At 35.0% G+C, this 72089-nt stretch overlaps 1 long non-coding RNA gene and 1 pseudogene across 1 annotated transcript; one reads left to right on the forward strand and one right to left on the reverse strand.

Annotated features, from left to right (window-relative positions):
- Window positions 1-26663: 26663 nt before the first annotated feature.
- On the forward strand, window positions 26664-42695 carry LOC108192603 (uncharacterized; annotated as a pseudogene).
- Window positions 42696-57560: 14865 nt separating this feature from the next.
- LOC135151200 (uncharacterized) lies at window positions 57561-60952 on the reverse strand. Its single transcript, XR_010289792.1, has 2 exons — window positions 60756-60952; window positions 57561-58984 (listed from the first exon to the last, which is right to left on the reverse strand). It is a non-coding gene; the product is annotated as an uncharacterized LOC135151200 (long non-coding RNA).
- Between the last annotated feature and the right edge of the window lie 11137 nt (window positions 60953-72089).

The following is a 72089-nucleotide window of genomic DNA, read 5'->3' on the forward strand; positions in this document are numbered from 1 at the left end:
AGACAAAGATGCAAGTCTTTGGCAAAAGGCAATGGATTCTGAGATGGAATCAATGTATTCTAATCAGGTCTAGGAGCTCGTGGAACCACCCAAAGGTATAAAACCTATTGGATGTAAGTGGGTCTACAAGAAAAAGAGGGGATCAGACAAAAGGGTGAAAGCCTGGAAAGCAAGACTTGTTGCGAAAGGGTATACTCAGAAAGAATGTATCGATTATGAGGAAACCTTTTCGCCAGTAGTCATTCTTAAGTCAATCCGTATTCTTTTATCTATAGCAGCTCATCTCGATTATGAGATTTGGAAAATGGATGTCAAGACAGCTTTCCTTAATGCAAATCTTGAGGAAACCATCTATATGCAGCAACTAGAGGGATTCATTAAAGAAGGCCAAGAGCATCTTGTATGTAACCTGAAGAGGTCTATTTATGGACTTAAACAAGCTTCTAAGTATTGGAACATTCGCTTTGATCAGGCAGTCCAGTCATATGGATTTGATCAATGTCCAAGCAAAGCATGCGTGTATAAGAGATGTGAGGGAAATGCAGTGGTTTCTCTAGTGCTTTATGTTGATGACATTTTACTCATTAGAAACAATGTTAAGATGTTGTCTTCAATAAAGGCATGGTTGTTCAAACAATTTGAAATGAGGGACTTAGGTGAAGCAGCATACATTTTTGGGATCAAACTAATAAGGGATCGCAAGAAAAGGATGTTGGCTTTATCTCAGGAGCCCTACATAGATGACGTATTGGCTCGTTTTAACATGCAGGACTCCAAGAAGGGTAATTTACCTTTCAGACATGGAGTTACTCTATCAAAGAGGCAGTGTCCTTCGACACCTAAGGAGATAGAGAACATGAAGGCAGTTCCTTATGCTTCGGCATGTGGGAGCCTAATGTATGCAATGTTATGTACGAGGCCTGATATCTTCTTTGCCGTGGGCATGGTTAGCAGATACCAGTCAAACCCAGGACAGGAACATTGGAGTGCTGTAAAAGCAATACTCAAGTACCTGCGAAGGACTAAGGAGTATATGTTGGTTTACAAGTCCTCTGATTTATTGCCTCTGGGATATACCGATTCGGATTTCCAGACAGATAAGGATAAGAGAAAGTCCACCTCGGGATGTGTTTTTACTTTGGGAGCTGGAGCCGTAATATGGAGGAGTTTGAAGCAGAAATGCATCGCAGACTCAACCATGGAAGCCGAATATGTGGCAGCCTCTGAGGCAGCCAAAGAGGCTATATGGTTCCGAAACTTCCTGCTGGATTTGGATGTGGTTCCTAATCTGCCACAGCAAATCACGATTTATTGCGATAACACTGGTGCTGTGGCGAATACCAAGGAACCACGGGCCCATAAGGCAGCGAAACACATAAAGCGTAAGTATCACCTCATACGACAGTTCGTTAAGCGAGGAGATATCATTGTGGCTGACATAGCATCGAAGGATAACCGGGCAGATCCTTTCACGAAGAGCTTACCAGCTAAGGCTTTTCAGGAGCACGTGGAAGCGATAGGAGTCAGATACTTGGTCACATAGTTATTATAGTTGGTAATGGATTGCTTGTAATAGACACTGATATACTGAAAGAGTATCTTGAGTATAAGTGCGAGATTGTTAGGGTTATACTGAAATATTCGTTTGAAGTATATAACAATTATTTGAGAATCTTGAATGCATATTTTCACATTGTCTGTATATTATATATTGTAGACAATCTAGTATCAAATGGGATAGCAGAAGATTAGATTGTCGAGTTCCTTATATAATATAATAAAGGTTCACAGTCGAGGTGGTGTTAGACAAACCACTGGAACGGCTGAAGTATTATTTGGAAATAGTTTATCTTGACTATTAAATAATACTTGTATAATTTGTGTATATTGAACGGGATCAAAATAGTAGAATAATTGTTTCTTTAATTCTGACAATAAAGAACTAAGATTCTATGATGTTATTAATGCTTAAGTTCTTAATCCGGATATAGTGATTGACACTTGTATTTAATGCACATGCCTTGACTCATAAGTTAAGTAATTTATTTTAAATTATGAATTTATGTATTGGGCAATGACATTATATACAGAGTGGGATATTGACTATAGAAGGAAACCGTGTCCGAAAAATATATTCGGGTGATGATGTCCCCTTGAAAGCTCATAAAGATAATTATGCTTTAGTCCTGCAGGCAGATTTGTTCTTGCATAATTATAAGGTTGAGTGGATGATCAAGGATAAAAGATATTGATTAAATTAATTATCAGAAATTAATTTAATTAATGGACATGCGATATCTTAAACATGGGGAATTTATAAGCAATTAATATGAGAGCCGAATTAAATAATTAATTTACAGAATTAGGAAAGGTAGTACAAATATTAATTCTTTAGTGGATTGAATTAATATTTAATGACATTAGGCCTGGCCCAGAAAGTCATTGGAAGGCCTGACCTAATGGTCTATGATCCCTACTGTAGCCTATATATATTCTCGTTCTCCTAAAGCTGAAAGACACACCAAAACGAATTCATCCTGGAGTTTGAGAGAGGCAGACGTTTTTCTGAAGGAGACAACTAGGGTTTTGGGTTTTCGGAGCTTTAAGGAGAGGCACACCTTGGGAGATCGAAGGCCACACTTCGTCCAAGGAGAATCAGGGAATACAGTAGAAGACGTGGATTTGAATCGCTTGCGCTGTAGCGATTAAGGTTAATATTCTGTTCGAACTTTTAATTAGTATCATAAAACGCAGGACCAAGGTCCGATTGTTCCTACACTAGGGACCTTTAACAATATGATATATTATATAATCTCAAGTTCAAATCATTTACTTAAACTATATAATGTGTATCATGATTCTAAGGACATTTATTATGCTAACAAAATATCACAATAATTTAGATCATAATAAATACATTTATTGAATGAACAACTGACATAAAGGTTTAAAAGAATAATGTATTGCCTCTAGGGCACCTACACTAACAATATATGGTTAGATTATTTACTTAATCACGACCGACAAAACATATATATATATATATAGACAAACATTTATATATATATATATATATATATAGGGGTAAGATCCTAGGAGAACTTTTTTATCGAGAGAACCGAGGGAACTAGCCTAACTACCGTACATCGGCCATTTTAATCCAATGGCTATTATAATTAGAAGATTTATTGAATATATATATCAATGATTCAGTAAAGAACATAATTGGATATTAAATAAAAATATCTCCTGGGCAAATATTCATTTATGACCAATGATTTGATTAACATAAATAATAAGATATGTAGTCAATTGATTTCCTTATTTATATTCTTCATATCTTAATCAATCAACGAGAGCATTTAATGTATATTAACTTTGAATTTTGAAATTCAAATTTTCAAAAGATTGACCATGATGAAAATATTTATTCATCAGAGATTCTTTCAAATATTGTGTAAATATCACGTTTAATAAATCAGTACTTTATTATCCATGAAATATTTCTTTTCAATATTGTATAAATATTTAGTTTTCTAATAAAGATTCTTCAAAATATTGTATAAGTACTTAGTTACAGAATTAACTTACGAAATCTATTATAGCAAACTTATATGTTTTCTTGTTAGGAATTCTATAAAGTGCTCTTTAAATATAAATTAAGTTAGTATTATTTTTCACTAATAAAATTTTGAGATTCTTTAAAAAAAACTTAAATATAGTTCACCGTGTTAATATTCTTTTAATTACTTAAAAATTAAAATAGATGTTTTATGTCAATTTTATAAATAAATATTTTAAAATTCTACTATATCCATTCTTCGATATTTGAGCGTACATTTTAAAGAATCTCAGAACATTTTAAAGAATCTCAATTTAATTTCAGTTATACTTTATTGTATATACTATAATCTATTATTAAATGTTATTTTTATAGGTCGCGCTCAAGAGAGAACCAATACTTAAAATGAAACCATAGAAGGTTCTGCTGCAGAACCTGTAATTTTCATAGATTTTCAGGATTTAAATCTAAATACATGTTTTTTCGCATGGTTTTGTGTGTTCAAAAGTAATTTCAAAATTTAATACATAAACGAGAATTTTTTTTATGTGAAGTTCGGAACCCAAACTAATATATAAATATATAATTTTTACAAGAATCTTTAAGTGTACATATATAGAATTTTAGCATATTATAGTATGTAGTAATTCAGCTAAATATTGAAATAAATAAAAATATTCATTTATTATTTTATATTTTAATAATGAGAAATTACTTAGTAATTAGATCCCACAACTTTTCTTTTCCTGATAAAAAATATAAATATGATGGTAATTAATAGATTCCTTAAGAAAATATAATTTTACTAAAATTCGATTATTTAGAAAGATAAATATGAAGTTAATTAGTAGATTTTTTTAAAAGGAATATAGTTATGGTAAAATTCAATTATTTAAAGCAATTTAGAGTATATATTTGTGTATTAAAATAAAATACACAAGTATTTATTATAAAAATATTATTTGTCGGGAGATTCTCTTAAGTGTTTTAAATAAATGAAAATTTTAATTTATTATATTCCATTTTAATAATGGGAAACTAGTTAGTAATTAGATTCCACGACTTTTCTTTTACAGATAAAAAGATAAATACGACGGGAAATAGTAGATTCTTTTAGAGAATATAATTATATTAATATTTAATTTTAAAAAGATAAATATGACAGTAATTAAAAAATTCTTTAAAAGAAATATAACTGTAGTAAAATTCAATTATTTAAAATATTTGAGAGAATATATTTGGGTATTAAAATAAATACACCGGTATTTGTTTGAGAAATATTATTTGTCGGGAGATTCTTTTAAGTGTTTTAAATAAACAAAAATCTTAATTTATTATATTTCATTTTAGTAATGAGAAATTAGTTAGTAATTTGTTTCACAACTTTTCTTTTATAGATCAAAATGATAAGTACGGTGGTAATCAAGTAGACTCCTTAAGAGAATATAATTGTATTAAAATTCAACTAAGTTCTCTAAAATCCTTCGTCAAAAAAAAAGTTCTCTAAAATAATCTTTAATGTAACTTAAAATTCTCTTAAGCGTGCTATGAAAACACATAATTGAATCTTATCAAGGATATTACATACCATTTCTAGAGTAATAATATTTGAATAGTTAAAATATTTTTAAATATATATAGAAATTCACTTGACTTTTGTAAGAATAGTTAAAAGAGTCTCATTTAAATGCTCACTGATATGTAATAATTACATGCTATTCACACAAATCATCTATAATCTAATAAAACACATAATGGAATCTTGATAAAAAAAAATCTACAACCTATACTAAAAATTGATGTCTTTTACAGAGGAACACTAATATCTTTTAAAATGTATAAAGGAATCTTTTTTAATAGATTTTAATTAGAATAGTTAAATGAATCATGGTTAAATTATCCTTAATATTGATTAAATATATACTCTTAACATAAATATTCTTCAATATAATAAATATCTAATAAAACACAAAATCAAATCATGACATTCAACTTTGTGTCTAAAAACACACATAATGAAATATTAACGAAGTATCCATAAATTATTAATAGAATATTATTTTAATATGTAGATTATTTCAAAATGTATATCAGAACATCTTGTAGAATTTTAGGAGATTGTATTTTCGAATAATTAAAAATATATTAATAAAGTAGTAAGAACATCTAGTAGAACCTTGACATTATTTTGACTAAAATAATGGTTGTAATTGGTTGGGGTTTTTTGTGTGACAGATATGGCTTATTAGATAACAGAACACCTGTTAGATTAATATTCTATAATATAAATTTTAGTATTTTAAATTTATTATAATTAAAATCTTGGTGAAGTTGTTTGTGAAAACTTCAGAATATCATAGGCAAGTAACATTTGTAAAAAAGATTTCTTAGAAAATGTCAGTAAGAACAAGTTCTACCATTTTAATCGTGTACAAAGTACAATGACATAATCATTCTTATAATTTTCTTGAGTCCAGTGAATAGCCAATTCAAATCCTCTAACTATTCTTTTGGCTTAGTTTAGCAGCATGAGTTCCGTGATTGCCCGGCATAATAGATATTTTTTTCTGCTTTCCAGCAATAAATCAAGACTTTGAATTTTCTTTCCATGACAGAAGTTGTTGCAGCCCATAGGGAATCAAGAGATGAACATGTTGGCATGTTGTTGTTCGGTGAAATCTACACGCAAGCGCACGTGATCATAAGTAATATATTTGTTCGTTCCCACAGAGACTGGTGAATTAAGAATACGCACCTATGCAACAATGTATGATCAATTTTCACTGCCAAGACAATTAACAAGGATGGGTTCTTTTATACTAATAACTAAAATTACTAATCAAATTCAGAATAGGAAAACACATGGGATTCTAACTTCATTATCGAACTCATCTAGAATTGAAATTACTGATTAACATGCGACTGTTGATCCTAATCAGACAACACGAAAGTAATACATGCCAACTCTCGTTGCACACATACCATACCAATCAAAATCCGCAATTAAGACAGAAATCTCATGGACACCAACAAAGCTCAGACCCTATATCTCTATAGCGGTAGTGTAAGCAGAGAGGTTTAAATAGCAAGTCATCTATCGTGATTACACAGGGTGATAAAAATAGTTCAAGTCTACCACAAATTATGTTTCATTCACATAATCCTATGTTTACATGGCATAGTTCTAAATTCAATCATCCACTCTCGCTTCAGAAAGAATTAACAAACAACTTAGAAGTTAGCTACGCTCCTAAGAAGAATAAGCACGGCTCATGCAAAGAAATCAACGTACGTCACACAATCAAGCAATTAATATTCGTTACTAGACTACATCGATAAATCCATTAGAATCCCATGAAGGCGGTTAGTTCATAATCGAACTAATCGACATCATGGGTTCTAGTGAAAACATGATAAATAAATTACGAGAATTAAACGGAATAAGAATACTTGAATTAATAATAAAGAACACAACGTTACAGAATTGATGTTCACGATCTCGCTCGAAACTGTCACTTCCTCGCGTAGAACGATCTACTACAAAACTGATGTGCTTGAAAAATTAAACTAACTATGATATTGTTCTCTCTACTAAAACTACTTGGAGGCTAGGGTTTTTACACATGAGAAAATAAAATACATTGACCAAGTCAACCGGGCTTCGACCGCTGCTGAAATCCATCAGAAAAGCTTCAAAAATCGGCCCGGAAAACTTCTGTTGGGCGCGGCCGCGCTAAACTAGCGCAGGCGCGCTAGTGGTGACAGTAGCTAGCGCGGGCGCGCTAAGATCTAGCGCGGGCGCGCTACTGTCTGACTTTGGACTAGCGCGGGCGCGCTAGACACTAGCGCAGGCGCGCTAGTTGGCTTTAATGTAGCGCGGGCGCGCTAAGAACTAGCGCGGGGGCGCTACTTTCTGCCACTGGCAGCCTGTTTCTTCGTTTTCAGCTCGTTCTCGCGTGCATGCCCTTCCTCGCTCTAGTACCACTTCCGTAGGTGATCACGGTTGCATTTAGCACATGCAACAAGCCCTTTAAACCCCTAGATAGCTCTAGTGGACGAGTGTGTTCTCGTGAGGGTTTGTAGAAGATGTACCCACAAAATCCCAAGTCGTGATGAATCCACAATTCTTTATTCTTGCAAATAATGCACCAAAAACAACCTAAAATGATAGAAAATCACTTCATCACCTCAACTCGTGACCTGCACAGAAAAACACTAAAAACACATCAAAAGACACTAAACACTTAAGTACAACCAACCAATTTAAGTGGAAATGAAGGCCTATAAGTGTGTATAAATACCACTTATCACACCCCCAAACTTAAACTGATGCTTGTCCTCAAGCGTCAACGACACTATACAATAATACAATGCAATGCATGAATGCAACTACATGATGAATGAGTGAACTATGAAGTAATTGCCTTGTCAATTATAATACCTCAGATTGTGCTAATGTTCTTGAATTTCATCTCTCTCGCTACCAAGTCAATTACTCTTCTATTTACAAGTGTGGAGTGCCAGTGTGTGCAAGCATGCTCTTTTATTGAGACAAGACAAAAACTACTACTCCCACAGAATCCCAATCAAGAATCGTAAAAGTTCAAAACTAACACCCCGTCACTCAAGTCCTACTAAAAGCCAAGGTCCCAAAGAATGTCCACACCCTTCTATTTTATTCACTATTTTTTTTTTCTTTTTATTGGCGATTAATTGCTCGGTCTAAGGTCAGAGCGCTTCGCAGTGTAAATGCGTTACGAACACCACAAGACTTCACACACCAATTATTCACTCTATTCTAGTGGTTTATTTAACCGTGCAATGGTTGAGATCCCTAAGGATTTATGCACTAATACCCATGTAGCGAGCGTTGGGTCAACAATCCCAAACCACGAAGGGCTTTAGGTTGTTAGGCATAAAGTCCCCTCAGACTTAATTACTCGAGTACTAATGAGCTCAACCTAGTTAATTCTACCACTTATTTTTTCTAGTGAATTTATTTACTACTATTTTTTTTCTTTTTTTTTTCTTTTTTATTTTTTAAGAAAGGCATATCTACCCCTCAGTTCCCCCAAACTTAAGATTTACAGACCTAAGCTGAAGGATGCTCAATTCAATCCTAGAATTCATGGAGTTTCGTCTAAATCCTATCTCAAGAACATATGTGAATTACAATTTCCAACACAAGCAATTTTCAAGTACTAACCTAGCATTGCAATTGAAACTACTAATCAAGAACTACGCACATAACTCATCATAGGCAATTAACTTGGCTTAACTTCATAATTCATGCAAATGCTCGTGATACTAACTACGACAATTACCACTAAACATGTAAAATAAAAAAAAATGAGAAAAATAGAAAGAAACATGAGAAATAATCAAAACAAAATAATAAAAAAAAACGTGAACTACATGAACTAACTAACACATGCAATAATAAACCATGCAATAATAAACTACATTATAATAATATGCTCTTCCTTAGAATACCACCCCCAAACTTAAAATTTTCAATGTCCCCATTGAAAGTGATAAAAAGGCTAGAGTACCCACATACCTACTCGGAGTCCGAGTCCTCCCCCTCCTCTGCCGGAGGTGAATCCGGTGGAGGATATTGCTTAGGTTTAAGAAATGGGGTATCCACTTTCTCAAACAAAATCTCGCCACCACAAATAAAATCAAGAGCATCAAATATTGTCTTTGTCCTGCAGAAAGTCTCCAAACAAACGTTAGTAAACTTAATTGTCACTTCAAGAAGTAACCATTGATCGACATTTATACTTTCAGAGAACTTTGTGATAAAACAACGAAAAAATTCACATCCATTAAAGGACCGAACTCCTTCGACTTTCACACAAGGTGGAGGCTCGGGTGGTGGTTTTTCAGAACTCTTCACTTTCACAAGAGTCATAAGAACTTCTTGGCCTTTCATGTCACTGAATAAAGAGATGAAATTGCTATCCTCTTTTTCCAAGAGTTGAAGTGTAAGAGCCATTTGGACTGGATAACCCACCAGATTTTGTGTAAGATCATCTTGGACAATCATCATGTCAGCTTTAAAACATGTACTCTCAAGTATAGGGGTAGAGGTTGGATTGAAAGCCAAATTTTCAATATCAGAACATGGAGCAACCTTGATTGAGCTAATCCCCTTCAGGAAATGTAATTCAAGCACACCTGGTGTAGGAGAAACTACGATCAACTCGATATTGCTTTTTTCACGCACCTCATCATCGCCCACACGGTCCACAACAACAACTTCATCGATTTTGCCGTCAGCGACACGATCTTCCTCTTTATTAATAGGCACATCATCATCCCAGGTCGAAAAACTATCACAATCTCCATCATTTGCAAGAATGGTAGCATTTATGTCATCTTCAACTTGGGTGGCTATAAGTGGAGAAGAATCGGGTTGTTCGACAGTAAAAGAACTAGCTAACCGCTCAAGTCGAGCCTCCATCATCAGTTGTGTAGCTTTGAGTTCCTTAAGCGTCTTGTTTATGTTTACCAACATATCATATACCTCATTTGTTTGATCAGAAAGCACTTCTACAGTGGGTTGAGGAACCTTTAGCTCTTGTACTTGAGGATATTGATACTGTTGAGATTGTGGTTGCTCATATTGAGGCTGATAATACTGTTGCTCAAACTGATCATATTGTTGCATTGGAGGTTCTTCATAACATTGTTGCTGAAATTTTTGTTCTTGAAATTGATGTTGACCATGATATGGGAAATCACCAAAATTGTTGTCCATGTAAGAGAAATCTGGTCGATCCATCCATTCTTGATCACAAGAATTAGAATACTGATTGTACTCATATCCTTCTTGATAATTATATCCATGTCCCGACTGAGTATTCTGAGAGTTGAAGTGGTTATAAGAGCATTCATAACTATAGTGACCCTGAACACCACAAACTTGACAGAAGCTGTATGTTGTAGGGGCAACTTGTGACATCTCATCGACACTCATCGGATACAAGGTCGGCTCTGTAGCTTTCGACGAATATGCCTCAACTATGGAAGATAGAAGTGCAAAGGTATCGACTTCTTCCATTGTAACCCTGTAACAGCACAAACACAGCCAAGAACGCAGTAAAAGCTACCTCACTTGGAACTGAAGTCCCAAGGAGGCAAAGGAAACATTATAAATAACTAAACAAAAACAATAGATACAACAACAACTAAGAAAAGTGAGAAAAGAATCCGAGTCAGTGAATTTTAATGCACACTGATGACAAGTACATAAACTAATTAATTAACACCGAGTCCCCGGCAGCGGCGCCAAAAACTTGTTCGGTGAAATCTACACGCAAGCGCACGTGATCATAAGTAATATGTTTGTTCGTTCCCACAGAGACTGGTGAATTAAGAATACGCACCTATGCAACAATGTATGATCAATTTTCACTGCCAAGACAATTAACAAGGATGGGTTCTTTTATACTAATAACTAAAATTACTAATCAAATTCAGAATAGGAAAACACATGGGATTCTAACTTCATTATCGAACTCATCTAGAATTGAAATTACTGATTAACATGCGACTGTTGATCCTAATCAGACAACACGAAAGTAATACATGCCAACTCTCGTTGCACACATACCATACCAATCAAAATCCGCAATTAAGACAGAAATCTCATGGACACCAACAAAGCTCAGACCCTATATCTCTATAGCGGTAGTGTAAGCAGAGAGGTTTAAATAGCAAGTCATCTATCGTGATTACACAGGGTGATAAAAATAGTTCAAGTCTACCACAAATTATGTTTCATTCACATAATCCTATGTTTACATGGCATAGTTCTAAATTCAATCATCCACTCTCGCTTCAGAAAGATTTAACAAACAACTTAGAAGTTAGCTACGCTCCTAAGAAGAATAAGCACGGCTCATGCAAAGAAATCAACGTACGTCACACAATCAAGCAATTAATATTCGTTACTAGACTACATCGATAAATCCATTAGAATCCCATGAAGGCGGTTAGTTCATAATCGAACTAATCGACATCATGGGTTCTAGTGAAAACATGATAAATAAATTACGAGAATTAAACGGAATAAGAATACTTGAATTAATAATAAAGAACACAACGTTACAGAATTGATGTTCACGATCTCGCTCGAAACTGTCACTTCCTCGCGTAGAACGATCTACTACAAAACTGATGTGCTTGAAAAATTAAACTAACTATGATATTGTTCTCTCTACTAAAACTACTTGGAGGCTAGGGTTTTTACACATGAGAAAATAAAATACATTGACCAAGTCAACCGGGCTTCGACCGCTGCTGAAATCCATCAGAAAAGCTTCAAAAATCGGCCCGGAAAACTTCTGTTGGGCGCGGCCGCGCTAAACTAGCGCAGGCGCGCTAGTGGTGACAGTAGCTAGCGCGGGCGCGCTAAGATCTAGCGCGGGCGCGCTACTGTCTGACTTTGGACTAGCGCGGGCGCGCTAGACACTAGCGCAGGCGCGCTAGTTGGCTTTAATGTAGCGCGGGCGCGCTAAGAACTAGCGCGGGGGCGCTAATTTCTGCCACTGGCAGCCTGTTTCTTCGTTTTCAGCTCGTTCTCGCGTGCATGCCCTTCCTCGCTCTAGTACCACTTCCGTAGGTGATCACGGTTGCATTTAGCACATGCAACAAGCCCTTTAAACCCCTAGATAGCTCTAGTGGACGAGTGTGTTCTCGTGAGGGTTTGTAGAAGATGTACCCACAAAATCCCAAGTCGTGATGAATCCACAATTCTTTATTCTTGCAAATAATGCACCAAAAACAACCTAAAATGATAGAAAATCACTTCATCACCTCAACTCGTGACCTGCACAGAAAAACACTAAAAACACATCAAAAGACACTAAACACTTAAGTACAACCAACCAATTTAAGTGGAAATGAAGGCCTATAAGTGTGTATAAATACCACTTATCAGTTGTTGTTGCTTGAGTTATATCAACTTTGAATTCTTGCAATGATCAACTAATACAAAACAAAACAAAACAAACTTGGACTCATAAACTTGCAAAGGAACGCAAAGACAGCTATGACTTGGTACGCAGGATACGAAATCGAACCCCAACTCAAAGAAATGACTCGGCATCAGGACTGAAAAAAATCAAAAGAAAGCGCACTGCTCAATCAACTCGGTAACCATCGAACGAAAATTGACAGAAAACGTTGAACTCAGTAGAAGGGTGCTGAGTTTTTAACCGAAAGAAGGGGACGGGTTGTCTTTGGTGTGGGTTTAGAAATCAAGCACGGTGATGGTTCTTTAAAGAATCCAGATCAATGTTGTTCGCATGCTGTTGTTTCTTGTGCACCAGCACATCGATCGTCTTCACTTATTGTGATAGTATTCCGTCCTAAATAAATTATCGAATCAGAGATTATATGACTTAACCACGAAGTTCATCACATGATAAGGGTATTCCTTCAAATTAAACACCACCACCGCATTAAACGTTGTCTGCGTAATCCGTTCTTTTTGGTCATTTTACAAACCTGATATACATCACATAACGAAATCGGTTTACACTGCAAAATAAAAACAACAAATCGCAGTTAGTGCTAAAGTCATTGTTTGCCAAGAGATTAGTTAAGGGAATCGATTAAAACACCCACTAAACACTAATAAGATAGAATGCAAACCTTGTAATTTTCTCGCTGTTTTCCATCATGGAATTTTGCATCTAAGTTGTTCTACGTCTGTGATTGTAGAAGATACGAGTATGTTTTGTATTATATGTGTTTCTGTATATCTAAATAATGAGAATATTGCATAATCTTTCCTTTTAAAATTTTATTGTGATTGATTTGTATGCAATTAAATGTGATACAAATTTCCATGTTTAAAAGATTCTTTGTTGATCAGGTCCAAAATAGAAAGCCATTTACCCAGCATATACATGATTATTACAATAATGCCATTAAATTAATGAGTTTTAAATCATTATAATATTAGGATATATCTACGGTTGTTATTAGATCTCTCAGTTCTCTTGATAGTAAGGTTCACCCTCGAACCTTACTCATATATATATATATATATATATATATATATATATGTATGTATGTATGTATGTATGTATGTATGTATGTATGTATGTATGTATGTATGTATGTATGTATGTATGTATATACATATATACACATATATGATATATTTACATACACACACACACACACACACACACATATATATATATATATATATATATATATATATATATATATATATATATATATATATATATATATATATATATATTAATTAAACAAACACCCAATTTGATTTTTACTCACTTTAAATTCTTTGACTATATTCTCTAGCCATTTGGGATCAACGTCATCAATGTCAGTGAACGTGTAACGTCCAACTGGCCAGCTTTCCCGAATAATAGCAAGCAAAGTCTTCTTGGCTTGATCATCTTCAATACTACCAAAATTTGACAAGTGAGTTATATTATTTATCGTATATATATACACACACATACATATATGATCATGTGAAATTAAATTAAAAACAAAATGATAGGTCCATTATTTTGCACATTTTAACTACCTATTTATTGCTTGTTTTCGTATTTTATTAGTTAATTGTTTTGTTTTCAGGAATTTTTAGAGAAATCGAGAATTCAAGAGAAAAAGGAACAAAAAGGTGCAAGAAGGGAAAAAGAGGAAGAAAAAGAAAAGAAAAAGAAGAAGAAGAAAAAAAAAAGAAAAAGAAAAGAAAATCAAGACAAAAGGACCCTTCTACTCCTAAAACCTTAATCTAGGCCTATATAAACATCATTTTCTCTCATTAGCCACCAACATAGTCTTACCGTAGTTTTTACCTAGTTGTTAGTAGCCTCCTTTATCATTTTCAACATCTAGAATAGCTTCTCTTTCAACTTGTAATCCCTCAAATATTGTAAACACTTTATATATATATAAGTTGAAGTTTAGTTTCTTTATCTCTTGCACCTTTGCCTTGTTGAAATATATGGCTATGACCAACTTTCCCTTCAACAAGTGGATAAAGTGGCATTTGTGCCAACCACTTGTGGGTTGAAATAGCCTTTATTATATGTTTTAAGCTTGCATTTTTTAGTATTTAGATTGAGCCCCTTTTAATTCTCAATATTATTAGTGAGTTCAATGGTTTAGTATTCTAGATTTTGATTTTAGCTTTTAGTTTGATGTGGTTTTGTTAGATACATGGTAGATAAGCTAGTTTTGAAGTTTTGTTTGATTTGGAGTTAGTTTGGTAGGATTTGGTATTGTTCTTGTTCTTGGTTTTGGTATTTTTAGGAGTTTTTTGGTGTAAATTTTAATTTATGATTTTGAATTGAGGTTAGTTGGTTTATGTTGGAAATATCATGTTTAGGCTAGATTTGAAATTTGGTGTAGTTTGGAGTTTATTTGGCTTGGTTTGAGTCTTGTTTTGATAAAAAAATGGATAGTTTAGGGGCTATTTAGTGTTAAAATTAGTGTTGAATTTAGTCTAGAGGTTAGTAGGGTTTGATTACATAAATTTGGAATGGCTAGATTTTCCGGTTAAATCAATTTTCCGGCGAAATTTAGACTTTTTCGGTGACCATAGTTCTTTCCGGCATCGCTGATTTGTTGAATGTTTAGTTGCTCAGAGTCTGTTATTACACGTACTCGTCTGTTTTCCGCCGCGTTACGCTTTTCCATTTACTTTCTTTTTCCTTGTTTTTATTTGATATTTTTTTTATATATGCTGACTTTGGTTTTACCGTTGTTTTACTAGTACCCCGTCCCATTTTAACTGATGTTTGATTTTTTGACACGTATATTGAGGTGTAAAAAAATAGTATCTACGCTCAATAAAAAGATTTAATTCTTATATCAAATAAAAGTTTAGATTCTGAACTTTTATTTGATATAAATTTTATAAACAATAATTATGTTTAGATGTGATTTTTTTAACACCTTAAAATACGTGTAAAAAAGTCAAAAGCAGTTAAAATGAGACGGAAGGAGTATATGTTTTCATTTCGTTTAACTAAACCGCGACAGGTTCACGTACATCTGTTTATATAACTTGTTTTTCCATTATTCTCATTAGCTTGTCCTTTTTATGAAAATTTAAGTGAATTATTTTCTTGATATTATTTTGTCATTTAGCATATAAAAAAACTTTCAAAAACTAATTTGTCTAATTCGCCTAAATTAGAAATTAAGTTTTCGCGAAAATAAATTTAGTCCCTGTGGATCGAATCTTTTATTATTAAAACGGGATCGTGCACTTGCGATTAATATTAAAATTATATTTTGAGCACATCACATATATATAAATGGGATGCAAGAAATAACTACAAGTAGATAGACTTACTGTCCGCCTGAAATATTAATACGGATTGGTTTAGGAGGCACTTTTCCAAACAAACCGGTTGAATGAGATCGTGGCCTCCTAACTATCCTCCTTATTGGAACCTCCTCTCTCGGGTTCTTTCATTCATTCGGATTCTGTCCTTTATCCAAATTAGTTAGTTCATCACGAATAGCCAAAGTGCTCGACTTTCCTTTACCCTTCCGGGTGGAAGTCTCCTTGGCTTTTCCCTTACTACTCTTCTCCTTGCCCTTGCCCTTATCCTTGGCCTTCCTCTTGCCTTTTCTTGCCATTAAGGCAATGATCATGATCACAAGCACGAAAAACCACCACAAGGTGCCCTAATCAAACACCATAAATCAATCATTGGTTAGGATATGAATCAAAAACCACAACCCCTTAATTACGAATCAAAATGCCAAATAGAATCAAAAACCACAACCCCTTAATTACGAATGAAAATGGCAAATAGTATCAAAAACCACAACCCCTTAATTACGAATCAAAATGCCAAATAGAATCAAAAACCACAACCCCTTAATTACGAATCAAAATAACAAATGGAATCAAAAACCACAACCCCTTAATTACGAATCAAAATGCCGAATAGAATCAAAAACCACAACCCCTTAATTACGGATCAAAATGTCGAATAGAATCAAAAACCACAACCCCTTAATTACGAATCAAAATGCCAAATAGAATCAAAAACCACAACCCCTTAATTACGAATCAAAATGCCAAATTATATACTTATATATAATAAGCGTAAAGGATATAATTTGGTCGCATAGTTGTATGGTCCAAAAACTTATCATCCGTTGGATCGTATATTGAGCAAATAAGCACCGTTAGATTTAAACAAAATTAATTTCTGTTCTATAAGGCAACTGATATCTATTTGCATATTTATAATTCCTTTTCTAAATCCAAAACAAATTTTTGCTTTCACGTGTTTATGATTTTTTTTAATCCAAAATAAATATCTCCTACCAGTTTTATTTGTAGAATCATATAAATCGTATTGTCAAAAAATTATCTTTATCTAATATGTTTTAAAATTAATAAGCCGGATTTATGTGAAGAACGAATACAAAATTTTTTTTTTTACTCCAAAACAAATTCTACCTTCTTATTACATGTTTATGATTCATTTTCTTAATTGAAATCAAATTATGTTTATCAAATTTTAATATAGAATCATATAAATTTTTAGAGAAATATTTAAATCACATTGTAATAATTCTAATATAAAATACATTCATAAGTATAATCTAATAGAAGTTACATACGAGAAAAGGAATGACTTGATTATAATAGTTTATTTGAAGCCGTTAATGCTGTGATGGTGTATTTCATATTGCATCACTACTATCGGATGATCCAACATGTGTGACAAGTCTTATTTTTGACAGAAAAAAGTGTGAAAAGTAAAACCCATATTTTTAACACCTTTTCCTAATCTAAGACAAATTATGCCTTCTACTTGCATGCATGTTATTCAAATTATTAACGAATATATTTTATATAAAGATTAATAATTTAACATAAAATATTTTTGAAATAAACATTTATATTCAAGTATATATATTAAAAAAGAAAGACGAAAAATTATATACAAATATGCATTACATCATGCTATTAAATATTTTTATTATTAAAGACAAATATGTTAGATTAAATTACTCATAACTGTTAAATCATGGAAAACTTATATTTTGGATTAGATTCAACTAAAATTTAAGAAAAAATTTTAAATTATACCAACATCATATAAAAATTATATATTTTTACAACAGTTTTGACTTACAAACAAATAATAATTTCAAATTTTATTTACTTGAAATTTTTTATTTTTTATTTGTAAATTAATTTTTTCACATAATTTAAAATATATTTAAAAAATTTATAAATAATTAAAAATCTCTCGTGCCTTGTACGGGTTATAAGCTAGTAGAATCAAAAACCATAACCCCCTAATTACGAATCAAAATGCCAAGTAGAATCAAAATCCACAACCCTTTAATTACGAATCAAAATGCAAAATAGAAAATATTAAAGCAATATTACTACAATCTATGAAATTAAGAATAAAACAATTTATATTTATATTATTCATTTCATTTTAATTTATATAATTTATTATTTACATATAAAAGTTAAAATTGTGCTTTTAGAACATGAAAATTAGGCGAATTATATTTTTTTTAAAAAATATTTTCTTAATTTATTATTATATTTTTATATTTTTACAGTCTTCAGTTTAAGTGATCCACAAATAAAGCAATGTTTTGGGAAGTATCAAAAAAATTTAAACATCTTAGTCAAGTTTATAAATAACATGTGTGATTTCGGAAAGTAAAAATTGGGCGAATCGTATTTTAAAAAAATATTTTCTTAGTTTATTATTATATTTATATATTTTTACAGTATAAAAAAGTTATAAAACTGTATTTCAGTATCTCGAAACCATCCGATTCTTTGTCTTCACGTTGAAGAGATTATCTTATTAACATCCGTACGGTTGGATCGCTCAAATTATATAACATCTAATTTTGAATAAATTAGATTGAACAATGTAATTCAAAATAAGACTTCTGATCTACGATTAGTCTTCAGTTTAAGTGATCCACACATAAAGCAATGTTTTGCGAATTGTCAAAAAAAATTTAAACATCTTAGTCAAGTTTATAAATAACATGTGTGACTTCGGAAAGTAAAAATTAGGCGAATCGTATTTTTTAAAAAATATTTTCTTACTTTAGGTGTAAGAGGTACGGTCGGTTATGTATTTATGCGGTCGATTTTCTGCAAAGTTGAAAGGCAAGCGCGGTCGGTTATGACCGCAGACGGTCGGTTTTCTGAGTAGTTGAATGGTATAGACGATCAGTTATACCTTCATGCGGTCGCTTTTCTGTGTTTTGAATGGTAAAAAGTGGTCGGTTATGGCTTATATCGGTCGGTTTTCTGTGTTAATTTTTTTTTTCAAAACAAAGGTTGAGCTGTTTCTTTTACACATTACCTGCGACCGACCAACCAACCAATCAACCAACTTCTAAGAGCTAAAAATCCAAGTACCAAATTCAATAACATTATAAAAACTGCAATTACATTAATCAGTTTCATCAAATCCATCATCATCATCCTCTCCATCCTCATTATTTTCATTCTCGTCATCACTTTCTTCTTCTTCTTCTTCGTCTTTTCTTCGTCATCTTCTTCATCCTTTTCTTGTTCTTCTTCTTCTTCCTCCTCCTCTTCAAGTCGAACAAACGGTAATATTCCATATTGTTCAAAATCAACAAATATGGAGAATGAACTAGTGGCATTTGATCTATCTTCTTGATAAGCTTCTTCAATATCATTTGATATTTTGATGGATTCGCTTATCCGGCGACTTTTAGACTTGACGACCGTATACCATTTGCCATGTGGATACAATACACTAGGAGCATAGTAAACTTGGGAAGCTTGACTAGCCAAAATAAAAATCTCATCTGACTTTAATCTTGAAGTAATATCGACGGTCACCACCCGATTTCTATCAATCACAACACCATTTCCGACACTATCAAACCATATACATTTGAATAAATATACATGATTTCCTCCTCGATAAATAAGCTTGACAATTTCTTCTAATTACCTGCATAGCCGGTCCCTCAAGCAAATATTGAAAACGAGGTCCATTTACATCATCTTGTCCAACCTAAAAAATAACCACTAATCATTAAAAATATATTGATGAAATAAATTCAAATTCAAAATCAAAAGAAAATTGAAAAAATTACCTTTTTTAATAACCACTCTTTAAATCGGGCCTTGATGAAACAATCTAATTGCCGAGGTGTTGTCTCCGGACGTTGTCTCATAACATGATCTGTATACCGTCTGAAATAATAAATAAATTATAAATAAATTAACAATAAATTATAAATAAATTATAAATAAATTATAAATAAATTATAAATAAATTATAAATGATACCTAAGATAAGGTTGAATTTATGGAGAGTTCAAAAGTACATATTTTTCTGCTAGCTTTCGCTCCTTATCGGTCATATAACGAGTTCCTTCTTTACCAAGAGATCTATTTGGATATCCAAAAACTTCTAATTTTTCGGATTCATCACAATCAAAAAGAGCTTCATTGCGACGTACTTTATTATGAATTGAGTCCGAGGCAAAGTAGAAGGAACAAAACTTAAGAATCTCCTCCTCCATATATCGTTCGGCAATTGAACCCTCAACTCGCGCTTTATTACTAACCTTTTGTTTAAATGTCCCTAATAACCGTTCAATTAGATACATCCAATGCCAATAAGCGGGTCCTGCTAGTATAATTTCTTCTGCTAAATGTATTACTAAATGCTCCATTCAATCAAACCAAGTCTGAGGAAAAATTGTTTCCAATAAACACAATGCTCTAATAACCGATTTCGTCATTAGTTCCAAGTCGGATCTCGTAATCATGGATGAGCATAAATCTTGAAAAAAATTGGAAATCGTTGTCAAGGCATCCACAATAGGTCCCGGTAGAAGCTCACGAATTGCTAGAGGCAACAAATTTTGAAGGAAAATATGACAATCATGCGATTTAAATCCAAAAAACTTACACTCTTTAGCATTGCAACAACGAGATATATTTGAGACATAACCGTCTGGAAGTTTCAACGACTCAATCCACTGACATAGAAGTTTTGTTTCCTATTTAAAGAGTACGGTGCTTTTGGCTTTTTTCCATTTTCATCAATCCACAAATGAGGCAACACACCGAAGTGTTTGCAATCCGACCTTGCCTTGTGGTGATCTTTTGACTTCTTACCCCCAACAATGGTAATAAATATGTTCTCAAGCACATTTTTTCCGGTATGCATTATATCAATGGAATGGCGCAAACTATGTGAAGACCAATAAGGGAGCTCATAGAACAATGGGGCATGAGACCAATGATGCTCAACCCCATATCCATCATTTCTCTTCATTTTGTTAGTCTTTCCGGGTGGTGGAAAGTCTATGTTACCAATCCAAGTTTTAGCATCCTCCCCGGATAAGCGTCCACGCCACAACCTTCTTTCCGAATGGTCAAACAAGCAACTCTTCTTACGCAATGGATCATTAGGTTCAAGAAATATTCGGTTAGTGCCATGAAAAGAACATTTTCCAGAATGTTTTAACTGAAACCCCTGTACACTTCCCAGACACACAGGGCATGCCAGCTTTCCTTTCCCCGACCAACCACTTACCATACTCATGGCAGAAAAATCATTGATGGTCCACATAAGAGCCGCTCTCATGGTAAAATTTTGTTTAAGAGATTGGTCATATGTTTGCACTCCTGTATACCATAATGTCTTCAATTCATCAATGAGAGGTCTAAGATATATATTAATATTTTTCCAATACTCTCCAGACCCGTATAATATCGGTCAAAAACATATACGGTCTCTTCATACACATGGAAGGCGGAAGCTTATACACAACAATTACCATGGGCCACACACTATATGTTTTGTTACCCGTATTCCCAAACGGGTTGAAACCATCGGTTGCAAAACCAAGTCTTTTATTTCGAATTTCTTGAGCAAATGATGGATATCGGATGTCAAAATTCCTCCATTCGTCTCCATCCACAGGGTGACAATTTTCTTCTTCATTGACCTCTCGATTTTTGTAATACCTCATATGGTCGGATGTATTTGCCGACATATATAACCGTTGTAGTCGGGGAATCAAAGGAAAATGTCTTAAAAAATTTTTCGGAATTTTCTTACCATTTTTCTTTGATTTATCCAAATATTGATTTCAACTACATATATCACACACAATTTTATCTTTGTCAACTCCATAAAATAGCATACAATCATTCTCACACACATCAATTTTTTTATATTCCACCCTTAAACTTTTCATAACCTTTTTCATCTCATAATAAGAATCGGGTAATGTGTGCTTTTTTGGTAACACGTCCATAATGATCTTAATCAAACTATTAAAAGCTTTGTCACTACAATTAGACATATTTTTGAACTCAAACAATTTTGCGGTAAAACTTAATCTTGTATATTTTGTGCAACCGGGATAAATAGGAGCAACATTTTCAACAATCGCCTCATAGAATTCCTTAGCACTATCATTAGGAGCTTCTTCAACATTAGTAGTACCCGTGGTAACATAAAATTCATGATTCGAACCAGCAAAATCATGTAACATGGAGTTGATATCAACTGGATCATCTACTACCCTCAAAATCGCGTTTCACATGATTTTTGTTTGTTTTTTTTTTGCAAAACCTCCCCGTGCGAAGTCCATACCGTATAACTCTCCATCATACCCTCAGAAATCAAATGAAATCGAACATCACCTACCCCTAACCAATTCAAATTTTTGCAAAGCTTACAAGGACATTTCATCATACATCTCTCCATTTTCAAACGTGCAAATTTCAAAAATTCTTCTACACCTTCTCTATATGCTAGATTTAGAGTAATTTTATCTTGTTGCAACCGGTTACTAATCCAACTCTGATCAATATTTGTCATCTACATAAATATATACATATACACACATATACATATTACAAATTATCCCAAAAAATTATATAAACACCATGCATACAAATTATTCTCAACAAAATAAATAAAACAACATGCATACTATTTACAATGTGATCATAAGAAGAGTATCTTACTTTTTTGATAATTGATTCTCCTTTCTCTTCTTCTTCTCCTTTTTTAATAGCTTTTTTGTGAAATGAAAGTAAAGAATGGTTTTGTGATTTTAGCCAGGTTAAAACCGACTGGCTGTCATATCCGGGCGGTCGGTTATGTCATTATTAAGGAAACAACGTCGTATTCCAGCTCCAACGCACCTATCCGCCGTTTTTAAATAATAAAACAATTGGTTAAAACCGACCGCCGGTGGTCGGTTTTATATAGCATACACAAAAACGACGTCGTTCCTGTGCAACACATCGATTTCTCATGATTGTGGTCGGGTTTAGACTAGAAGGCCTGTAAACTGATATAACCGACCGCGAAAATCGACCGAGCGGTAGTCGGTTTTCTGATATTGGTTATGGTTTAAACTGGTCGGTTATGGTATTTTCGGTCGATTTTCTGGAAGTGCCAATGGTCACTGTGGTCGGTTATGCTATTTGCCGGTCGATTTTGTCGCTTAAATTTTTTTAAAAAATACACTGCAATTACGAAACTGGTTTTATATCAGAAAATTTGAAACAAATGGAACCACTTTATTCGCAAGTCGTCTGATAAAAATCAGCCCCGTCAACGGTACCTTTCTAACAATTATAAAAATAATTATAATTAGTGATCTTCAAATATCAATTCAAGTAGCTGAGTAATATATATATATATATATATATATATATATATATATATATATATATATATATATATATATATATTTATATATATTCAAATAAATTTAATCTTTCTTAAAAATATAACGAATTCAAAATAATGTTAATCACTAGGCAGTCAAGGGGTATGACTGTTGGGAAAACCACACCAAATCACTGCAAAATCTCATAAAAAACACAGTCCACAAACAATGGCAATTACAATCCACTACCACAACAACACAGTCACCATCGATGGCAATACCTATGGGATTTTTGACAACCCTGGCGAGCTATGGCAGGAAATGTCGTATGACTATAGAATCCCTATCATGTTCATGCAAGTTGATCAACATCTCGAAGAGGAGAGGCTCGAGGCGGAAAAGGTTGCAGCAATACGCCGGCAAGAATGGTTGATTCGGTTTGCGAGGATGATGGCCATGAAGTTGCAGCAGCAAAAGGATGGGGAGGACAAGACGGGCAAGGGCAAGGACGAGCCGAGCAACGACCAAGCGGGCCCTTCGGGGATTTGAAGTTTTTGAAAATTGTAAAGATGTTTATGAATGTTTTTTTATGAATATTATTCAAAATGTTTATGGGTTTATTTATGAATTTTATAAATATTATGAATGTTCTTTCTTAATGAAATATATATATCTTGCTTGCAAATTCGATTCATCTTTTATCATCATGCTTACAAAACATAAACAAAATCGACTAAATACCAAATTCAAAGAACAAGAACAAAATTGATTAAATATCAAATTCAAAGAACAAGAACAAAATCGACTAAATATCGAATATAAAGAACATAAAAAAAATCGATAAAATATCAAATTCAAAATCACATACATACATATACATACACAAACACAAACACATATATACATACCCAAACATATAAAAAGAAACTAAGGCAAAGATTGATATACCCGTAAATTGAGATTGAACCCTAATTGAGATTGAAATCCAAAATTCAATCGAGACCGAACGGAGTTTAAAATCCGCGTTCTTGATACGCATTTTGTTGGAGGAGAGGGAAAAGTTTGTTGGCGGAGAGAGAGAGAGAGAGAGGAGTAGAGAGAGAGAGATTTCGGGAAAAGAAGAGGAAGAAAATGAGTTGGGGGAAAAATGGAGAGACTGGTGAGGGGGAAAGAGATTTAGCAAAAATAACAGATTAAGACCGACCGGCACCGATCGGTTATGACTTATAAAAGATTAAACGCCGTCGTCCTGACTTATAATTTATTTAAAAATTAATTAAATTTTAAAACTACATAACCGACCGGCGCCGGTTGGTTATGATCTTTATTACAAAACGGTGTCGTAACCCTTCTTTGACGAGTTTATGTCATAGATTTTCCAAATAAATAAATTATTTATATGTATATAATAGGTTTAAAACCGACCGATGTCGGTCGGTTTTGTTTTCAAAGATAAACGCTGTCGTTTTGACTCATAATTTATTTAAAAATTAATTAAGTTTTCAAAACAACATAACCGACCGAAAATCCGGTTGGTTAAGAACCGATCACGTCAGCCGTAAAACCTAGGGAGAGGACATTTAAAAAGAAACAGAACAATAAACAATCCTGTTACCATTATTATTGTATACGACCAACCAAAATTATGTTTAAATAGCACAATCAACATATAGAAAAAAAAAACTCCGGAGAAAAAAGGCTCAGCAGCTCCACAGTAGTGTTATATGGCAGCACAACCAATGAACTTAGTACCATTAGTCTATATGGTGTTATTAGGAGGAGTTCCAGTGTAATCAATTGGCATGAGGGGAGTATCGATGATACTAAGAACAAATTGTGGAGACCTTGTTTAATAAGCGGTTCTGCAAATTGTCTATCTGTAATGTTATTATCCAATCTGCAGCTACAATCTTAGTGCTCTCTGACATTATCTATACTGTAGATTCACTTCAGAACCTTAATAACTGCGCATATGGTCTTATATTTGTATGCATGTTCAGTGATTCAACATCTATGTTCAGGAACTGCATGGCTTTATCCTATATTTCAAACTACTATATTTTCTTAACCATTAAGGAAAGTATATATTAGATAAGTTACTATAATATCGATCTCCTCTAAACAAGATATTCGACTTTTATTAGACCTGTGGCTCCCAAGGTATTTACAGAAATTATTACAAACTTTATTTTGTGGGGAGAAATTATGACAACTTTAATTATCCACATCTGGTAAAATATATATCACTTGCTAACAATAAATCTCAGTTGGTCTATTTAGGGCATCTTCAACTGGGTTAACTAAAATTAGAATCACAAAACTATGCAAAATTTGTTGAATTAGCAAGACATTGTGCTATAATAGGTCAACATCTATACTATACTATAAAAAGGCAACATGGGTATAATTTGTGGTCGTACAAAATTTTGGTTTGGTAATGTTGGTTTGGTGATTCACTTTATAACTAAAAGTCTCCTACACGTAGAGTTCTCATAATCATACATCTCCAAACAGTTTGATATACTACAAGATAAAAAGTCCACCATTATTCTTTTAAATATAATTTATAATTAGTTAAAAAAAAAAAATTTACTATCATTAATATATATTACTATTATATAATAATTATTAATAGATGCATAACTTATAAATACATTTGTTCTAATGTCTTCTACTCCAAAATAATAATATATTTTTTAATAAACATATAAAATGAAAAAATGAAAATAAATTTTATAATTAGTTAAAAAAAGGAAAAAACTATACACCCCCGTGCCTCACACGGGTTCAAGTTTATAACACAAAAAGTCCATTTTTTTCTTTTAAATATAATTTATAATTTTTTAAGAAAAGGAAATAAGACTAATATCAATAACATATAGAAATTAAAACTACCATTAATAACATAAATTAATATTCAAAAATACTTATAAATAAATATATAACTTATAAAGACAAATGAAAAGTCATATAAAAATTTATATAAATAAACGTGAATGTTTTCAAATCCAAAACAAAACCTTATCAGATATTAATAATAGAAAATATAATAAAAATATTGCAAAAGCTCAATTTTAAAGTATCAATTCATTAATAGTAAAACACTAATAAAATGATGTTAAAATTAAATTATATAATAATAAATTTAAAATTATATAACCGCACGTGGTTTGCACGGGTTCAAGGCTAGTAAGTATAATTTGTAGACCTACTTTTTGCTAATCTTTTTTTTGCTTTGGCATCCCGAGAATTATTAGAACAGATACTAAGTTGTAAGGCATATAAGCCTGCATTGTCAAAAAAAAAATAAAAAAAATACTAAAGATAGTCTCCTATAAAAATTCTCCTACTTGGTAGATATTGGTTTTACAAATGAAAACAAATACTACAGCTTTCGTAACGGACACTCACCTACGTCCCCTCGGTTGGCGATGTTGCAGCCGACCCTAAAAACAGAGCTATAGCAGAGAAAAAAGTTTCTCAAAAAGCAGATAGTGGAGATCTCAGGTCCCCAATCTGCTGTATGATGGGTCATGTCGATGCTGGAAAGACCAAGCTGCTTGATTGTATCCGTGGAACTAATGTTCAGGAAAATGAAGCCGGAGGAATTACTCAACAAATTGGTGCAACATATTTTCTGGCAGAAAAGTTGAAGGATAGGACCAGGGAACTGAAACCTGATGCAAAACTGAAAGTTCCAGGCTTATTGATTATTGATACCCTTGGTCATGAATCGTTCATAAATTTGCACTCTCGGGGATCGGGGTTATGTGATATTGCAATTTTAGTTGTGGACGTGATGGATGGAGTAAAACCACAAACAGTAGAATCACTCACACTGTTGAAAATGTGGAAGACATCGTTCATTGTTGCTTCAAACAAGGTAACGTGGTTTGCATTTTACCTTTCAAGTGCATTTTTCATACTGTATTCCTTATCTGGCTTCTTAACATTTCAGGTGGATAAATTGTATGGATGAAAAACTTGTCAAAATGCACCATTTGTGAAGGCAAAGAATCAACAGTGTAAAGATGAGATTGAATTTAATTGGAGGCTTACTGAGGTTATATATCATCCGTTTTTCTTCTTAACTTCTCTCAGGAATGTATGTCTACTTACAATGTTACTTTGGGATAACTTCAGATTATTGGAAATTTCAAGGAACAAGGATTGAATAGCGACCTGTACTATAAAATTAAGAACAATGATAAGGGAGAGGCTATCAGTATTGTACCTAGAAGTGCAATGAGGTACATAAGTTATATGTTTATCTTTGTAAAACCTTTTCTTTATAGAACTTTTAAAGTAGATTTTGATTCACAGGGCATCCCGGATATGCTACTATTATTAGTGAAATAGTGTTAGAAGACTATGATTGATAAACTTACGTACGGCGAAAAATTGCAGGTGGATTACGTTTGTAGCTTTTTAGCTTAGTTATGTAAGAGGGAATCAATTTTTTTTTTTCACAGATTGTTTTGGAATTCTTTGTCAGTGTAGGCTACTAGAGGTTAAGGTCAACGACGATGACAAGACTACAATTGATGTGGTGTCGGTTAATGGCATGCTTCATGAAGGTGATTAGATAGTTGTCCATGGTATGCAGGTAAACATTTTAATGTTACTGTCAAGTTTAAGTCAAATGATGGATTCAAGTAACTAAGCATAAATTTATTTCAAGAGACCGATTGTGACGACAATAAGAGCATTATCTACTCCCCATCCAATGAAGGAACTACGTGTTAAGGTAAAACTCTCTTTTGATAATTCATTGTATAACTTGCACACCATTGTTTTTTTTGCCATGCTGAGCTTTTCTTTTTCCTTAGAAGGTTAATTCAGAACATTTAGTTGTTGTAATTTGCATCTGTGATTCATTTGAAACAAAGATTTTATGCTAAATGCGATTTTGTTATTATCATGGGCATATACAGCATACCACTGGACAAATTTTTCAGGATTGGCTTGGTAATACCATGAAAAATCCTGGTCTGAAAAGGTCCAGTGGGGGCCTGGACAGGGCTAATATCCCTCGAAAAAGCTGACTAATGATTTTTATGTGCATCTCTGCCCAAAACCTTAAGATGCCAAAACTACCTAATGGATATTATATCGACTCCCACTCACTTAAAAGCCCGTCATAGAACTGAAGAGCAGATCAATAAGAAAGGATGAGAATAAACTGTTAATTGAGTGTCTGGATTATTATTTATGAGCATATTAGAATTACCAGATTCTGACTCTTTCGCTCTAAACCTTAAGATGTTAGGAAAAACTACTTGATGGATTACGTCCTTAAAACATTTATATGTAATTATCGCCAATATATATTCGTTGTGTTCTTTTTAAGGTCATAATTATTATGAACTCGTGGATAGTCACATCAATATGTTGTGGTTTTATCACACCCATTCAAACAATGTGGAGAGATAGAAAAAAATTACATTCTTCTCCTCTCTTATTTGGTTTTTCCTGAGCCTTGCACTTTTCGTCCATAAAGATGTTTGACTGTGTCAGACCACGGCAACATTATGACGTGGTGGTTCACTCAAAGTCACTTTCGCAGACTTATTAATACAACCAGTCCTTGAATTAGTTGTCTTCTCAAAATAGTTTGTTTTTTATCTATTAGAACTCGGACTTATTTTATCGATATTGTTGAAGTGAAGCCAAAGGATTTTGTATCCGTATTAATAGATAGGGACTGTGAACTAGAGCTTGAGAAACCACTGGATTTTAAAGAGGCTGAAATAGTCAAGCCAGGGGATGAAGTCAAAGAACTTGGAGACGCGGAAAACTTGGAAAATGATACAGTTTTCAGACCTATTATCGGTGTTTGTATGAGATTGGATGGACAAGTATATGCAGAAAACTGCTCGGCAGCTAAGATGAAGGTGAAAACAGAGTATATTTGAAGAAAGAGAAGCCAAAAGACAACATTGAAGAGAAAAAGTTTCAGCCATTCAGCGGGATGAAGTACACATAATCATGTTGCTCATGATGTAGTTATTTTTGCTACTAAACTAAATCAGAATATGTTGTTTGTTTTCATATAATTTAATGCATTGATTTCTTATTAATACATCAATTTTTTCAGGTAAGAAAAAGACCGCTAAACAAGAAGGAAATTCCTGCAAAGAGAAAGACATTGTGATTGTGGAGGATAATGCATTGACTGTTCATGAAACCATGCTTAAGGTCTTTCTTACTTATCTCAAATTACACAATTACATTAGTTCGTGTCTCTTGTTGAATTAAATATGATTTGGGACCTTATTTAAATGATTTTTGAAGGATTAGATATACATAGTGGGGTGACTAACCCGTTGTTTCTGTTTTTGGTGTCAGGTGGATTTGACTACTTATGTTGAGAAGCATGAATTCTGCTTTGATCCTGTTTTGGAACAAGTGGTTGATGAGGTAATAGACTAGCAGCACTTTCATGTATTCAGTTTATCAGTGGAAACATTTGGATTTTGACAAGCCAATCATTAAATTTGAAATGCTGGTAACTTCATACTATTATTATACTCTCTCTGTCTCAAATTAGTAATCCACTTTGACTTTTTTCTATTCAAATTGCTTATGAGTTTTAGGTGTATTTGTTAGATATAATTGATGATTACTAATGTTCTTAAAGTTTGTTTTAGAACAGGAGTGATCAGAGTTTAAACTGGAAGCTGATCAGAGTTTAATAAAGTCTGACCAGAGTTTGATAAAGTCTGATCAGAGTTTACATAGTCAAGACTCGTCAGAGTTTACACGTGGAAAGAGCTCAGAAGCGGATATACTTCAAGGAAGGATAGAAGCGGAGGAGTGATTTGCAGACTATGGAAACTAAACAGAAAACAGTAGCAATCTTTGATTGATAAAATACATAGCTGATTTATAGGATATCAAATCAGAGATTGATTTTGTAACTGTGTCTATATAAACACAGATTAGGGTTACTCTATAAGAGTTAAGTTATCGAGTATATTTTACAGAACCCTAGCAGCTCTTAGTGATAATATATAAATCACTGAGAGAGTTTTTGTAACCATTCAAGCTTTGTGAATAAGAGTTTACTGCTTTCAATCTCTTATATTGTCATATTGTGTTATTGATTGTGTTCACTATATAAGTTAATATAGTGAGTTTATAGGACCTAACAAGTGGTATCAGAGCCAGCTCTGTTAAGATAACTACAGTGAGATCTTAATCACAATCATGTCTGAAAAATCACAAGCTTCGTCTTTTAGAGTTCCAATCCTTAAGGCATCTGAATATCCAGTCTGGAAAGAGAGAATGATCATATTCCTAGACTCTGTTGATCCAGAATACCTTGACAGGATCTATGATGGACCACATATGCCCACCAAGCTCTCTGTTGGGCTTGCAGATGAACCTCAGAAGATGGTTCCAAAAGACAAGAAAGACTATACCCCTGAGGACATCTTGTCAATTGGTAAAGACTCAAAGGTGAAACACCTTCTGTACAGTGCCCTTGATAATGCAATGTCTAATAGGGTGATTGGGTGCAAAACTGCTAAACAAATCTGGGATGCTCTGGAAACCAGATGTCAGGGAACTCAAGCCATCAAGAAAAACAGAAAAACCATCCTTACACAGGAGTATGAGCACTTTGACTCAAAATCTCGTGAGTCCTTGACAGATCTGTATGACAGATTTGTCAAACTGTTGAATGACTTATCTCTGGTGAACAAGGAATATGATCTTGAAGATTCAAACCTCAAATTCCTTCTGGCTCTTCCTGAAAAATGGGATTTGAAAGTCACCACAATAAGAGACAATCTTGATCTTGGAGAAATGTCTCTTGATGATGTTTATGGAAGACTGAAGACTCATGAACTTGAGATGGAGCAGAGGAGCAAACGGCATGGAGGCAAATCAAATTCTGTTGCTCTGAAAGTTCAAGAGGAAGCTGCTAAGAGCAAAGGAAAAGCTCATGTCACAAAGTCTGACATTGAGTCATCAAACTCTGATGACTCAAACTCTAATGTTCCCTCAGACTCTGAAGAAAGTGATGATGAGATGATGCAGTTAGCAGCATTGATGGTGAAAAGCTTCAAGAAGTTGGCCTACAAAAAGTTCAACAAGGGCAAAAGTTTTTCAAGGAAAGACAGAAACTCTGACAGAGTTTATGATAAGAAGAACTTTAGGAAGAATGAGGGCAAGGAAGGAAAAGCTGGAAAAGCTGACAAGTATACCTGTTTCAACTGTGGTGAAAAGGGTCACTTTGCATCTGAATGCAAGAAAGCCAAGAAAGAAAAGGAAAAAGCCTTTATCACCAAGAAAGGAAACTGGACAGATACATCTGATTCAGAGGAAGAAGTCAATTATGCTCTGATGGCAAACACTGACAACAACTCTGAATCTACTGCTAAGGTACCTCATTCTACTCTTGCCTTTGATACTGAAGATATAACTGAGTTAAGATTGTTCCTTAAAACTTTGCATATCAGCTTTAGAGATCAGACTTTAGAGAATGAAAGATTAAAATCTGAAACTCTAAGTGTAAAGAAAAGGAATGATTATCTAGAAAAAGAATTAGTTCAGATGTTAGAAGTTCAGAAAGAAAGAGATGATGCTGTCATTGTCAAAGATGAACTATTAAAGAGGTATGCATCTCTTCAATCAGAACTTGCTAAGGAAAGAGATATTATTAAGACATGGACTAATTCAGGCAAAACTACTCAGGATATCTTAGGTAGTGGAAACTGGAAGAAGGGACTAGGTTACACTGATAACACAGAAGCTGAGTCATCAAAAACAGAGTTTGTTAAAACTCAAAAACCTAAGGTTAAACCTGTTAAATTTGTTGCTGAATCCTCTAAGTCTAAACAGAGTAGACCAAAATCAGAGATTAACAACAATTTAAAATCTGATAAGCCCAAACAGGTTAACATAGGACTGATGACTCAGAAACAGCTTAAGCATAAGCTTAAAGAGGTAAAGTCTGATAACAAAGACAAGGAGCCTAGGAAAAATAGAAATGGCAAGGTTGGAATAGACAAGAGTAATAACTACATGCCTGTTCCAAATGCACCTAGGAAGACATGCCATAACTGTGAAAATACTAATCATCTTGCTAATTTTTGCAGGAAGAACAAGGACATTAACTCCTTACCTACAAAGTCTGGAGTTAGAAAAAGTAGTATTAGATATAAACCACAAGATCCATGTTTTCATTGTGGTAGTTTATGGCATTCTATTTATACTCGCAAAGAATATCATAGTTTGTATTATGATTATTATCGATTGAAACCTTCCTTGAAAAAGGTTAATAAAAACTCTGCAAGTACAAAATCTGTTTCTAGTACAAACTCTGTTCCAAAGTCTGTCAGCTCAAACTCTGATAATAATAATTCCGCTGCAAAAGCTAACAAACTTAATAAGGCCAAGGGATCCAAGCAAGTCTGGGTCCTTAAAACTAACAATTAGTGGTCTTTGTGATTGTAGGGCAACAGGAAGAATATCCTAGTCTTGGACAGTGGATGTTCAGGACACATGACTGGAAATAAGGCCCTGCTGTCAGAGTTTGTGGAGAAAGCTGGCCCAAGTGTTTCTTATGGAGATGGCAACATAGGAAGGACTCTGGGATATGGCAATATCAATCTTGGAAATGTCATCATCTCAAATGTAGCTCTTGTTCAAGGGCTAAAACACAATTTACTCTCTGTCAGTCAGATCTGTGACAGAGGATATCACGTTGATTTCTATGAAGAACACAGTGAGATAGTAAGCAAGTCAACAGGCAAGGTGGCAGTGATTGCTCACAGACATGGAAACATTTATGAAATCAACTTGCCTACAAACTCTGAAGGAAAAGCAATTTGCTTATCTACAAGAATCTCTGCAGAAGAAAGTTGGAAGTGGCATAAGAAGCTCTCACATCTCAATTTCAACTCCATAAATGAGCTTATAAAGAAAAAGCTTGTGAGAGGACTCCCTGAATCACTACTCACTTCAGATGGTCTATGTGATTCATGTCAAAAGGCCAAGCAGAGAAAGACATCCTTCAAGAGTAAGACTGAATTCTCAATAAAGAAGCCATATCATCTTCTACATGTTGATCTATTTGGACCAGTTAATGTACCATCCATTGCAAGGAAGAAATATGCTCTTGTCATTGTTGATGAGTATACCAGATACACTTGGATATATTTTCTTCACTCTAAAGATAAAACAGCTTTGCATCTGATGGATCATGTGAAGTGTTCACAAAAATCTACACGCAAGCGCGCGTGATCACAAGTAATATATTTGTTCGTTCCCACAGAGACTGGTGAATTAAGAATACGCACCTATGCAACAATGTATGAGTAATTTTCACTGCTAAGACAATTAACAAGGATGTGTTCTTTTATACTAATAACTAAATTTACTAATCAAAATCAGAATAGGAAAACACATGGGATTCTAACTTCATTATCGAATTCATCTAGAATTGAAATTACTGATTAACATGCGACTGTTGATCCTAATCAGACAACACGAAAGTAATACATGCCAACTCTCGTTGCACACATATCATACCAATCAAAATCCACGGTTAAGATAGAAATCTCATGGACACCAACAAAGCTCAGACCCTATATCTCTATAGCGGTAGTGTAAGCAGAGAGGTTTAATAGCAAGTCGTCTATCGTGATTACACAGGGTGATAAAAATAGTTCAAGTCTACCACAAATTATGTTTCATTCACATAATCCTATGTTTACATGGCATAGTTCTAAATTCAATCATCCACTCTCGCTTCAGAAAGAATTAACAAACAACTTAGAAGTTAGCTACGCTCCTAAGAAGAATAAGCACGGCGCATGCAAAGAAATCAACGTACGTCACAAAATCAAGCAATTAATATTCTTTACTAGACTACATCGATAAGTCCATTAGAATCCCATGAAGGCGGTTAGTTCTTAATCGAACTAATCGACATCATGGGTTCTAATGAAAACATGATAAATAAAAGACGAGAATTAAACATAAGACAATTGCTTGAATTAATAAATAAGAACACAACGTTACAGAATTGATGTTCACGATCTCGCTCGAAACTGTCACTTCCTCGCGAAGAACGATCCAATACAATTCACTAATGTGTTTTGTTACAAGAGAAAAACTGATAAAACTATATTCCGATCTTCTACGATACAAGTGAGGCTAGGATTTTTACACATGAGAAATTAGATACATTGACCAAGTCAACCGGGCCTTGACCGCTGCTAAAATCCATCAGAAAAGCTGCAAAAATCGGCCCGGAACAACTCTGCTGGGCGCAGCCGCGCTAAACTAGCGCAGGCGCGCTAGTGGGACAGTAGCTAGCGCGGGCGCGCTAAGATCTAGCGCGGGCGCGCTACTGTCTGCCACTGGCAGCCCGTTTCTTCGTTTTTTAGCTCGTTCTCGCGTGCATGCCCTTCCTCGCTCTAGTACCACTTCCGTAGGTGATCACGGTTGCATTTAGCACATGCAACAAGCCCTTTAAACCCCTAGACAGCTCTAGTGGACGAGTGTGTTCTCGTGAGGGTTTGTAGAAGATGTACCCACAAAATCCCAAGTCGTGATGAATCCACAATTCTCTATTCTTGCAATTAATGCACCAAAAACAACCTAAAATGAGAGAAAATCCCTTCATCACCTCAACTCGTGACCTGCACAGAAAAACACTAAAAACACATCAAAAGACACTAAACACTTAAGTACAACCAACCAATTTAAGTGGAAATGAAGGCCTATAAGTGTGTATAAATACCACTTATCATGAAGCAACTGGATCATGGATCTGAAGACAAAGTAAAGATCATTAGAAGTGATAATGGAACTGAGTTCAGAAATTCAACAATGGAAGAGTTCTGCAAAGAAAGAGGTGTTGTGCAACAATTTTCTGCACCTGGAACACCACAGCAAAATGGTGTAGTTGAAAGGAAAAACAGGACTCTAATAGAAGCTGCTAGAACTATGCTTGATGAGGCTAAATTACCTACTTATTTCTGGGCAGAAGCTGTTCAAACAGCTTGTTTCACTCAAAATGCAACACTGATTAATAAGCATGGCAAGACCCCATATGAGATGGTGAAGAAAAAGAAGCCAAATCTGAAGTACTTTCATATATTTGGGTGCAAATGCTTTGTATTGAAGACTCATCCAGAACAGCTTACCAAGTTTGATCTAAAAGCTGATGAAGGCATTTTTGTAGGATATCCTCTGACAACAAAGGCCTTCAGAGTCTATAATCTAAGAACCAAAGTGATCATGGAATCCATACATGTGTCATTTGATGACAAGAGAATTATGGGTTTAGCAGACATGGATGATCATGAAGAACTGCATTTTGAAAATGAAGAAATATTCTCTGATTCGATAAACTCTGATGAACAGTCAAACTCTGACTGTGAGCAAAATACAGCAAACTCTGGTGAAAATTTACAAGTTCATGATGATGAAGCAAATGTTGAGGGGGAGCATCAGAATGTTTCAGACTCTACCCAAGACTCAAACTCATCAGAGAATGCTGACTCAAACTCATCAGAGAATACTGATTCAAACTCTGATAGCACAAATTTAGGGGGAGCTACAGAGAATGAACAACAGAATCAAGAGAGCATGGATCAAGGGGGAGGATCCAATGATGAAAATGGCCAACTTCCACATACTAGGAAGTGGACAAAATCTCATACACCTGATTTGATAATTGGAAATCCAGAAGCAGGTGTGCAAACAAGGACAGCTACAGGAAATGAGTGTTTACATCATTGCTTTCTGTCACAAACAGAACCTAAAAAGGTGTAGGAAGCTCTTCAAGATGCTGACTGGATTCAAGCAATGCAAGAAGAGCTAAATGAGTTTGAGAGAAATAAAGTCTGGACCCTAGTACCAAGACCAAAAGATAGATCCATAGTTGGTACAAAATGGGTGTTCAGAAACAAAACTGACAGTGAGGGTGTCATTACAAGGAATAAAGCAAGGCTTGTGGCAAAAGGATATTCACAACAGGAAGGTATTGATTATGATGAGACATTTGCTCCAGTTGCAAGATTGGAGGCAATTAGAATCTTTCTGGCCTATGCTGCTCACAAGAAGTTCAAAGTATTCCAGATGGATGTCAAGAGTGCTTTTCTTAATGGGAAACTGGATGAAGAGGTATATGTTGAACAACCTCCAGGCTTTGTGGATCCAAAGCATCCAGACTATGTTTATAGATTGGACAAAGCACTTTATGGACTAAAGCAGGCTCCAAGGGCATGGTATGAAACTCTGGCTCAATTTCTTCTTGAAAGTGGATTTACTAGAGGTACCATAGATAAAACCCTGTTTTATTTGAATCATGGTAATGATCTGCTTTTAGTTCAAATCTATGTTGATGATATCATTTTTGGTTCCACTAATGCTAAACTCTGTCAAAGATTTGCCAAGCTCATGCAGTCTAGGTACCAAATGAGCATGATGGGGGAACTCAGTTATTTTCTGGGTTTACAAGTTAAACAGACTGAAGATGGGATTTTTATCAATCAAGCTAAGTATACCAGAAATCTCTTGAAGAAATTTGGTATGCAAGACAGTTCAGCTGCAACTACTCCTATGGCAACAGCAACCAAGCTAGACAAAGATACTGGTGCATCAGTGGATATCACAAACTATAGGGGAATGATTGGATCTTTGCTTTATCTGACTGCAAGTAGACCAGACATAATGTATGCCACATGTCTATGTGCAAGATTTCAGGCAGATCCAAGAGAGCCTCATCTGATTGCAGTAAAGAGGATATTCAGATATCTCAAGGGAACCACATCATTGGGATTATGGTATCCTAGAGAATCAGATTTTAGTCTAATTGGATACTCTGATGCAGATTTTGCAGGTTGCAAAATTGACAGGAAAAGCACAAGTGGGAGTTGTCAATTTCTGGGTGGAAGACTTGTTTCTTGGTACAGCAAGAAGCAAAAGTCAATTTCAACATCAACAGCAGAGTCAGAGTATATAGCTGCAGGCAGCTGCTGTGCTCAAATTCTCTGGATGAAGAATCAATTGTTAGACTATGGGTTATCCTTTTCTAAAATTCCTATTTATTGTGATAACCAAAGTGCTATTGCTATGACAGGAAACCCAGTTCAACATTCTCTGACAAAGCACATCAGTATAAGATATCATTTTATAAGGGAGCATGTGCTGGAAGGAACCATTGAACTTCACTTTGTTCCCACAGAACAGCAGCTAGCAGACATATTCACCAAACCACTAAGTGAAGCAACCTTTACTAGGCTGGTGAATGAGCTAGGAATGATATCAGGAACTGAGTAAACATAATGGTCAAATCTTTCAAGTTTAAATTGTCAAATTACCATATGTATTGCTCACAAACTTGCCATGATATACTCTGATTGTTAAACTCTGATGACATTCTCTGATGATATACTCTGTTTGTTATACTCTGATTGTCATTCTCTGACAATATTCTCTGATGTTTGTAAACTCTGAATCTTGATAAATGGTCTTATTTTATTTCTCTGAGACAAATAACCTGTGAAGATACTATGAAGCATGATATGAATTAGTAATCATGAATCTCAGTTAAGTTCCTTAATCTTGATCTCAATTTTGTGCTACTATTTTATACTATATGCATGTTGATATCATTGAGACTCTATTACTTCACATATCTTAATTATAAGTGAGACTGATTAATTTGCATTTTCTCTCAGTAAATTAGACAATGATTATAAACTCTGATGCTATACACACCCCTGAAAATAAGCATGGTACTCCTTTGAGATCTTAGATGTCTATATGACAGTGACTTGGAAGACCCAAACATTTGCTGGTATTAAGTAATTGCCAAGATTTTATAATCTATGGTGACCAATCACAATCTCTGATTACTGGAGAAATACTGTTGCAAAATTATATTTAAAGGTCGTGATTCATTTACATTGAAAAGCGTCCTGGAAAAAAAAAAAAAAAAAGGGGATAGTTTACTTTATATATTTCTTCATCAGAGTATGTCTGTTGTCTACATCTTGAGATTTTAAATAAATTATTTTTGTCTACCTTATAATTACGAAATTGTGAAATTCTTTAGTCTCTGATTTAATATGTTAAATCACACACATTATTTCACAAGCACATTATTGAGCTATGGATTTTATGACAAACTCTGATTTTTTGATGAATGTTCTAAACATTATGTCTTATTCTGAGGTACTTAGAAATTTATTTTCTTTGTTTTAAATCTCAGAGTTTAAAATACGAGGGATTTGATCTTGATTTTTAAAAATCTTGTACATTTCAGGAGTTTAAATATTCAGAGAATGTGAAGAGAGTGTACCAAACGGCTGTATTGTTAGTGGGTTTACATGTAAAACATTTTCATAGGAGAACGTGTAATCAGCATTTATAACTGCACAAGTTTTACTGCGCTCATGATTACTATTTTCCTTTCTCCATGCCACTAACATTCATCTACCAGTTAAAATCTGACAGGTGTCCAGTTGAACAAAAAGCCCAAGCGTGTACAGCTAAACAAAATCTGAAGAGTTTATCACATCAGATTTTATTGCTTATTATTCACTTATACACTTCATCTTTACACATACTCTCTCAACAAACTCTTACGCTTTTCTCTCTGCAATTCAAATCTTCTCGTACACACTTTCTCAAACACCTTCCTTCCTTTACAAACTCTGCTCTAATGGCCACTTCAGCGTTTACCTATGCAGGTGTGGAATTTGTACCAAACAACCACGCAGCCATTCTTGACACCACTGATGTTCCAAGGGATTATCATCCCATCCAGCAATTCTTGGCACAGAGTGCCCTGGCCACTGCCCTTACAGCTCCTGCCAGACTCTCTGGAAGCCAAATCATCACTTTCTGGAGAACAGGGCATTATGACAATGGTGGTGCAGCTGGATCACCATCCATTGTATTTGAGTATGACGGAGCGGAGTATGCTGTCACTCCAGCCACCGTCCGAGCAGCATTCAACCTGCCAGAGCATGCTGCTTACATTACTAATGGAGATGCCAATCTCAGAACCATGATGACTGATTTGGGCTACTACGACTCTCTTGATAAATTGGGTCAATTAAAGCGTCCAGGACTCAGGAAGGAGTGGAGCTTTTTCTTCGACTGCATCACCAGGGCCTTCCAGAAGAAATCTACAAACTGGGATGCCATACCCATGGATATGCTGCAAATTGGGTATTCTCTGATCTATTCTACTAATTTCGATTTTGGTAGATTAGTTATTAGAAATATTGGTGAAAGAATGCATGAAAATCGTCAGATTATATATTTTTCACGCTTTTGCCAATTGCTGTTTAATGCCACTGTTGGAGAAGTGGCTTTTGATGCTGCAGATGAGATCAAACCTTTTAAGCTTCATAAAAGGGTTTTCAAAGATCTCATATCTAAAGATGAAAAGAGGCCAGTTCTCAGGCCATTACAAATTCCAGCTCCATTAAGAGCTAGGCTGAATCTGCCTCAAGCACCACAACAACAGCCTCAACACCAACCACAACCTCCAGTCTCTCCTACAGCCACCAGATCATCCCTCAAAACCCCTTCCACCAAATCTACACCAAAACCATCAAAGTTCACAAAGTCTGATGCCCCTTCCACTGTGAAGACCAGAACCTCTGTTGCTACACAAGTTCTGAAGACAAAGTCTGATGTACCAGCAAACTCTGATGCTGTAAACTCTGATACAGTCTCTAAGACTTTAAACTCTGAAGCTGCTTCACCACCAAAGCAGAAAAGAAGGAGACTTGTTGCAGGTTATGATTATGAAGATCTGGAAGCCCCTCCTGCAACAAACTCTGAACCTACTCAGGCTAGCCCAAAGTCAAAAACAGTAAGATTTAAGAGAAGGGCAAACAAGCCTAAGAAGGCCAAGGTACCCATCACTGAGATCATAGATTTCACCACTTAGGAAGAGCAAGCACCATCTACTACACTTCCAGAATCTTCTCAAGCTCTGATGGTGCATCCTCTTCAAGCTGTTCCAATCTCTGCTGCTACAACATCTACTACATCATCTGAAGTAGATGAAGAAATAAGGTGTGAGGAACCAGTTACCACTGAAGCTGGGATAACTCCAATCTCTGATCATGGACCCTCCACTCAAATTCCTCAATCTCCATTGAAATTTCCTAAGGGTGCCATCATTCATGATACAGCTCCAGAAAATTACAAGTCAGATGCTGCAATTGAAGACTCTGACAAGGTAGTAGTGGAAGCATTACAGTCACTTGCCAAAGCTGATGAGGAGCCCAGCAAATCAAAAGAGAAAGTTGTTCCAGATGCTGTTAAAGATGTTGTTGATCCTGCATCTGATGATGATGAGGATGATGAAAGTTCAGATGATGAAAATGAGGATGAAGTCCCTCTGTCTCTTCAACAACAAAAGTGGGAGTCTACAAGCCAATACAATGCTAGACTTCAAACTCTGAAGACAAACTCTGAGCCACTTCCCAGGGATCTTCAGGTTGATCCACCAAATGAAGTATGGGATAAACTCTGGCTGAGTCACCAGCATTCTCTGGAGCCAGCAAAGGCTGAAGAATTCTTATCCATGGCAGAGAATAAGATTACAAACTCTGATGTTATGTCAAGCCTCAAAGCCACAGTTCTATATCTGAAGACATTTCATCCTGCTCATGCTCAGACATCTAAGTCAGTAGATGGTCTCAGAACAGAGGTAGCCAATTTTAAGGAAACTCAGAATATGGACAAGAAAAGGCACTTGCTACCTCTGAAGGAAGACATGAAGAAGCTGGTGTCTGCCAATCAATCTCTGGAACAGAGGATGTCAAACATTGAGTCTACTCAAGAGGCAATATCCAAACAGCTTGAAGCCATCCAATCTTCACTTTCTCTGATCACATCAATACTAATTCCTGATGAGGATGATGTCAAAAAGGGGGAGAGAGTAGCAAAAGTCAAATGCAAGTCTACTTCTCAAACTCTGAAAAGAAAGAAAAATGATGATGATGATGATGTGGATGACTTCACAAAGCACAAGAGATTTCAAGCAGCAACAACTGGTGGAAGAGTTTCAAACTCTGACAGTTTAAAATCACTGTCTAAGCAAAGCTCAAAGTCTGCTCCAGCTCCAACACATAATGTCATATCTGGATCAAAGCAAAGACCAGTGGCTGGATCAGATAAACCAATGACTGATGAAGAACTTGCTAGACTAATATTTGAACAAGAGAATCCAGAAGCTAAATTGGATTTGGAGTTGATTGCTGCAGAGGAAGCTGAACTGAAGAAAGAACATGTTGAAGCTATAAACTCTGGACAAATTCAGAAGCCTGCAAAATCAACTGCCAGGCCAAAAGAAAAAGGGATATTGATCAAGGAAACTACTATTGCTGATCAGAGTTTACCAATCAAAAAGGTATACTCTGAAGATGAATATACAAGCAAAGGCAAAAGCATAGTAGATGATTGCCTTGAGAAAGGCTGGACTCAGAAGAAGCCTACAACCTCTGACAAAGATCAAGTTGTAAAGGGAAAGAAATCAGAAGCTGCAATCTCTGACAAAGCTCATATTGCAGAATCACAAGAAGAGAAATTAACCTCTGACACAGCTCCAGTTAATAAGGAAGCAAAGAAAGACACAACCTCTGACAAGGCTCAAGCTCTGTTTAAACCAACAACAACTCCATTGCCAGGATTTGCAAAGCCAAGTCTGATGACTGAGATAAATTTTGAAAAGGGCTCAATTCAACCAATCTCTCATCGAAAAGCAGGAAGAGATAAAGGAGGACTAGGATCTAAATATGAAAAATTCGATCAGAGTATAGGATCAATGTCAACAGACCCCTCATCTCTCTGTGCACCCAAGACTGGAGCATTGCAAGAAAGAATGGACAAACTGGATTCAGTCCAACTGGTGAAGAATGACAGAGGTGATAACATTCTTATCTACTTCATGTCTGATGGAACAGTGTTTAGGGTTATTGAAGCTGATCTCTATGCTAAACATTGGGAGGAATTGAGATATGTCTCACACATATTTCAAGTGAAGAACAAGTCATGTCAACACATCTCAAATCTGCTCAAAGATCAAATCAGAAGGAAGATGGGTATAACAGGAAACAAGAATGCTGGACCTTTTATTCCTAAGTACTTCAACCATCAAGGTCAGCTAGTTGAGATGAAGAAAAATTCAGCAAAAATAGAAACAATAGCTGGAATCAGTACTCTTAGTTTCAATGAAGAGTCTGACAAAGGTTATTACATTAGGCTGGACAAGGACATGAAAAGAAACAAGATCTATGATCTTAGAGCTGCCATCTACCAAACTGGAGTTTCAGATCCAGAGCTAAGAGAGATCAAGAGACAGATGATCACAGCACTTGCAGATGTTGAAAAGGAACTCCTCAGAGAATACTTGAAGACAGCAAATGGTGTCTATGAAGCTAAGGAGTAAAGTATCTGTAAGTTTTAAAAGTTTTCTGTTATATAGCTAAACTCTGTTGCATTTGACTTATTTGTTTTGACATCATCAATTATCTGTTAACTTGCACATAAAATATTTATGCACAAGTTGGGGGAGATTGTTAGATATAATTGATGATTACTAATGTTCTTAAAGTTTGTTTTAGAACAGGAGTGATCAGAGTTTAAATTGGAAGCTGATCAGAGTTTAATAAAGTCTGACCAGAGTTTGATAAAGTCTGATCAGAGTTTACATAGTCAAGACTCGTCAGAGTTTACACGTGGAAAGAGCTCAGAAGCGGATATACTTCAAGGAAGGATAGAAGCGGAAGAGTGATTTGCAGACTATGGAAACTAAACAGAAAACAGTAGCAATCTTTGATTGATAAAATACATAGCTGATTTATAGGATATCAAATCAGAGATTGATTTTGTAACTGTGTCTATATAAACACAGATTAGGGTTACTCTATAAGAGTTAAGTTATCGAGTATATTTTACAGAACCCTAGCAGCTCTTAGTGATAATATATAAATCACTGAGAGAGTTTTTGTAACCATTCAAGCTTTGTGAATAAGAGTTTACTGCTTTCAATCTCTTATATTGTCATATTGTGTTATTGATTGTGTTCACTATATAAGTTAATATAGTGAGTTTATAGGACCTAACAGTATTCATTATTAGCAAGATAATTATTTGCCTCTAATAATATTGTATGTTAAGTCTATTGTTCATGCTTTTCCTAATAGGTTTATCGTGCTACGGTAGAGCCAATCATTCCAACCATATTTCAGAGAACTAAAGCAACTTGTTTTGCTTATGGACAGACAGGTATGCACTAGCATTGGCTGTAACTATGTATATATCATAACAGTATCCAAGTTAACATTGACTTCTTTGAACTTTATTTAGCATTAAATTAGCACATCCGTGAGTCCTTCATACCCATTTGTCAAGATTATTCTACTGAATGTAAGAAGGAAATTAGAGAAAAGAATTGAATGAGACATTCACACATAAAGGGATCTATCATATATCATAGGATTAGTAAGGAGTGAATCAACAGTTTTTGTACTACAATTTCTACTTTAAGATGTTTGTTATGGCCTTATGCTGTTGGAGATCTTAAAGTTGTGTATCCCCAACTAGGACAGTAATTTTGTCTAATGTTCTTTCTGTAAGTTTGGAAAGTCTACATCATGTAGCTAACCACAATTTTTTTGGGAAAGCATCAAATGTAAAATCTTTTGCTCATTGCTATTCTTACTCGCTTGATTTTTATATGTGTGTGGGGGGTACAATCATTTTCTCATCGCCCTTATCATTATCATTAAATGTGTGTGTTGATGTTAAACTACCGACATTATGTTCACCATTAAGAAATTAAGGCTGCACAGTTTATCAAGATGCTGCACAGGTGAAAAAAAAGCCTGAACCCTTTTGTTTGGCATATTATTTGTATTTCTTACTTTTGCTTGGAAGGAACTATAAGCTTTAAGATAGAGTCAGCTGTATAGAGTCTGTTTTTGGAGGGTTTATCTCTTGTTGGTACCGTTTGTCCACTTGCTCTCACCAAGTTTTTTTTCTTCTACGCCTCTTGCGATTTGTCTGTGTATGTGTCTATCCTTTCTGACGAGCAAGTATAGTTGTCCCTTACCAGAAATATCAGTTTTGATGTCTGATGAGCTTCTCCTTTAAGTCGTCTATTGGTGAAAGTCATTAGGATTTCATTTGTGCAGGATCTTAAGCACACAACAGCAGGCACCACAAATTCTTCTTATGGTTTCCCTGCACACATTTCCAAAAATAGATCAAGTTGATTTTGGTACCCAAATTACTTTGGGTCCAGATTTGTTAGTCTTAACAGCTTTTCCTTCATTCTCAACTTTTCCCTTATATTGAAGTGGTTCAATCTTTGGTTTTGGTTGAGAAATTGGAATTTCAACATTGTTTTTAAACACAGGCATTTGAGGCATGCATACATTGTTTATACCATACAGGTTTGAATGGAATTGAGGCATGTTAAAAGCATTGAAATATGGATTGAACATATATGGCATGCCAGACTGAGAATATGAATTGTGAGGCAATAAACCAGGCATCATGTTCATAGCAGATAAGTTCATGTGAGGAACAGATGGCATATGAATAGGCAAATATAGATTAGGAGCAATCACAGTTTTACAATTAGCAGATAAGTGATTTACACTACCACATTTACTGCAAGTGTTCCTAGGAGCACTGGCATTGGGTGTGTAATTAGTGTGCTTATTGACTCCAATTTTACCATTTCTATTCCCCTTCTTCTTCTTAGTCTCTTCTGATTTAAGCTCACTAGCATCTAATTTCTTCTTGGTCTTGTTGCTGGAATTATGAATGTTGTTTACACTCTCACTAGTCTCAGAAGAATTATTCTCACCTTTGACAAAGTTCTTCTTAACAGGACCATATTTCTTGTTGAGTTTCTTGAGAACTTTCTTGTCAACTGATGAGTTTTTGTTCAACTGATGACTTTCATCAGTTGAAGCTTTGCTTTTCAACTGATGATCATCATCAGTATTCTCATCACTTTAACTGATCTCAGAGATCTCAAGAGCTTTCTTATTCCTTTTCCATTCATTCTCCACAAAGGTTTCTCTACCTTGCATGTTGATGATATTAGTGGAAACATCTCTCCTAGATTTCCATTTAGCAATAATTTCTTGTTCCTTATCAAGCTGTTTTCTTATAATCTCTTCTCTTTTTAAGACAGCCAAAAGATCATCCTTGGCTGTTTGACATTCAATCTTCAGTTTCTCAAACTCAATGAACTGAGTTTCTAGAGCACTGTTTCTATCACTAAGAAAGGTGTTAGCTTCCTTACTTCTACAATTTTCCTTAGTAAGAGACTTCAAAGAGACATGCAAATGATATAATTCAGTAGACATTTCATTGATAGTAGCATTGCATTCATCTTTAGTTAACTCTACTAAGTTTGTAGTGAATACCTGACTACTGCTTCCAGTGTTTTCTTCTTGATTTGTGGAGTTGGCCATTAGAACAAGATTGACAAACTCCTCCTCATCATCAGAATCATCTCCAACTGCCCAATCATCCTTTGTAATGAATTCTCTTTCTTTTTGCTTGAGAAGTTCATAATATTTCTTTTTGTAATCCACATGTTCACTGGACCTCTTCTCAGCTTTTGGCTTTCTGCATTCATTTGCAAAGTGACCTGCATTTCCACAGTTGAAGCACTTGAATTTGGATCTATCCACCATGCTTCTATCAGGCTTGGAATTGCCCTTAAATGATTTTGGAGGGTTGAAATTCTTCTTGAATTTCAGTTTGGAGAATCTTCTTGACAGGAAGGCCAAGTGCTCATCAATCCCATCACTTTCTTCAGCAGAATCAGCTACATCTTTTCCTTTTCCTTTGCTTGATTCTGAACTCTCTTCTTTGACCAACTTCTCAGTTTCTTCAACTTGAGATTTTCCCTTGTCCTTGAATGCTTCATCAAGAGATGCAACTAAAGCCACCGATGAATACCCTTTCTTTTGGCTTTTCTCTATCTCTTCATCTTGTTCCATTTCAAGCTCATAGGTCTTCAAACTTCCATACAGTCTCTCAAGAGTGTAGTCTTTGAATTCTTGAGTATTTCTGAGAGAGAATGTCATGGGTTTCCATTCCTTGGGAAGTGCTCTCAAGAACTTCAAGTTTGAATCTTTAACCTGATATATTCTTCCAAAAAGTTTCAGACCATTTAACAGTTTTTGAAATCTGTTAAATGTGTCACTCAAACTTTCACCAGCCTTGAAATGGAATGACTCATATTGTTGAATCAGCAACTGCATTTTGTTTTCTCTTACTTGCTCATTCCCTTCACAGACGGTCTTGATGGTGTCCCAAACTTCTTTGGCACTAGTGCAACTAATAACACTATCAATCATTTCTTGATCCAAACCATTAAACAAAAGGTTCATGGTTTACTTGTCCTTGTGCACTTCTTCAGTATCTTCTTGAGAGTATTCATGGACATGAGGTCCTTTCTCAATGCAGTTCACATAACTTTCATCAATAGACAACAAATGCAGGTGCATTCTCACTTTCCAGTGAAAGTAGTTATCTTTGTCAAGAACATGAATCTTCACTCCAGCATCCTTCTTTCCCATCTTTCTCTAGTAGTGTTGATCTTTTTCCCTTTTTGTTGGGAACCTCGCTCTGATACCAATTGTTATTATACACTAACTATGAGAAAGATTGTAGAAGGGGGGGTTGAATACAATCTTTTACAAAATAAAAGATTCAAGAACACAAATACTTTAAAACAGCAAAACAGAAAAACACCAAGTATTAAAAATACGGGTGGATTGAATGATCCACCCGTGAGATTTTATATTGAAGAATCTGTGGATTGATTACAATTCGCACAGCTGCAGGTTCATCACTTGAACAGTTTCTAACTCTCAAATTTTCTCTCAAGTTTTTCGAACAAGTTCAACTGATGCTACTAACTTGGTTATATACTCCAAGTTTTACAATGCTTTTAACTAGAATACAAATTGCACTCTAATCTAAACAATGTTGCACATCTTTGTCTTATGCATGATTTCTGAGATGTCTTCATCTTTGACCATCATCTTGATTTGATCCAGATTGCATTGCATGAGATAAGAATGTTTCTGCTTCTTCTTTATTTTCCTAATCAGGCTTCCATGTCTATTTTAGTGTAATTCGATCCATGTGATTTGTCAGACTTAAGCTCTAGTCACTTTCAACTGCTCTTTGCTTTATCAGTTGAAAGTTCTGGTTACTTTCAACTGCTCTTGACTTCATCAGTTGAAAGCTCTTTCATTAGTTGAACGAATTACAGACTTCATCAGTTGAATGTTGTTCCAGTCTCATCAGTTGAATTCTTTAGCATCATCAATTGAATACTTTGTCTTCAGTTGAATGCTTGGTTTTCATCAGTTGAAACATGACCCAGTCTTCATCAGTTGAATGGTTACATCTCATCAGTTGAATATCCTTCACTTAGATAAAATTACATGGCATTGGATATTTACAATTAGCCATCCTTTTCTACCCATCCGTTGATAATTCCCAAAGACAAGAGGTATAACAATTACAACTGAAATTTGATAAAGATTCTAAATAAAACATGTTACAAAGTGTTTATGTTATCATAAAAAATTATTGATTCCTAACAATGAATCACAAAAAAATATGTATATTATGGTTTTGTGATTATCATGAATGTTGTCGTGCCATATTGAATATTGAAATCTAACTTGTAAGCATATGGTTTTTTATCTTTCAAAATGAAACTTAAATTTGTATTTGATTAAGATTAATGATTTTGGAAGAAATGAATTTGAAGGTTAAAAAGTTTAAGTGGTTCCTGATTTTATTTTTAATTTCGTATCTAATCATTATTAAACTTTTACCTCTTCGAGTTTACCTACATTGTTGATATTTGATAATGAATTTTGGGAAAATATAATTCAAGGAGAAAAATATGTTAATTTAAACATATTTTAAAGACATGTTCATTATTAGATTTTTAACAAAAATGTACAAACTATTGTACTATAAAAATACAAGATATATTTATATATATCATGTAATTTTATTGAATCTTGAAAATTTGTTGTATTTATTCAAGTAACAATTTGTTTATATAATATATTCTGAATTTTTCTAGTTGCAGATAATCCGAGTGTTTATCATCAAAAGAGGGAAATATGCAAATGTACTACGAAATATGATCATGGATGCGTACTTTATGAGTGTGAAGGTCTATGCACAAAGATAGATTTAACAATAGCTGCCTATTGTAGTGATAAATCGACATGTCTATGCATATACGTATGTTGTGATATTATGAGGAAATCTGACTAGCCCACCTTGCATTTGTGAGATTATTTTTTGAATTCAATGCAATTTCTAATTTTTATGTTGGCTATGATTTATTTTGTATTTGGATGTTGAAAACTAATTTTCTTGAATCGTAGTTTTGTATTGTAATTTTTTTGTTCAAATCTTGATTTTGACTATATTGTGCATTTTGTGTCAATAATAATAATGTCAAACTAAATTTTAGTGCTTTATTACATCAAGTATTAATCAATTTCTAGCACATCTGTCCACACACATAGAAACATACTTTTAGTATAGAAATTTTATTTATTTCTATGCTATTTCCATAGTTTTATAATAATTTAAAATATATGAACCGGTTCATAGTATTATAATAATTCTAAAGATATGAGCCATATTTAATTAGATACTGTCTCAAAATTAAAAAATCCAAAAATTTATATACAAATATATATGCGTAAAAGGGTCCATTTAATTATGGAAATATTCAATACAAAATGGTTATATAGTCCACTATAATATAGATAAATAATTGATGTATTCACAAGCTCTAACTAATACATCACAAAATTATTTATCATTATTTTTCAATATGTGGTAACTTTCAAAACTTAAATCAAAATAAGTAGTAGAAACGTTTATACAATAATAGTAAAACTAAAGAGAAAAATTAAATATGAAACTTAAATAAATTAATTCTAAATTTTTAATCTTTAATTTAAAAATTTAGATGCTTTGGTGCGTAACACCACAATATTTGTATTCTTAAATAATATTAGTTGATGGATTTTTTTTATACTTGCTCTATATTATCATGTCTAATTTGAAAATTTTAGAAAATCGATAAATTCTCTTGGACTTATATCGTAATATTATTTATGTAGTTATTATTATCATATTTATATATTATTTCATATTTTATTATTTCAATACTTTATTATTTTTTTCTTAGGTGTTATGCGTGTGCTTTTAATTTCCCTTCAATGCTTTATCTTGCTTGTGTGAATTAGATTAAAATCATTTTGGTATCAATTAAAGTGTAAAATATATCTGTGTGATTAATTGCTTTTGTGATAAGTGTTTAATTGCTATATGACATCTTGATTTTTAAGCCTAGCTCCACCATTCAAACTTCTTATTTTACCCTACATTTTGGAAGTGAATATGTTTTGTGAAAATATTAATCTCTTCTTTTTTTAATTTGCCCCTATAATTAAAATTCTACAAAACAGAAGTATCGGGAAAATTTCTTTTTTATTATATTCCTTCAGAAGTATAAATTTTTATAAAATTTCTCTTAAATTATTTTTCAATTAAATCTGATAAAAACTTTTTTAAAACTAAAACTATTATTTAGAATAACCAAATTGTCAACCAGCCCTCAAAGGTAGAATTATTCAAAACTTTTCAACAGGGTAAAACCCCCATTCTTTCATTGAGTTTCTCAAACCCTCTACTCTCTTCTCTCTCGCGACTCTCTCCCCCGTTTCTCTTTTGTCTCCACCCCTTCATCTCTCCATTGCCGCATGTTCGGTGAAATCTACACGCAAGCGCACGTGATCATAAGTAATATATTTGTTCGTTCCCACAGAGACTGGTGAATTAAGAATACGCACCTATGCAACAATGTATGATCAATTATCACTGCTAAGACAATTAACAAGGATTGGTTTCTTTTATACTAATAACTAAAATTACTAATCAAATTCAGAATAGGAAAACACATGGGATTCTAACTTCATTATCGAATTCATCTAGAATTGAAATTACTGATTAACATGCGACTGTTGATCCTAATCAGACAACACGAAAGTAATACATGCCAACTCTCGTTGCACACATATCATACCAATCAAAATCCGCAATTAAGACAGAAATCTCATGGACACCAACAAAGCTCAGACCCTATATCTCTATAGCGGTAGTGTAAGCAGAGAGGTTTAATAACAAGTCGTCTATCGTGATTACACAGGGTGATAAAAATAGTTCAAGTCTATCACAAATTATGTTCATTCACATAATCCTATGTTTACATGGCATAGTTCTAAATTCAATCATCCACTCTCGCTTCAGAAAGAATTAACAAACAACTTAGAAGTTAGCTACTCTCCTAAGAAGAATAAGTACGGCTCATGCAAAGAAATCAACGTACATCACAAAATCAATCCAACAATCTCGTTACTAAACTACATCGATAAATCCATTAGAATCCCATGAAGGCGGTTAGTTCATAATCGAACTAATCGACATCATGGTTTCTAATGAAAACATGATAAATAAAAGACAAGAATTAAATAGAATAAAAATGCTCGAATTAATAATAAAGATCACACGTTACAGATTGAAGTTCACGATCTCGCTCGAAACTGTCACTTCCTCGCGAAGAACGATCTAATACAACTGATAATGTGCTTGAATGATTAAACTAAAATTACGATATTATTCTCTACTAAAACTACTTCTATACCGCTAGGGTTTTACACACGAGAAATAAAAAATACATTGACCAAGTCACACGGGCCTCGACCGCTGCGAAAATCCACTAAAAAGCTGTAAAAATCGGCCCGGGGAAGTTCTGCTGGGCGCGGCCGCGCTAACTTAGCGCAGGCGCGCTAGTGGTTGCAGTCTGTAGCGCGGGCGCGCTAACAAGTAGCGCGGGCGCGCTACTGTCTGCACTGTTGGCCCTGTTTCTTCGTTTCTCGCTCGTTCTCGCGTGTATGTCCTTCCTCGCTTCTAGTACCACTTCCGTAGGTGATCACGGTTGCATTTAGCATATGCAACAAGCCCTTTAAACCCCTAGATAGCTCTAGTGGACGAGTGTGCTCTCGTGAGGGTTTGTAGAAGATGTACCCACAAAATCCCAAGTCGTGATGAATCCACAATTCTCTATTCTTGCAAATAATGCACCAAAAACGACCTAAAATGATAGAAAATCACTTCATCACCTCAACTCGTGACCTGCACAGAAAAACAATAAAAACACATCAAAAGACACTAAACACTTAAGTACAACCAACCAATTTAAGCGGAAATGAAGGCCTATAAGTGTGTATAAATACCACTTATCACACCCCCAAACTTAAACTGATGCTTGTCCTCAAGCGTCAACGACACTATACAATAATACAATGCAATGCATGAATGCAACTACGTGATGAATGAGTAAACTATGAAGTAATTGTCTTGCCAATTATAATACCTCAGATTGTGCTAATGTTCTCGAATTTCATCTCTCTCGCTACTAAGTCAATTACTCTTCTATTTACAAGTGTGGAGTGCCAGTGTGTGCAAGCATGCTCTTTTATTGAGACAAGACAAAAACTACTACTCCCACAGAATCCCAATCAAGAATCGTAAAAGTTTAAAACTAACACCCCGTCACTCACGTCCAACTAAAAGCCAAGGTCCCAAAGAATGTCCACACCCTTCTATTTTATTCACTATTTTTTTCTCTATTGGTGATTAATTGCTTGGTCTAAGGTCAGAGCGCTTCGCAGTGTAAATGCGTTACGAACACCACAAGACTTCACACACCAATTATTCACTCTATTTTAGTGGTTTATTTAACCGTGCAATGGTTGAGATCCCTAAAGATTTATGCACTAGTACCCATGCAGCGAGCGTTGGGTCAACAATCCCAAACCACGAAGGGCTTTAGGTTGTTAGGCACAAAGTCCCCTCAGACTTAATTACTCGAGTACTAATGAGCTCAACCTAGTTAATTATACCACTTATTTTTCTAGTGAATTTATTTACTACTATTATATTTTTTTTTTCTTTTCTTTTCTATTTATTTTTTTTTTTTTTTAGAAAGGCATATCTACTCCTCAGTTCCCCCAAACTTAAGATTTACAGACCTAAGCTGAAGGGTGTCCAACTCAATCCTAGAATTCATGGAATTTCGTCTAAATCCTATCTCAAGAACATATGTGAAGTACAATTTCCAACACAAGCAATTTCCAAGTACTAACCTAGCATTGCAATTGAAATTACTAATCAAGAACTACGCACATAACTCATCATAGGCAATTAACTTGGCTTAACTTCATAATTCATGCAAATGCTCGTGATACTAGCTACGACAATTACTACTAAACATGTAAAAATAATAAAAAAAAATGAGAAAAATAGAAAAACGTGAGAAATAATCAAAGCAAAATAAAAAACGTGTGAACTACATGAAAAAAAACGTGTGAACTACATGAACTAACTAACACATGCAATAATAAACTACATAATAATATGCTCTTCCTTAGATTACCACCCCCAAACTTAAAATTTTCAATGTCCCCATTGAAAGTGATAAAAAGGCTAGAGCACCCACATACCTACTCGGAGTCCGAGTCCTCCCCCTCCTCTGCTGGAGGTGAATCAGGTGGAGGATACTGCATCCCTGCTCCGAATACTGGCCACTGAACTGTGACCCCCTGTGCCTGGAAAGCACTACCTAGAGCCTGTGTCAAGTCAAAAGCGAACCTCTGGTGAATGTCATGCATGGTATCCATCCGTCTCGCTAGGCGGCGATAATGAGCATCTCCCATCGGTTCGGAGCTCCTCTCCGTCTGTGAAGTACCAGCTCCAGAAGCTCTAGGCTGCTCCCTCCTCACAAATGCTGGACGTCCCCCTGGCACCTCATCATATATGTACCCGAGGCCTCGAGGGTGGGGAACTCCTCCATCCCACTCCGTCATCCGACTGATCGCCGAATGATCAATAGGTGTTCCCGGCAACTGTAGTTGCTCGTTGGCTGGCCAACGAACACCGCTTGATCGACAGAGCTTCGTAACAATTGTGCCATATGGAATGGCACCAGTGGTTCCTCCCCGTAAGAACCTCAGCATCCCCTGATGAATAACATGTCCCAGATCAATATACTTGCCTGAGACAATCCCAAAGAGCAGAATCGCTCTATCCACTGTCACCTCATGCCCATGAGAAGATGGCATGATATTAGCACAGATGAAGGCATTCCATGCCTTTGCATACCGGTTCAAAGCGGCTGCAGGAAAAGAAACATGTGCCGGCAAAGGAGGTGCAGTCATCTTCCAATGCGTGTCCGGTACACACATGTCATACACCAACCGCTCAAGATCAATCGGATCATCATCAAACCGGCGTTTGGCACGCCCAATCCTCTCAACAACCCAATCTTCTTCATTACGGCGCTTGGCACGCCCCCCAATCACTCTACGGATCGCCTCCGCACTATAATCAACTCGGATTCCCCGCACCACCGTGAATCCATCGCGATTCTCCTTGGCATTAGCATAAAACTCTCGAATAATAGCCAAGGGAACCGCCTCCGGAGCCTCGCAAAAAGACTCCCAACCCCGCTCTTGAACCATGTTCAAAAGCTCACCATCTTCCGCCGTGGGTAAGAATCCCCTCTCCTTGACTAACGACTTATTCATAAGCCGTTGAAACTCGGTTCGTGCTCCATCGGAAGTAAACTCAACCTCACCCATCGAGGAAGAATCGCTAGATGTAGGGGCTTGGGTGCTTGTTCCTTGTGATCTTCGGGCTCTTTTGGGTGCCATTGGTAGAGATTTAGAGTTGCAAGAGGTTTGTGTGTAGTGGGTTTGAGAGATTGGATGAAGGTTGTGTGTATGGATGTGTATATATATTAGGGTTTAAAGAATTATAATGGGATTTGGAGATGGGTTTTGTGTTTATATAAGGATTGGAGAGCTGAGTTAGGGTTTAATAAGATGTATTTCGGGCTAGGCATGCAAAATTAGGATTGTGGGCTTTTAAAAACGAAAAGAAAATATTTTTGGGAGAAAATTCGCCAGCCTCTGCAGTCAGTAGCGCGGCCGCGCTAAGTGTAGCGCGGGCGCGCTGTGCAACTTAGCGCGGGCGCGCTGACACTAGCGCGGGCGCGCTAGTGTCTGACCCCGGAGGCTGATTTTCTCGATTTTCGTGTTTTTTGAGGTTTACAATGGTACAATGTGGTTCCAATGCGTGGGTTGCCTCCCACGAAGCGCTTGTTTAACGTCGTTAGCTCGACGTGAAGTCCAGAATTAATCCGATTCCGACGAAGTATCCTGTGGAGGATACCTCGTTCCATAACCAAACGAATCCCAAGTAATATTAACATCTAGTGCCAAGAATGCTTCAACAAGAGAGTCTGTTAATATATCAGCAAAACGACCAATTCGTTCTTCCACTGCGTCAATACGCCTGATTATCCTTCGGTACTGTGCTTCATTCAATGTTGAATCAGCAGATGTTTGAATTATGGATTGGTTACTTGCTTTGGTCGAGAGTAGAGGACAAGTGTCTCCACATGCATTAAAATTTGAGTCTGAGTGAGCTCTAATTCTGTGCCAATCAGTCATCTGATTTTCCTGAGTGACTTCGACTGCTTCATCCTCCTCTGATTCTTCCTCTTTTGGAATTTTCCACTTTAGGTCTCTGTGCTCAGCAGCGGCCAGGTTCTCTATCAGCTCGTAAGCCTCATCAAAGCTCTTGCTCCAAAGAGTTCCTCCAGCTGCAACGTCTAACACTGCTCTACATTGACTATTAAGACCTCTGTAGAAGTAATGAATTGCCATTCCAGGAGGCATGTCATCTTCAGTGAGATTTTCGAGAATCTTCTTGAATCGGTCCCAAGCTAGACAAAGATATTCTCCCGAGAATTGAGAGAATTTACCTTCAGTGTTTTTGAGAGCTGATACTTTAATTAGAGGATAAAACCTTGTACAGAATATTTTCTCCAACTTGTTCCAGCTATTAGTAGTGTTTGCCGAGAGAGAGATAAACCACGATCTTGCTACATCACGTAGCGTGAATGGGAAGAGTCTCAGCTTCACCAGATCCTTAGGTCCGATATTAAAATCCAAAGCAGTAATGAATTTCTCGAAATTCCTGAGATGCAGGTTTGGGTCCTCAAGAACTGACCCCCCAAATTGAATAGTATCTTGCAGCTTGAGAATGATTGATGGCTTGATGCGAATGCCACTGGCTGATATTGCTGGCTCAATTATGTCAGCCTTATTATCATTGATGTTCAAACGAGAAAATTCACGTGCTGCCACACCAACTGTTGTCCTTGCATAATTCATTGGTTCAGAATCAGAAGAAGAAGATGAATCCATTGCTTCCTTACGGGTTTGAGAACGTGTTTGCATAAACGCGATCCAAGTACCTGAAATAAAGAAAAGAAGAAAAGTGAGAAGAGAATAGAATCCTAGTCAGTGAATTTTAATGCACACTGATGACAAGTACATAAACTAATTAATTAACACCGAGTCCCCGGCAGCGGCGCCAAAAACTTGTTCGGTGAAATCTACACGCAAGCGCACGTGATCATAAGTAATATATTTGTTCGTTCCCACAGAGACTGGTGAATTAAGAATACGCACCTATGCAACAATGTATGATCAATTATCACTGCTAAGACAATTAACAAGGATTGGTTTCTTTTATACTAATAACTAAAATTACTAATCAAATTCAGAATAGGAAAACACATGGGATTCTAACTTCATTATCGAATTCATCTAGAATTGAAATTACTGATTAACATGCGACTGTTGATCCTAATCAGACAACACGAAAGTAATACATGCCAACTCTCGTTGCACACATATCATACCAATCAAAATCCGCAATTAAGACAGAAATCTCATGGACACCAACAAAGCTCAGACCCTATATCTCTATAGCGGTAGTGTAAGCAGAGAGGTTTAATAACAAGTCGTCTATCGTGATTACACAGGGTGATAAAAATAGTTCAAGTCTATCACAAATTATGTTCATTCACATAATCCTATGTTTACATGGCATAGTTCTAAATTCAATCATCCACTCTCGCTTCAGAAAGAATTAACAAACAACTTAGAAGTTAGCTACTCTCCTAAGAAGAATAAGTACGGCTCATGCAAAGAAATCAACGTACATCACAAAATCAATCCAACAATCTCGTTACTAAACTACATCGATAAATCCATTAGAATCCCATGAAGGCGGTTAGTTCATAATCGAACTAATCGACATCATGGTTTCTAATGAAAACATGATAAATAAAAGACAAGAATTAAATAGAATAAAAATGCTCGAATTAATAATAAAGATCACACGTTACAGATTGAAGTTCACGATCTCGCTCGAAACTGTCACTTCCTCGCGAAGAACGATCTAATACAACTGATAATGTGCTTGAATGATTAAACTAAAATTACGATATTATTCTCTACTAAAACTACTTCTATACCGCTAGGGTTTTACACACGAGAAATAAAAAATACATTGACCAAGTCACACGGGCCTCGACCGCTGCGAAAATCCACTAAAAAGCTGTAAAAATCGGCCCGGGGAAGTTCTGCTGGGCGCGGCCGCGCTAACTTAGCGCAGGCGCGCTAGTGGTTGCAGTCTGTAGCGCGGGCGCGCTAACAAGTAGCGCGGGCGCGCTACTGTCTGCACTGTTGGCCCTGTTTCTTCGTTTCTCGCTCGTTCTCGCGTGTATGTCCTTCCTCGCTTCTAGTACCACTTCCGTAGGTGATCACGGTTGCATTTAGCATATGCAACAAGCCCTTTAAACCCCTAGATAGCTCTAGTGGACGAGTGTGCTCTCGTGAGGGTTTGTAGAAGATGTACCCACAAAATCCCAAGTCGTGATGAATCCACAATTCTCTATTCTTGCAAATAATGCACCAAAAACGACCTAAAATGATAGAAAATCACTTCATCACCTCAACTCGTGACCTGCACAGAAAAACAATAAAAACACATCAAAAGACACTAAACACTTAAGTACAACCAACCAATTTAAGCGGAAATGAAGGACTATAAGTGTGTATAAATACCACTTATCACCGCACTACGTCATAAATGACCTACATTAACACCCAAACTATGTCTCTATAGACCCCATTTGTGACAACCCGAGAATCCGGGGGTCTGGATTCTGACGTCACCACACAAAACCATTTTAAAACACTTTTAAAAACCTGTATTATTGAAAAGATAAATAAAATTAAAGGATTTAAAGCTTGAAGACTTTAATAAAAGATTTAAAGAAAACACTTTAACCCCCTAAAAACAGGATCGCATCCAGGTTACAGTATTGAAATTAGAATCAACCACTAGCAATAAACAATGTCTTACAAACTCAGATCATCTTCGATAAGAAGAATCACTGTCAATCTATTTCACTTATGACTTACAACTGAACCTCATCAATACAATTCTATCTAGAACCAACCTTGTCAATCTCCCTGAATATTCCACTTGTCCTCTGGATATTCTATGACTCTGACTCTTCGCTTAGCCTTAGCCATACTCGCAATCTCAATTATGCAATTCACCTTTAAGCTTTTCTGAAATGGTTAAAAAGGAATAGCAAGGGTGAGCAACAATGCTCAGCAAGTGTTTATAAGCAACAATAGTCCTGAAATATTTAATCAGGGTTCACAAGTTCAGGATATGCAATTGAAAACTTCACAATTCTTATCAGCAATTGAAATCAGAATTTCAAACTTACAGAAGAATTGTCGAATTGGATTCATCACATTTTTACTTAAAAACCAAAGGTTAGGCTGCTGATCAGTCACGCACTAACCCCGAACATGGCACACAGCCCTGCTCTTTATACTGGATCCAAGGCACACATTGGCCTATAATTGACCACGAATCTGGTCTGACCACGAATCTGGTCCACATATTTTATAAAAACTAATCCAATTCTAACAATTTAAATCAACAGACAACTGAATCAACAGAACAGAATCATAATCATTATCAGCAACAGAAATATTTCAAATCAACTTTTGGGAATCAACATTTCATAAACCACAGTCTGTCTTTTGATAAATCATAGTTCAGGAAATTCCTAACTATTCAGTATCCTCCATTATCGGCTAAGCAACTGAATTTAGCCTGCTAAACCAGCATGACAATGGCGGGTTGAATAATCAAGAAGATCCCAACTCATTCTAGGTTCTAACTATCATTGAGCAACCCATGCTTCAATGACCGTTTGAACTTCGAATTAATTTGTAAAGCTGATATTTATAAAATCTTGAGGATTGGAAAGAATGGATCAAAATAGAAATTGAGAGTAATTAGGTGTTTAGCTTTTCAAAACTTGGAAGAAGAAAACAATCATGGGATTCATTCTCAGAAGTAAGAGTTTGTTTGAGAAGGGTCTCAGCATAAACAATATCATAATCTTGACAGAATAATCAGAACATGCAATATATATATGAGGAAGGATTTAGGAATACTTGCCTTAAATCCGCTTCCACACACAGCTTAATCTTATCTTTCCCACTCACAATCTATGCATATCATAACCTCCAGACCATCTCTGTATATACTCTATTCGTAATACGACTTCGTCTCTTCGATTCATTTCTCATTTGCTTTGCATCATCATTTGACCTTCTGAATGTCTTCAATCGTATACGTCTCGTCCAAATCCTTAACGAGAATAAGACAATACTATAATCACTAAACAATCTATTGTACATACACATCACGTATATCGATACCCCCTTATATAACCCTTTAAACCTATTAGATATCACTTATCACATAATCATGCTTTGACTCTAACATATAGTCAATCATATTCCACATAACATATCACAAATCAATTATCATATAAATCCTTATCGAAAATCCGACATCGTCTCGTCTATGTATAAGACTATCCACCTGTTATCCTATCTCAATCAACCATCAACCAACACAATTCAATCACTATCCATATATTCTTATCCAATATCAATCAATTCACGACACTATGTCATATAAGTCATTTATCACATATGTATAATATTAGGAATAGCCACGTATATCACGTAATCATCAATTCATAGCAGACAAGTTGCATATTGACACATATTGCATATTTCATGACATATAATTACATTCTAGACTCGATCATATTATCTTGCCATATTAAAATAGACTCCATAAGCTTTCGTCTCCCTTTCGTTTCACCTGATTCTGAATTACGGATCAAAAGATATGATCAAAACCGTTTTCTAACTCTCCTATCGGCACATAACATATCAAACAGATAGCAGACAACATATTTCATATAAGGTCTCCCATCCCGATTGATGTCAAATCAAGTCTTGGGTTAAAAATGATTTTTCGGGAATTTTCTGGAATTTCTAGACATTTTTCGGAATTAAAACAAGTAAAAGAATCCATTTTTGAATAAATAATCAAGTCCGATTGCTCAAGATCGGATCCGAAATCATTTGAAATCAATTAACGAGCCTCAAACATATTTTAGAGAAATGATTTAAAGCTCGAAACTATTTTTCGGAATTTTTAAATCAAAAGGAACAATTAAATCTAATTAATTAATCAATTAAAATCAATTAATAATTAACTAAAATAATTAATCAATTAATATTAAATTAATTGACCAATTAAAATAATTAATTACTAATTAAAATTAATTAACAAACTAATTTAGATTTATTTTTGAATAAAGAAATAATTAAAAACTATTTTTGAAATTTAAAATAATTAATGAAACACAATTTTAGAAAATTAAATCAAAAGGTTTATTTTGTAACTATTGAAACCTTTGTCGCAAGGTTTAAACTGCAACTTTTTAAAACTTACAGGGGGTGTTTTATCAGTTTTGAAACCTGGGTATCGTAACTTCACCATCTTCACAAGTTCGGTTACCAAACGGCAATTTGCCGCCGGCCACCGCTGGTTTCGCCGGAAAACCACCCACGCATCTCAGAACTTGCTGTAAAGGTGCAGATATGTCTCACACACACTCATAAATCAATCCCCAATCTTTAATTAGGCAGAAGTCGCGCGAATTCGCCGGAAAATCCGGCCGAAGTCGGCGACTTCCCGCCGCCGATGGCGGCGATTCGAGCCACCTCCGCTCGAACCAAGCACACCAGCATACTCCCCTTTCTCTCCTATTTCTATTCATATATTCCACTACTGCCCAGATTTCTTAAAACTCAAACTCCGGCAAAAACTTAAACTTTCCGATGAATGCTTCAAGAACACGAAGAACACACATATTTTGAAATCAAACGGCGTTTTCTATATGATTCTGGACTCAAAATTCAACATATAATATACCAAAACGACGAGAAAAACACGTACTACAACATGGAATCATCAAAACAATCACACAACCAAGTTTGCGAAAATTCATCATTTAAATCAGATTAATTCGAATTTTAGAAAAATAATCTAAAATCACCTGTTGAATCTGCATATAAACGGATGATTGTACTAGATTCTACGCGTCGAGAGCTTCGTTTTGACTATTTATACGCCTCCATCGGATTCCAATAACGCCTTCAAATCCTTGTTTGATTATGAAGAACACGAAGAACACCCGTTCGTCTTTTCTCGGTATTCGTGCAGAGAAACTGACGAAATGATTGTACGTGCGAAATAAACTGGTAAATGATATTTATAGAAGAAGATAAGAGAATATTCCTTGAATATGCTTTGGAATATTCCTGGAATATGCTTCACGCATTACGAAACAACCAGATAATTATTAACTTTAAAAATATTAATAAAACCGTACCGGATCATTTACGGGGCAAACAGTACTCCGGATTGAGAAAGTTAAAACACGAATAATGCTCAGAATGTCCCAAATAGCTTAATGGCGAAATTTTGCCGAACGCCCACGGGGTTTAAAAATGTTAAATAACTATTTAAATATAATTAATAATCAAACGAGATTAAATCTGTAAATCGATTATAAAATCACATAGCAATCCAATAATCGATATGAAAATATCTAATTAAACTATATTTTATACTGATCATATAGAAATTGAAATATCTCAAATCCGAACACATATGACCAGTCAATTTAATAAACCAGATAACACAAACCTCACAAATATTCATATAAATACCACATGCTATTCATAAATTATCAGGAAAATATCCAAATGTTCCATATTTTATTCTGAGAATATGAAATTTGAAAGCTCGCTATTGCAACATATATAAGCAATCAAAATAGAAAACTAGTCATCATATAATTTACCAAATATTTATATAATATTCAGAAATAACCATAACTAATTACACGACCATTACACACGTAACACTTAATCATGTAATACATATATTCACATATCAACCATCTAACTTTTACATGACAAACCTCTGTATTTTCAGAAATAATATTTGAAATAAGTTTTGAAAGGATATTCATATATCCATATATAAATCATTTGAAAATATCTAAATAACACATGACTCATTCTGATAATATCAATAATTAAACCCAATGTTCTAGCTCGTATAAATACCAATTACAGAAAATCAATTTACACCAAAATTCATACAATATTCACATTAAATTATCATAACTAACTAAACTCACAATTCCACATGCAACACTTAGCCATGTAACAATAGCAATCTTTTAAATCTTTAAAATCAATTATATAAAATATAATTTTGAAAAGATAACCCTGTATTGATAAAACAATAACACGGAATTTAAATATACAATTTTGAAAACACATTAAACTAGAATAACATATTAAACTTTATTCCTCTCTTTCTAAGAAAATTACTTTTATAAAGATAAACAATTTTTTTGAAAAATCCGGGTCGCTAAAATAAACGAAATCACAACAGAAGAATGCATCTTCCGTCTTTAACCTTATAATTCACATCACAATTATACAGACCGTTCATCTTATCAGAAGAAATCAATTAAAGCCAATAGTAATATTCAAAAATTTATTTCTATATTAATAAACTAATTCTGAAAATCTGGGATGTTACAGTAACTATACATATCTATAGCAACATCAAAACATGTCTTACCTAACACAGTATCAGCTATTACAATAGGCCAAAATATATGTTGTAATAGCACTCTACATCAACCCCATTGGAAGTCGCAATAGATATTCTCATTTTTGTTAAAAACGGGGCCCACAAATCTGGAACGCACATTATATGGAGGCCACATAAATAATTTTTCGAAATTCAGATAACATTTTTTGTTTTTCCTTAAATTTTTGCAATTATAATAAATACACAAATATGTAATTCAAAATATAAATGAAAATATTCTAAGAATAATTAGACTAACAACTCAATTTATATTAATAATTACTAACGATTACAAAGAGATGAATTATTGTAAAAGGCATTAAACTGAATATTCCTCTACGAATAATATAAATATGGTCACTTGGAACAACTTTTCCTTTTCTATGGACAATTTCTAAAATCCACCATATATACAAGTCGTTCTAATACAAATCCATGACATTTGTCAAACTTTTTCTGCACACAACTTCCGACTTCTTATCTAATAATTTTCTTCCAAGACAATCACAGACCCAGGAACTTGTACAGAGCATTCCTTAGCTTTCACATAATCCTGCAATAACCACATAAATTGAACTTGTAGAAGAGAAAAAAGTCACAACAGAAACATACATGTCTTGGCTGCTATAAGGATGTTCAGATCCCTGCTCACTTCAGCGTTGGTTCCATAATACATTTCTTCTCCTCAGTGCTATAAACATTCATGCCTGGCATATAATGGTCTTAATTAAATGTGCATGACTAAAACTTGAAAAGATATATTAGGTATCAAGGAGTTAGAGTAATATCCATATATATTCATATTTCTTTGTCTCTCTCATCTTAATTCAGTGAATATAAAAAACAGAGCTAATTCATTTAGGTAAAGTACATGGAATCATGGAACAAATAAATAAAGAAGGAAAAAGCCTAATAGAAATTGTTCCCTAGGACCTCATAGAAAATCTGATAGGCGTATTACAGTGGAAAAGCCTCCTGCATCAACAAGTGGGTGAAGGCCAACAAAAACATTACAATCATGCCTTAGTTCTAAATTTGCAGGAATCGCAGGAAAGTAGGACTAAGTTAGCTAGCTGAATTTATTAAAATTAGTTTTCTTCATTCTTACATAACTTTCATAATGTTAGGCCTTGACTTGATCAATAGAGTTTAAGCGGAATTTTATCTATTGTTCAATCAAATGTTGAATACTCTATTATTGACAACAAACAAGATTTAAATTAACTCAGCTCTTATTGATCACTATAAGAACTATTACAATACTCTCTCAACATAAATAACATTCTCAAGAGCTGCTAGGTTACACAAAAATTACTCGTGTTGTGCTCCTTACTCGTATCTTCGTATGACCTAATAATCTGTGTTTATATAGTACCCAGCTTTTACAATTACCAACTTGATTTACACAAACAAAGGTGTATATCTATAGTTAAGCTATATCATATCAATCTTCTTTCTTTCCTTCTCATACTCATCTCCAGATACTGATTGTACTCGATACTGATCAAGTATCCGCTTGCTCATGCGGTTCCATCAGTTGCTGATGCGGCCATCAGTTTCCGTCAACTGCATTGTTTTGTGTTGCATCATTGTGATGATCTCCTGATGCATAAATGAATCTTTCTATGTAACAATCTCCCTCAATTTATACTTTGTTAAATAAAGCATAAATACAACTGATTCATTGATTCCAAAACTTCTTCAAAATTTGTGAAGTAAGTCATATCATCATCATGAGTTTGAATTCTTTGTACCTTTGTGTTTCAAGATTGATTTCTGCGTTTGTTCTCTGATAGCTTGTTTATAGCTTCCATTGATTCCTTCTTTTTCCCTGTTAGTAATTTCCACTTTCTTCTGTACATCTGAAAACTCTGTTCTCAACTTCTTGATATCTTATGTGCTTCTGAAAACTTTGTTTAGTTCTAATCCGAATACATAATAACCACTTGTATTGATTTACCAGTAGCTACCACTTGAATATATCAGATTCTAATACTCGATCTACATAGTAGTTTCCAGCTTCTTCTTCATAGATTATAATATGAATTTTCTAATTTTCAGCTGTTACCAATCATTTAAATTTCAGCTTCCACTTGACTTTTATTTTAAGTTGAATAACAACACCACTTAATCTTTTTGTTCAGACAATAATAAACAATTTTTTTCCAGCTTCGTTATAAGATTCTTTTGATCATTTGTAAGCTTCATATTATTTTGAACTCCTTCTCCCCCTTTTTGGCAATCATTGACCAGAGTGAGTGTTCAATCTATCAACAAAAAGAAGAATCTGTATATGCAAAAATTTGTTATATAATCCTAAATCTCGCTATTTTTTTCAAGTGATGTAATCACTTCTCACAGTCATACTTATTATTACTGTAAAGAGTAATATCTAATCTCTCATATGCACAAGACAAGAAAAGGGAAAATGTCATAGCGTTGTAGTTGTTAGTTTTTATCAGGAGTCTATACTTTTTAGCTTATGTTTACAACTTTTTTGCTTTATGTTTTGAAAGAGGAAATATTTTGCTTGGGCGTAAATTTTGCTGGGGAAAAATTTGGTCAAGGAAGCCGGGGAAGCCGGGCACGAGATTTAATTTTTTTAAAACATACTTTAGACATCGGTTGTAATTGAAAATGATGTCCAAATAATTGATAGACATCGGTTTTGGAAAAAATGATGTAATAAACACTTTTCAAATTAGTGGCAAATCCAACCGATGGTAAAGGACTGATGTCTATTCCAGTTTTCTAGTTGTGTGCAGGTACTTGTGGGTTCTGAGGATCGAATTGATCTGCTTCACTACTTTGAAGTGAAGGTTCTTGTGAGATTTCCTTAGCTGCAGTATGTATGAATTTTATTTCTTTGGTGTTCACAGCATTTGTCGTTGGTTCCCATGCTTCATTAGTCTTCATAAAGTGACTACCATTTGTCATTTGAAGTTGAAAGGAATATGTTTAGCCTATTTGTAATTAAAGAGGTACCAACTCAACTCTGATAAGAAAGCAAGGTAAATAGCAAGTACTTTTGAAGGAATCAATACGAAGAACGTCGAATGATTTATTGAAATTATATGTCTGAAGAATTTCAGGATGCTGCTGCACACCTCTAGAAGAAGTTCATTAATATGTTCAAGCCTCAGTGTACAAATAATCTTTTGTAGCACGTCCAGAAGTCCAGAATGTATAAATTTTTAATACTTTATTTATTCAGAAGATTCCATACTATTTCTACTTATGAAGAAGAACTACGAAGACAAAAACTTGACGAACAAGCCACATCTCAATTGTTTATTTGATAAAGAATATTTGATTCAGCTAGATACAGATGAACCAGACAGTACATTTGTGTGTCAGCTATGTTACATATTTGATGATGTCATAGGTATCTAACTTGTTTAGTGTGCAGAATCGAATATCAGAGTTTATTTGGAAATCAGAGTTTAACAACTGCCAGACTGGATCAGAGTTTAGCGAAGATCAGAGTTTGCAGGCGGCTGATTTCTAGGAGCAAATCTGGATAAACAAGGAAGATAAAGATCAAGGAAGATTGTGCAGATCAGGACAGCAGAAGGATAGCTACTGATTAGATTATTTTAGGAAGCAGATAATTTAATATCAATCAGTAGATATCATGTAACTGTGTATATAAACACAACTTAGGGTTTACTCTAGATGAGTTAAGAAATATCGAGCATATTATTCTTGTAACCCAACAGCTCTTAGTGATAAGTTATAAATCACTAAGAGAGTATTTGTAAGCTACTGTGATTTGTAAATAAGAGTTTACTTGAATTATTCTCTTATTTGAGTGTTCAGTTATTGATTGTGTTCACTATATACATTAATATAGTGAGTTTATTCGGCCTAACAAGTGGTATCAGAGCCAGCTCTGTTGATATACCTACAGTGAGATCTTAATCACACAATCATGTCTGAAAAATCACAAACTTCAAACAGTAGATATGAGTCAATTAGGGTTCCGATCCTCAGGGCATCTGAATATCCTGTCTGGAAAGTCAAGATAATTATGTTTCTGGAGGCCACAGATCCAGAATACTTGGATAGGATTTATGATGGTCCACACATGCCAACCAAGCTCTCTGTTGCAGTTGGAGATGAACCCCAGAAAATGATTCCCAAGGAAAAGAAGGACTATACTCCTGAGGACATCTCATCAATCAGCAAGGATGCAAAGGTGAAGCACTTACTGCATAGTGCTCTAGACAATGCTATGTCTAATAGAGTGATTGGATTCAAAATTGCAAAAGAAATATGGGATGCTTTGGAAATCAGATGTCAAGGAACCAAAGCCATCAAGAAGAACAAAAGGACCATACTTACTCAAGAGTATGAACACTTTGATTCAAAAACTGGTGAATCATTGAATGATCTTTATGATAGGTTTGTCAAGCTGCTGAATGACCTATCTTTAGTGGATAAAGAATATGACTTGGAAGATTCAAACCTCAAATTCCTACTGGCTCTTCCTGAAAAGTGGGACTTGAAAGTAACCACTATAAGAGACAATCATGATCTTGAAGAGATGTCTCTTGATGATATCTTTGGAAGATTGAAAACCTATGAACTTGAGATGGAACAAAAGAGCAAAAGGCACGGAGGGAAACCTAAGCCTGTTGCTCTAAAAGTTCAAGGAGAAACTGTTGTGAAGAACAAAGGAAAAGCACATGTCACAAAGTCTGACACTGAGTCATCAAACTCTGATGATGACTCAGACTCTGATGTTCCCTCAAACTCTGAGGATAGTGATACTGAGATGATGCAGTTGGCAGCATTGATGGTTAAAAGTTTCAAGAAGATGGCTTACAAGAACTTTAATAAAGAGAAGAAGTTCTCAAGGAAGGACAGAAACACTGATAAGAAGGCTTTCAAAAAGAATGAAGTCGAGGAAGAAAAATCTGGAAAAGCTGATAAGTCTAAGTATACCTGCTTCAACTGTGGTGAGAAGGGTCATTTTGCAACTGAGTGCAAGAAAACCAAGAATGAAAAGGGACAAGCTTTTATCACCAAGAAAGGAAGCTGGGTAGACTCATCAGATTCTGAGGAAGAAGTAAACTATGCCCTGATGGCAAACACTGACAACAGTTCTGAGGCTGTTGAATCTAAGGTACCTCATTCTACTCTTGCTTTTGACACTGAAGATATAACTGAGTTAAGATTGTTCCTTAAAAACTTGCATGTCAGTTATAGAGATTAGACTTTAGAAAATAAGAAATTAAAATCTGAGGTCTTAGATATTAAAAAAAGGAATGATTATCTTGAGAAAGAACTAGTTCAGATGCTAGAAGTTCAGAAAGAGAGAGATGATTCTATTTTCATTAAGAATGAGCTATTAAAGAAAAATGCTTCTCTTGAATCAGAACTTGCTAAGGAAAAAGAGATAATCAGAACATGGACTAACTCAGGAAAAACCACTCAGAACATCCTAGAATATGGAAATTGGAAGAAAGGACTAGGATACACTGATAAGAATGAAGCTGAGTCACTTAAACAAGAGGCTGTTAAAATTGATAGACCTATGGTTACATCAGTGAGATTTGTTGCAGAATCAAAAGCTCATCACAAATCAAAAACTGATAAACCTAAACAGGTTAACATAGGATTAATGACTCAGAAACAGCTTAAGCATAAACTCAAGGAAGTCAAATAAGAAAACAGGATTAAGGAACCTAGGAAAAACAGAAATGGAAAGGTAGGTATAAACAAAAGCAATAACTATATGCCTATTCCTAATGCTCCCAGGAAAACTTGTCATAACTGTGGAAATCCTAATCATCTTGCTTCTTTTTGCAGGAAGAATACAGACATAAAATTATGTCTCCCAAATCAGAAGTTAAGACTAGGAACATTAGATTTAGACCAGAAAATCCTTGTTTTCATTGTGGTAGTTTATGGCATTCCATTTACACTTGTAAGGAATAGCATAGTTTATACTATGATTATTATGAATTGAAACCTTCTTTGAAGAAAAAGATTGATTCTCCTGGTTCAAATTTTGTTAAAAAGTCTGTTAGCATAAACTCTGATTTAAACTCTGATAAATCTTCTGTTGCTAGTGTTAACAAACTTAACAAGAACAAAGGATCCAAGCAAGTCTGGGTTCTTAAAACTAACCATTAGTTGTGTATGTGATTGCAGGGCAACAGGAAGAACATCCTAGTTCTGGACAGTGGATGCTCAGGACATATGACAGGAAATAAAGCCCTGCTATCAGAATTTGTGGAGAAGGTTGGCCCAAATGTTTCTTATGGAGATGGCAACATAGGGAAAACCTGCTCTGGTCTCAGGACTTAAGCATAATCTGCTGAGCATAAGTCAAATCTGTGACAGAGGATATCATGTAAATTTCTTTTACGAACACTATGAAGTGGTTAGCAAAAGCACTGGTAAAGTTGTTCTGAAGGGATACAGACATGGAAATATCTATGAAGCCAAGCTTTCTTTAAACTCTGATAACTCTGCAATCTGCTTACTAGGCAGAGCTAGTATTGAAGATAGCTGGAATTGGCACAAGAAACTCTCTCACTTGAACTTCAACAACAGAAATGAATTAGTGAAGAAAGATCTTGTAAGAGGACTGCCCAAATCAGTATTTACACCTGATGGTCTCTGTGACTCTTGTTAAAAGGCAAAACAGAGGAAATCCTCATTCAAAAGTAAATCTGAGTTCTCCATTCTTGAGCCTTATCATCTGCTTCATGTTGATCTTTTTGGACCAGTAAATATCATGTCCATCGCAAAGAAAAGATATACTCTGGTCATTGTTGATGAATTTACCAGATATACATGGGTATACTTTCTACACAGCAAGGATGAGACATCCTCTCTTCTGGTTGAACATGTCAAGCAACTGGAAAAAATTTCTAAGGATGTAGTAAAGATCATCAGGAGTGATAATGGCACTGAGTTCAAGAATTCCAAAATGGAAGAGTTCTGTAAAGCAAATGGAATTAAGCAAGAATTTTCAACACCTGGAACACCCCAGCAGAATGGTGTTGTAGAAAGAAAGAACAGAATTCTGATTGAAGCTGCTAGAACCATGCTAGAGGAAGCAAAATTGCCAACCTACTTCTGGGCTGAAGCTGTGCAAACTGCTTGCTTCACACAGAATGCAACTCTGATAAATAAGCATGGGAAAACACCATTTGAGATGATTAAAGGTAGAAAACCAAATCTGAAATACTTCCATATATTTGGGTGCAAATGTTTTGTTCTCAAAAGTGATCCTGAACAGTTGACCAAGTTTGACTTAAAAGCTAATGAAGGGATCTTTGTTGGCTACCCTTTGTCAACAAAAGCGTTCAGAGTTTACAATCTGAGAACAAGAGTAGTCATGGAATCTATTCATGTATCCTTTGATGATAAGAAAATAACTGGGATGGAAGATTTTGATGAACATGAACAGCTGAGATTTGAAGATGAAGATGCATTCTCTGACTCAATAAACTCTGATTCTGAAATAATATCAGAGTTTACCATTCCAAATCAATAGTCTCATGCACATGCTGAGGGGGAGCACAATATGCATGAACATCTGGCAGAAAATAATGAGGAATCATCAGGCAACTCAAACTCTGATGCAGATTCAACAAACTCTGATAGTTCACTATCTAAAAAAAATGAAAGCACATCTTCAGGGGGAGCAACAGAAACTCAGAATGCTCATGAAGATAGCATGAATCAAGGGGGAGAAGCATCAGAAAATCCAAATGATAATAGCATGGATTATGGGGGAGGATCTAGTTCCAGAAGTCAACTGCCTCATGCAATCAAATGGACAAAGTCTCATACACCAGATCTGATAATTGGGGATCCAGATGCTAGAGTGCAAACTAGAACAGCAACAGCAAATGAATGTCTGTTCCATTCATCTTTATCTCAAACAGAACCCAAGAAAGTAGAGGAGGCTCTTCAGGATGCTGACTGGGTGACAGCAATGCAAGAAGAGCTAAATGAATTTGAGAGAAACAAAGTCTGGACATTAGTACCAAGACCAAAGAACAGATCAATAGTTGGTACCAAATGGATGTTTAGAAACAAGACTGGTAGCAAAAGTGTATTCTCAACAAGAAGGAATTGACTATGATGAGACCTTTGCTCCAGTTCCAGGACTAGAAGCAATCAAAATCTTTTTGGCCTATGCTGCTCATAAGAAATTCAAAGTGTTTCAGATGGATGTAAAGAGTGCATTTCTCAATGGGGAGCTGGAGGAAGAAGTGCATTTGTAGACTCTAAATTTACAGATCATGTCTACAAACTTGACAAGGCACTCTATGGACTAAAGCAAGCACCAAGAGCATGGTATGAAACTCTGGCTCAATTTCTTTTGGACAGTGGTTTCACCAGAGGTACAATGGACAAAACTCTGTTTTATCTCAATCATGGTAAAGACCTGCTTTAAGTTCAAGTTTATGTGGATGATATCATTTTTGGTTCTACTAATTCCAAACTCTGTGAAAGATTTTCAAAGCTTATGCAGTCCAGATATCAGATGAGCATGATGGGAGAGATGAGCTATTTTCTGAGACTTCAAGGCAAGCAGACTGATGAGTGTATCTTCATTAATCAGTCTAGATATACCAGGAATCTGCTAAAAAGATTTGGAATGCGAGATAGTTCAGCTGCCACAACTCCCATGGCCACAGCCACTAAGTTAGATAAAGACACTGGAGCATCAGTGGATGTTAATAACTACAGAGGCATGATAGGCTCACTCTTATATTCGACAGCCAGTAGACCTGATATCATGTTTGCTACTTGTCTCTGTGCAAGATTTCAAGCAGATCCAAGAGAACCACATCAAGTAGCAGTTAAAAGAACTTTCAAATATCTCAAGGGAACAGTTGAGATGGGACTCTGGTATCCCAGAGAATCAGACTTTACACTAATTGGCTACTCTGATGCAGATTTTACAGGATGCAAAATAGACAGGAAAAGTACAAGTGGGAGCTGTCAAATTCTTCGAGGCAGATTAGTTTCTTGGTTCAGTAAGAAACAAAAATCTATCCCCACATCTACTGCAGAGGCAGAGTATATTGCTGCAGGAAGCTGTTGTGCTCAGATTTTTTGGATGAAAAATCAATTGTTGGACTATGGATTATCTCTCACTCAAATTCCTATTTATTGTGATAACCAAAGTGCTATTGCCATGACAGGAAATCCAGTATAACACTCTATGACAAAGCACATCAGTATCAGATACCATTTCATCAGAGAACATGTGATGGAAGGGACAGTGGAACTTCACTTTGTCCCTACAGATCAGCAGTTGGCAGATAACTTCACCAAGCCTTTGGCTGAAGCAACATTTACAAGACTTGTAAATGAATTAGGGATGATCTCTGGTCCTCTCTAAACTCTGCTTAGTTATCTAAGAATATATATGTTCTTATTAGTTACCACGAGCATGATTCATAACTGCTTCTGTTTTTTTCTGATTCAAACTCTGATGATTTTGTTCTGATATGACAAACTCTGATGCTTATACTCTGACCTGACAAACACTGATTACATGAAATTTTCTCTAATGAGTGACCTTCCTGTGAAGAATATGATGCAAATTCTTGAATTAAGTCATGATCAACTCTAAAGTCTGATATTTGTGACATTACAGATGTGGAAATCTACCTGACACTACCCATGATCTAAATATGACACTTAGACTACCTCACTTCTTAGACGTTACATATATAATCAG

The sequence above is a fragment of the Daucus carota genome, chromosome 3 (genome assembly GCF_001625215.2).
Source record: "Daucus carota subsp. sativus chromosome 3, DH1 v3.0, whole genome shotgun sequence".
In the NCBI taxonomy this organism is placed as follows: domain Eukaryota; kingdom Viridiplantae; phylum Streptophyta; class Magnoliopsida; order Apiales; family Apiaceae; genus Daucus; species Daucus carota.